At 41.0% G+C, this 72089-nt stretch overlaps 1 protein-coding gene and 2 long non-coding RNA genes across 3 annotated transcripts; 2 read left to right on the top strand and 1 right to left on the bottom strand.

Annotated features, from left to right (window-relative positions):
* Positions 1 to 21051: 21051 nt before the first annotated feature.
* RGS13 (regulator of G protein signaling 13) lies at positions 21052 to 43276 on the top strand. Its single transcript, XM_045028785.1, has 5 exons — positions 21052 to 21162; positions 23604 to 23672; positions 27168 to 27229; positions 39413 to 39579; positions 42297 to 43276. The coding sequence occupies exons 2-5, from the start codon at positions 23608 to 23610 to the stop codon at positions 42468 to 42470; spliced, it is 468 nt and encodes a 155-aa protein (XP_044884720.1). The 5' UTR covers positions 21052 to 21162; positions 23604 to 23607; the 3' UTR covers positions 42471 to 43276.
* A 10363-nt stretch (positions 43277 to 53639) lies between these two features.
* Positions 53640 to 60441, bottom strand: LOC123375946. Its single transcript, XR_006581636.1, has 3 exons — positions 60416 to 60441; positions 55826 to 55931; positions 53640 to 54646 (listed from the first exon to the last, which is right to left on the bottom strand). It is a non-coding gene; the product is annotated as an uncharacterized LOC123375946 (long non-coding RNA).
* Positions 60442 to 60466: 25 nt separating this feature from the next.
* LOC123375947 lies at positions 60467 to 70608 on the top strand. Its single transcript, XR_006581637.1, has 3 exons — positions 60467 to 60591; positions 62172 to 62286; positions 70357 to 70608. It is a non-coding gene; the product is annotated as an uncharacterized LOC123375947 (long non-coding RNA).
* Positions 70609 to 72089: the final 1481 nt, after the last annotated feature.

The raw sequence follows: 72089 nt of genomic DNA, 5'->3' as shown, positions 1-72089 counted from the left end.
TCAAAAGCTGACTATGGTTGAAAAAACTTTAAAGCCAGGATGGGCCCACTCAAAATTTTATATAAAACCATTCAAAATTGTTGATTTGGTCACAAAACCAAGGGAAATTCCATCTCTGGGGTTTGAGCAAAACCCAAATGTCCTTGCAAAATTCTTACACAAACTCACAGTGAAAAGAGAAATGCTCAAAATCAAAGTGAACATTCACATGCGCCCCTGCTGACCAAAACAGTGTTCCATACATTTCTAAATCCTTCACTTATTATCCTTCACTTCAATTATTCTTCCTTTTTTACTGCACATGGGAGATTCATCTCTAAAAGACTACTCATGCCAGAGATATTCCAGCCCACTCCAGTCTCCTTAGCAACATTGCCACGTTCTGGTAAGGAATAAACTCTGCAAAAACGCAGAGTACTCTCTGTCATACTGTTATAACCCTTGTACTGTATTTCCGTTGCTATAGCAAAGCTATACAAAGTTGGTTGTTTAAACAAAGTCCAAGAGGCCTGAAATATTTTAATGTGATTTAGTGTTGCATCTATACTAATCTGTTTAATAAAAATCAAACGGCTGTAAGCAATAGTTAAATGGCACAATCTCAACAATTTATTAACAGTATGTTGAATTCTTCCCATACAAAGACCAATAGTTTACCAATATGCAGGGCATAATGTTTGCATTTTGCAATGAATTCTTTGTTTGGAATACTGCCTGGATGGAGATCTGATACTCTGAACTTACAAAAAGGGAAGCAAGTATAATGATTCAAAAGATTAAGGACTTGATTTGATTAAAAGAAATATCAGTATTTTTTGTAATCTCTGGGTTTGTTTATAACTGTACATGCATGGAGTCAAATCCATTCCATAATTTGATACTAACCTCCTTCTGCCCGCCCACCCATACCCCCAACACAAGCAGTATCAGCACAGCTAGTGGTTTCACAACTGTGGGATGTGTGACACCAAGATGTGGCAGAGGCTTCCAAAACAGTATGTTACAAACCAGAGTATGGAAACTGTGCCTATTCTGTACTATCCCACGCTTAATGGAGAAGTTATCTACAATTCTTAAAAAGTACTTTAGCTCTTCTGCCATAGCAACTGGAGGAAGGGTCAGATAAGTTAGGCTAAAATATACATCAATGCAAAAAAAAGGGCTCTGCGAGGTTCTCAGCATAAATTTTAGCCTCCCATAAGGGATTTAAGTGGGTTGGTCCTCTGGATTGGTGTGAATTGCACTCTTAGCATTTAAATTATAGCTAGCTGGATAGACAGACTTAGGCCAGAAATGACCACTATGATAATTTAGTCTGACTTCCCACATTACATTGACCAGAATTTCTCAACCGGTGTTGGGAATGGGGGAGTGACTCACACCTTTAGCCTTCAAGGTCCATATTCTCTGTCAACATCTTAGAACACAGTCAAGTAAATGATATAGACTTATCTTTGATACAATTTTTACATATGGTATAACAGTAAGAATATGTGGGATTTATTTATTTATTTTTACTTCAAATAAGGAGTCACTAACCAGGAAAAAGAACAGGAGTACTTGTGGCACCTTAAAGACTAATCTTTTTGCGGATACAGACTAATACGGCTGCTACTCTGTAACCAGGAAAAGTTATGAAACACTGACACAGACAATAGAATTGCACCCAGTGAGTCCTGTAGAGGAGGAAAATAATCCACCCTAGTACATAAGTGAATGGAAAAATCCACTATGAATGTAACATGAAGGAAACCTCTTGCCCTTAGAGCCAAGCTTTCGCAGGCCTGTGCAAGAGGTGAGCAAAGACAACACATGCGACCCTAGTGCCTGCAAACATCCACATTTGCACACAGAAATGCATGCACACACACACACACACACACACACATATATAATATATATATATTGGGTAACTGCATTCACAGCTACCCACCCTCATGGGGCATTTACCAACCTATGTATCAATACACCTCTTTGTGCGCACACACGGCGGGGTTTACAGGCATGGCAGCCTACTCATTGCACAGGACTTTCAAAGTTTGACTCTAAAATGATCAGAGTGGAATCAATTTTTAAAGAAGAGTATTTCAACATATGGCATATTCTGAGATGTCAGGTAGAGCTTATTTGTCACTCTGTAGAAAAACTGTTAAGGAAATTACACTAAATTGGTGGCTTCCATCACTGTAACTTTAAATTTACAAGAGGTATAGAGCAAGGTAAAGACTGTGATTCAATGGTTAGGGCAGGGCACTGGGTGTCAGGAAATAAAGGGTTCTGCATGACTTAGAGCAAAGCAACTTCTCTGTGCATAAGTTTAATCAATTGTAAACTCTGTAAAATAGGGTTAATAATATTTGCAGGCACCCACCGGGCAGGATTGTTATGAAGACCCTTTGTGTAGAAAAAACCCTCGTGGGGAAAAAACTAATAATCCAAAATACTCCCTGGAGGTAATGTGGGCAAGCTAAGGTTACTAAGGGAGTAGGGATCAACATTATTTTCTGAATAAGGAATGTTTACAATTTTAAGGTAGAAAAGTCTTACTCATGATGTTAATGTTACATAAAAGTTAATATTAATTTCAATTTTGAATTTAATTTCCATATTTTAAGGAAAAAAGACTAAACATTAATCCGTCCACAGATTTACTTATGACAAAAACGTAAGCAATTATAGAATCCACAGCAAAAGTATTGCAAAAAAAGGAAACCGTCAATAAAGGATTCTTATTTCTTTTATTACTAGTCCATTAAATGGTAACATCAATCTACAATTAGTGTAACTGTTTTACTGCACAGATTTTAATTTCATGTGCTAGTAACTATTTTTTGTTGGAGGTGTTTGAATGCATTTCCAATTTAGAGTGACAAGAAGTTTTTAATGATGGGGAAAAATTCTTAACATCTTTTTACAATAGAACCAAGAAATATTTTCCAGCATTGGACTGAATGGATTTTGTTCAAACTTTCCAAGACTTTGGGCTAAATTAAACAGAAGTTTTGTCTAAATAAAGGCTGCAGGATCAGGCCCTATATCTAACCTGTAATAAAGTATTGATTTTGTAGGTCAAAAATGCTGGTTTGATTTTTAGGATCAGATTTAGTCTTCCAAGTTCAGAACATAAATATATCAGAAGAGAATGGAAACCTCCAGGTCTATTTGTGGAATCCAGTTATAGTCACTGAATCAGGTTAGTGGTCAGCCACATTTCCTATGAAGAAAGATGGTGCAGTGCAAGAAAAGATTCTGACTCAAACAATGATTATTCTTACGCTATCTTCCCAAAGTCTGCCCTACCACTAAAGGAAACATTTTCATTGTTTTCAGAGTTTCAGTAGAGAAACTAATTGAACTTTTGATGATGGGAGGAGCCATTCAAGTGAAAGAAGTGAGGTTACTTCAGTAGAAGCAGATTTTTACAATATGGGTGTGTCACCAGGGCAAAAAGGAAACACTCCCCAGCTTCAAAGCATGTGTTGCCACACCCAGACTTCTCATGGAGGGTTATTTCTTTAATTAGAGGTTTTCAAGCAAAACAGAAAATAGTCTTAAAACTCTATCCTTAGCCACAAGCTTCAGAACCGTCCTCGCAGGGGTCTCTGGCACTCCAGCTCCTGGACTCAGCCAGCTCTGCTCCCTTCCTGGAGCAACAGCCACAGGGCTGCTTCCCTGAGCCCCAAGCCCCTGGCCCTTGCTCCACAGATCCACCACAGGGGCTCCACTCCAGTGTGGCTTTCCCACCCCAGGGCTCAGCCTGTCTCAGTCCTTTGTATCCATCTGCTTACTAGCAGCCTTTTATAGGCCCAGGTGTAATCTAGCCCTCTTTAATTAGCCGGACTAGGCTCAACTGCTCTGGTCATGGGAAACTGGGCTTAGTTTAGTGACAGGGTGCTAAATATACCAGCTTTGCAGGATCAGGGCCCTAAATGTGGATTTTGGAGACTAACTTTAGGCCTCCAAATTTGAAAACTTCATCTGAAAGATTGTTCCCTACTAATTATCAATGGTAATTAGAACAATGTAGCACATTACAAGCATGTGCCAGTCGTATGTAATGAAAAGGCTGCCACCAGAAACATAATATTAGAGGCATCACAATGTTATGTACAAACAGGAAGGCAATTTAAAGGTCAGTGCACAACTGCAAGGTTAGAGCACAGTGTAATTTATCACCTTAGCACGCCAACAACACTTCCCTCATGCTTGACTGTGGAGCAACGGGCTTTGTGACTATCACCCTTCCTTTGTGGTTGCACAGTGGGTGTGAAAGACACCAAACAAAGAATATATGACAAATGGTGGAAAAATTAAACATTCTTTTCTAAAACTTCCCCTCATAAAATGGGGGTTTTAGTGTGGGGTGGTGTGATCCCTACAAACAAAACTTTTTAGAGAGGAAGTCTTTAGTCACTAAATGAGGAAAGATTGCAAAACAAGTTCCTGCTTAATATTCCATGCAATTAATTTGCTAAGGACTGCTGAAACACAGAGAGAAAAAGAGATTTGTGTTTTAGCCTTTTATTGCTTTATTTTTTAATTGCACAGGACTTCAAAGATTTCATTCACAAAATTGTTTCTACTGCTTTTATACACTGAAGTATCAAGTATTGCCTTCTCTCATTTTAGCAGGAGGCCTAAGAAGGATAATGACATCACAACAGACTGAACCCAAAGTGCACCTTTAAGAGTGGAGGGGACGTTTATAGGCCATTTAAAATATGTATGATTGTCTGTTTAGGTTAAAATCTTTTTAATTCAAATCCCAAACAGTTGGGAGAAAAGCGCTTTCTCTGAAAGATTCAGAATTCCTTCCCCTTCAACAGGGCTTCAGGAAGAGCATACCTCAATTTTCAGTGTATTTTCTGATCCCTCAAAAATACCAGGTAATCAAAAAATTATATTCCTTATATATATTTATTTATTTGAGGGGGGGGGAAGGTTATGAAACCACTTTTATCATAAAGGAGCAGTCTAAAGGCAGTGCCATAACAAGGGTGAGGCAAGGCATTTGGCTCGGGGAGGGATAGCTCAGTGGTTTGAGCATTAGCCTGTTAAACCCAGGGTTGTGAGTTCAATCGTTGAGGGGGCCAGTTAGGGATCAGGGGCAAAAATTGGTCCTGCTAGTGAAGGCAGGGGGCTGGACTCCATGACCTTTCAAAGTCCTTTCAGCTCTAGGAGATTGGTATATCTCCAATTGGTATACAAAGCCAGGGGGGAGGAGAAAAAAAAAAGCTTTTGGCATGGTGATATTTATAACCCAGGTGATCTCCCCCCCAGCTGCCGCCCCCCCCAAGTGTCTCCCGGCCCAACTTGCACCCCCCTTCCCTTCCCCGCCCCAGGAGAGAGTCCCTGTCTTTCCCCTGCAGCAACTACTGCCGTAGGGTCCTAGTGCCCCCCAACTCAACTGCCACGGCAGACTGACTCCGAGCCTTCCCTTCCCCTCAGACCCTTTCATTTTCCAATGGGACCCTCCAGCAGCACAGTGGGGGCCCCCACCTACAGTCACCACTCCTGCCCCATTCTGGGCAAGGAGGCAGCCCCATCCCTCACCCCCAGTGAAGCTACAGTCAGAGGCAACAGCAGGGGAGGAGGCGCACGCAGCACCCCCTGGCATCCACAACGGAGAAGGTGAGGTGAGGTGATTCCTGGACCTGAGAGGGGCCCTAGGAGCACATTAAGTGACAGTGGTGGGGGTGAGTGTGCTGCTGGGGGGGCAGGAAAGGGGGGCTCCTCCCCCAGAGCTTGCTGCTGCCAGCAGGGAAAGGGCTGGGGGGAGTCCTCCTCTCTGTCCCCTGTCCCAGAGCAGCCTGCCTACACCCCAAACTCATCCCCAGCCCTGCCCCACTCCAGAGCCCACACCCCCAGTCAGAGATTTCACCCCCCACCGCACCCTCAACCCTCTGCCCCAGCCCTGAGCCCGTCCCACACCCCAAACCTCCCATTCCCAGCCCCAGACAGAGCCCTCACCCCTACTCTCACCCTGAGCCCCTCTCACACTCAAAACCCCTCATCTGCAGCCACAATCCACAGCCCTTACTCCTGAACCCCATCCCTCTGCACCCCTCCCATCCCCAAACTCCCTCCCAGAGTCTGCACCCCAATTCCCTGCCCCAGACTAGGGCCTGCACCCCAGACCTCCTCCCTCAAACTCCCAGAGCCTTGGGCAGGTGGGGGGCAGAGTTTGGACGGGAGCGGGTTCTGGGCACCACCAAAATTTCTACAAACCTGCCACCCCTGATCCTGCCCTGCAAACCTGAATTCCCAGCATTCTCAGGACACATGCTGATATCCAGCACCTCCCTCCTCTCTTAACCTGTGAGTTTCTCTCTGGATTGGAACTGGACTGGAACCAAGGCCATCTTGGAAACAACATTACCAGCCCAAGCAGTCAAAAATCATGAGTTAGACCTCACAAAATCACAGGCTCTACCACTGTCGCTTCATTCATTCTTCGGCGGTAATTCGGCAGCAGGCCCTTCCCTCCGAGAGGGACTGAGGGACCCGCCGCCGAAGAGCCGGCCCTGGGGGAGGGCACAATTTTATATCCTTACCTCAGGTGCAAAAATACCTAGTTATGGCTCTGTCTAAGGACACTAGTAAAGACAGACCTTCTTTGATGTTCATTTTTAACACGTTAAAGAATTCTTGGGTCTCTCTCTTTTCCTTAGGGAATATCTTCTTGATAAAGTCAAGGAAGGAAGTGACTCCACCAACAACCATCACATGTAAAAGTATAACTATTCATTATAATGGCAAAGTGTCAAAGGAAAAAAAAACAGTTTATTTCTAAACTACTGTGAGAAATTTTATTGTTCAAAGGATTCTAAAGGAGCTCGGTATTCAATTCCTTAAGTTTGAAAAAAGAATGAGAAGTCCTTGTGGCACCTTAGAGACTAACAAATTTATTTGGGCAAAGCATAAGCTTTCATGGGCTAAAACCCACTTCATCAGATGCATGCAGTGGAAAATACAGTAGGAAGATATATATATATATATATATATATATATACACACACACACACACACACAGAACATGAAAAGATGGGGGTTGCCATACCAACTCTACCAAGACTAATCAATTAAGGTGGGCTATTATAAGCAGGAGAAAAAAACTTTTTTAGTGATAATCAGGATGGCCCATTTCAACAGTTGACAAGAAGGTGTGAGTAACTGTAGGGGAAAAATTAGCATGGGGCAATAGTTTAGTTCGTGTAATGACCCATCCACTCCCAGACTTTATTCAAGCCTAATTTAATGGTGTCCAGTTTGCAAATTGATTCCAGTTCTGCAGTTTCTCATTGGAGTCTGTTTTTGAAGTTTTTTTTAAAATTTTTTTTTGAAGAACTGCAACTTTTAGGTCTGTAATTGAGTGTCCCAGGAGGTTGAAGTGTTCTCCGTCTGTTTTTTTATTGTTGTAATTCTTGACGTCTGATTTGTGTCCATTTATTCTGTTGGGTAGAGATTGTCCAGTTTGCCCAATATAAAGTTTAAGTTTTTGAGTTTTTCCCCTTAAGCTCCTTTGAAAATTCCACCCGATATGTCTAGTTAAGAAATCCAGCTGAACTGCTATTGTGTCATAACGAACAGTCCCAGATTACTGATAAAATTGAGCACCATTTCTTGAAAAAAATACTAAAAACACTGAAACATAAAACCTTTCAGTGCCCCTGTGTGTGAACAAGATAGAAATGCAGTAGTTTCGCAAAGCTTGTATTTAAACTTTAGTTCACATTCAATGCACTAAGGTCACTTGTAAATCAAGCTCCTCTGAAAATGTCAAACAGCCACAAGGATTGTTCTTAAATTGCAGTGGTCGAAGCATTTTTGCAGAATGTGAGGACTGTATCTGCAAAACATGCCCTGTACCTAACAATAGTAAGTTAGAGCCCCACACAGTCGCACTCTAGTGGAAAAAGGCTGTACTATATTTAGTGCAACAAACTTCTCAACAGAAAAGGTCAAGACACTATCCTTAAAGATGCACAGAAGTGATCAACAAGAGGGGCTGTTTTTTAACTCAAGTTAATTGCCAGCTAACATGTTAGTACACGTAGTCTGGACACTCCACGTAAGTGTGTGGTTTACTCAAACTGAGCCCTAGGGTAAACCAAATGTGTTTGTATCCTGGAGCAAATGTTTGTGGAGCATCCCATTTAGCATGTAAACTCAGGTGAGCTAATACAATTGAACTGGCAGCTAAGTAAAAAAAAATAGCTAGTTGAGATATACCCTACTCGTGTTCGTAGTATATTTAATCGCAAATACGTTGCATTGACAGTAAATGTTCTAAAAATCCAATCAGTTGACACATTTAGTGTCCAAATCTTCCAAACAAGTAAAAGTTTTGTGGTGGGAAAAGTGGTTGGTGTGTCTCTGTCATCCCTGCTTCACAACTCTTCTACAGAGAGTGAAGTAATGGCAGAATCACTAAATTAATTTAAGGGTATGTATAATTTCCAGCTGATGTAGGCATACCCACGCTACTTTGGTTGAGCTAGTACACTAAATATAGCAGTGTAATTGTGGCTGTGTGGGCACCAGGATGGTCTAGCTCCCCAGAGTACAATCCTGTCTGAAACCATAGGAACTTAGTCATACAGAGCTGGTTGAGAAGGAACTGCATCAGCAATTGGTCTGGAACTGCCCTGTATACTCTCAGTACATGGCAAGAGGATAGCTGGAGCACACGCGTGGACCATGTGGGCACTGCTAGCAAGAAGTGTGTGTGGGGGGGAATGGCAGGATAGCTCAGTGGTTTGAGCATTGGCCTAATAGACCCAGGATTGTAAGTTCACTACTTAAGGGGGCCACTTAGGGATCTGGGGCAAAATCAGTACTTGGTCCTGCTAGTGAAGGCAGGGGACTGGACTCAATGACCTTTCAGGGTCCCTTCCAGTTCTATGAGATAGGTGTATCTCCATATATTTTTAAAGGCACCTGTGCAAGGGACTTACGCACATTTGAAATGGAGTGCCCATAAAGACTGTCACTTGAACTGACAATGGGTGCCCCAGCGGTTATAGTCTCCCCTCAGCCTCAGGTAGACTTTCCAGGCACCCTTTCCATGTCCTGGTTGCGTGTACACTCACACACACACACCCCCCAACAGGCTTTGCATCAGGTATGTAGGCATGAAGGAGGCAGGCACCAGTGGAATAATAGAGATCATAATGTCTCACAGGTGAGGGATGGGAGATTAGTATGAGTGTGAGATAGTAGGCTGGGCATCAGTGAACACATTTATCCATGTGGGTGGGTGTGAACAGAGTGGGCAGAAACATGAGTGAGAATCTGAGAGGAAGATAGGGGACAAATGTGGGTGTGCACTAGAATGTGAGTGGGGGAAAATGAGAGGGGTGTACATTGGGCAGCAAGGGGATAGAGATTTTAAAAAGAAGAGGGGGGAAATATTGAGGCAAGCACATGAGAAAAAAACAAAGGGAAGGAAGGAAGAAGGAAACTGAAAAGAAAGTGGAAGGAGGGAGAGAAAGAAAAGTTATATTAGGGAACAAAATGAGATGCTATATACAACAGAGGAGAGAAAAAATTGGAATGAAGGAACAGAAAAGAAAGAGGAGGAGGAGGAGAAGCAAGAGAGACAGAACAACTTAATTTTATTAAATACTTTTCACTGCCAAAATGTTACAATAACAAAAAGACAAATGTTTGATTTACACATAAACAGTATTTTGAGTGGCCCATAAAATTTTGGCTGACACCTCTTTCAGATTCTCAGATCCTGTGTAGGATCACTCTCTGAATAGCATACACAAAGGGTTCTGAGACCCTAAGGGAGTCATAGCAAGCCATACAGAAGATACTGCCTGGACTACATCTGCATCTCCATTAAGCCTGGAGAGAAAGGGACGAGAGGAGGATAGTTGGGGCTTATGAAGAGGAGCGAGAGCAATCTTAGAGGGGAGGCAAAGTCACTATGTCCTGATCTGGTAAAAATAAATTTCATAGGCTACTTTGTATCTGCCAGTCCAGCTCTGGAGGAGGCAAAGTCAATTGATGTATCAGCTCTGACATAACTGTATTTTATCCAAAGGTGTTCTGTTGTGGTTCCTCTACTGTTTGTTTTCTTTGAAAATTTTTGCAGCACCCCCCAAATTTTTTGACGTTTTCTCCTACTGAATACTTAAAGCCACATTGATTCCTTCATGGGACTTGACTTCATGCCATTCCTGTTCCCTTATACCTACTAGTAGAAAACATGGAAGAAAGGACTCCAGTGAACAAGACTATATTAAAAGTTATGGGGACAACAATGTCCTACACATGCTTCAGCTATAAAAAGCTCTAGGTAATATACAAGAATGTCTCTTTCAGGACTGAATTAACCAGCTTGTTCATTATAATCAAGTGAAAGAACTTCTCTAAGAAACTTGGAGCACCGATTCTAACCCCATCACTGACCTCAGTTTAAACTAATAACTGATTGACAATTTGTCTGTTATTATTTAAGATGATTCATGATGACATCTAGTGGTGCATTTGTGTAACAAAAGTGAAAGCTACAGTGTAAGTTTACTTGATCACATTACCTGTCCACTAAGGAAGATTTAGTTCACTTATCACTCCTGGTAAAGGATCAGAACTCAAACTGAGTCCTGTGAAAGGACATGGAAAGGCTACATCATGGGTATCAGACAGTCTAGAAAGAAGGGACGAGGGTTAAGGTGAGGACTCTGCATGAAACAATTTTAAAATATTATGTAATAAACTTTAGTGAAATAGCACTACATGCAATCTGTCAGCAATGATGTTTCTCTCAGACAAATGGAAATGAGCACGGGCAGTGACGAGATGAAGTTTATAAGATAATCAGTGGTTGGGATGGGTAGCTGGAAGAGTTGTGCAACACATAAGTCTACACAAACTGGGAATTTCCCCGTTTTGGAGAATCCTCGGCTGAGCAGACAATGGCCTCTGTACTTATCTGAGGTCAGGATCTGGCTGGGATCAAGTGTCCAAAGAACCTGTAGTAAAGCTAAGCTGCACAATGTACTGCACAGTATAACAATTCTGGCTGCACAATATTCTATGCTATGGCATCTGCCTGGGGCTGATGTACGGCACCTACATCCCCAAGAGACCACAAGACATCACTGTACAGAAGAGTTAGTGACCACCACCTGTAACAGTGCGAACAGCTGAGGATTCTTCAGATCCTCCAGAGGAAACTTGCTTCTGCCTGATGGGATTCATTATGTTCAGCCAGAACTCTGTTTGAGGTCTGCCCATCTGTAGCTTTACAAACAGCTAGCTTGCTTCCAGGTACACAGTTGTTGATTGTCTCCAAGCTAAATCTGTTTTCAGTCTACAGACATGATTATTCAAATTTACAGAGTGCCCACAAAAACTTGTTTAGGGACAAATTTTACTCTGATCCTCTCCCACGGACTTCAACAGGAGACATGTTTTATCTTAATATAAAATGGGGGAAGAAAGATTTTAGTGAACTATTCCCTGGGAAAAGAGTGGGGAGATGGTTTTTGTCTTCTGTGCATAAAAGTGACAGATAATGACAACAAAAGAACAGACAAAATGATGTAATTTATCTAAATAAAAACTAGCAAAGATTAATTTGAGAAAGTATCCAGAAGTCTGGGTGGTTATCCAAACTCTGTTTATCTACATGCTTTGTTCTGGAAGTCTCATGAGATCAGGTTGTGGTTTTTAATACCCAGAATTTCCAGTTTTAGGTTAGGTTGGACATAAATATTTTTTTCTGCAGTGTTTCAGCAGATATGAATGAATCAATAGTTTACATTTGTAAGCAGGGTCTGAATGAATGCTTCCCTGGCAGCTAGCTGGGAGGGGGAGAGACTTGGGTGTGTTTATGTAAATACAGTTTGCTCTTGCTCTGCTTACATATTCAGCAAAAAGTGATCAACTTTGACTGTTGTTGGGTAAAAATCACCTTAGTACTGAATGCAGGGGTAGTGAAATATGGTTACCAATGTTGTAATTATTGTAGGAAAGCAGGACTCTGCTTAACCTTTCCCAAATGACTGTGCTTAACTGGTCACCCTCACTTGAAAGAACCTCATTAAGGGCACATCTACACTGGCAACATTACAGCACTACTCAAAGAGTGCCAAATGAAAACTGCTGTTGTGTGTTCACACTGACAGCTGCCTGTGCAATAGCATGTTTGCACTTGCAGCGCTATTTGGAGCAGTGCACTCTTGGTAGCTATCCCACAGAGCACCTTTTTGCTTTTCCTGCTAAGACTTGTGGGAAGGCAGAAGGTGTCGTGGGGCATCCTGGGTCCTGTGCCAATGCCCCGTGATGCATTGCTTCGCATCCCAGCAATCCCTGTGCTTCTGTCCACATTTGGTGCCATCTTTCAACAGTTTGTGTACTTTGCGCCCTGCCTCTTTCTGGCTGCAGGAATTGATCCCAAGCTGTTGACCAGAATGCTGCTCACACTGACCAACATGTCATGAATGGCAGTGGAGTTATTCCTAAACTACAAAGGCAAGAGGAGTGCTACATTGATCTCAACACATGTAGTAACTATGACACGAGAATGCTTGTGGCATTCACAGACGTGCTGACAACCATGGAACAAGCACTGAGTGGTGGGCGCACATCGTGATGCACATCTGGGATGATGAGCAGTGGCTGCAGAACTTTCGCATGAGGAAAGCCACATTCATGGGACTGTGTGATGAGCTCACCCCAGCCCTGAGGCGCAAGGACACGAGAATGAAAGCTGCCCATCACTGGAGAAGTACGTGGCAATTGCACTGTGGAAGTTCACTACTCCAGACTGCTACCAATCGGTTGCTACCCAGTTCGGAGTGGGACTTGTGTTGATGGAAGTGTGCAGGGCCATTAATCACATCTTGCTCCAAAAGACCATGACTCTGGGCAACGTGTGTGAGATTGTGGATGGCTTTGCACAAATGGGCTTCCCTAACTGTGGCGGGGCAATAGATGGCAAGCACATTCCAATTCTGGCACCAGGCCACCTAATCACAAGGGGTACATTGAGTACATTAATCACAAGGGGTATTTCTCAATGGTTCTCCAGGCGCTTGTGGATCACTGTGGGCGTTTCACAGACATTAACGCAGGCTGGTCCGGAAAGGTGTATGATGCATGCATCTTTCGGAACACTGGCCTGTTCAAGAAGCTGCAAGCAGGGACTTTCTTCCCAGACCAGAAGATCACCATTGGGGAAGTCAAAATGCCCATTGTGATCCTGGGAGACCCCGCCTACTCCTTAATGCCATGACTTATGAAGCCATACATGGGGCAACTTGACAGCAGCAAGGAGTGGTTCAACAACAGGCTGAGCAAATACAGAATGACTGTGGAGTGTGCATTTGGCTGTTTAAAAGCCCTCTGGTGATGGCGGTATGGGAAGCTGGATATGGCCTATGACAATATCCCTATGCTTATAGCTGTGTGCTGTACACTCCATAATATTTGTGAAGGGAAGGGTGAAAGCTTCACTAAGGGCTGGACTGCAGAGGGTCAGCACCTGAAGGCTGAGTTTGAACAGCTAGAGACCAAGGCTATTAGAGGGGCACAGTGCGGGGACATAAGGCTTTGAGGGCTTTGAGACAGCAATTTCAATCTGAAAGCCACCAATATTTGTTGCTATGCTCGGGATTGCAGTGCTTGTAGTGCTAGGAAGTGACTGATGCACACGATGCAAGAAGGGGCCTTAACATATTTGTATGTTGCTTTGCAGGGCTCTTTTTGCTTTCACTTAATAGAATAAAGATATCTTTCAATAAAATAATTGTTTCAAAGCAAACCACCAGAGGAGAGAGTCAAATGAAAAAAATCATCAGCATGGAGGGGGTGGGGGAATGGAAGTTCTCAAGAGGAGGAAGGGTCCCAGGATGGCTACAGAGTTGTGTATGTCCAGGGATCATACCCAACCTTCTCCTTTGGAGTACAATGCAGCGGGTGCTGTACTTCAGCAGAGCCAAAATGCAGATGGATGGGTGTTGAGTGCAGTGGGTATTGGGAGTCCACACTGCTGGACTGTGAGGAGGGAAGAGTGTGTTGGGGGTTGGGGGGGCGCATGGGAAAGTTTTGCGACAGCGGCTGCAGGGGAGGGCGGGGGCAGAGTTGCTTGGTTTGAAGAGTTAGTATCGCCTGGGGCGTGTCCACTTGGTGCTCCATAACTGTTAAGAGCCGTTCTGTGGCTTCTTTCTGGTGTGCTGTGTTCTCCTTTCATTCCCTCTTCTCACTGTCCTGCCACTCCTTCAATTCCTTTTTCTCGGCAGCAGAGTGCATCATAACCTCATGCATAAAGTCCTCCTTAGTTTTTCTTGGATGCTTCCTAATTCTTCGCAATCATTCTGCCACCGATAACAAAGGGGGAGACGGTGCTCCCAAGGTCATCTCTGTGAAGTTTAAATGCAACATTTTACCGAAGCAGTATTATTTGCAACACAGACAACACTGTTCCAGTGCTTTAAAACACAGCCAGTACTCACACACCTGTCACTAACTGGCTGACCCCAGGCAAGCACACATAAGCCACAAGACCCCCAAAATGGTGAGTAGCCACAGGGCAGGGTAAATAACTCTTCCCGGACCATGCTGTACACTGGGCACATGACTCTTGGGTACAGCCAGCACTGTAGGGTGGGCCTGATGATCATTCCTGTCCCCACACTTTCCACAGGATGTGATCATTATGGAAGATCTCACTGCTGAGGATGAGCAGGGAATCAAGGGAGGGTCTTCTCCAAGCTTTCGGCTTCTACCCTGGTCCCTCTGCAGCAATGATTCTCCCCCACCCCACCCCCCTGTGGCGGCACAGTGGCATGGGAAAGTTACCATTAATGGGGCAAGAAACAAAGCACCTCTGCTGAGGAACTTGTGGGAGCAGATTACCAAGTATCTCCACAAGAGTTTCCTGAAGATCTCTGAGGGAGATTCCCGTGAAGTGAGGGAGTGTATCAACAGCCTGTTCCGCCACTCAAACTAGGCATGAGGTGGGTGTGATGGAGCCCCCCCATACGGCTTTATGGACTATGCTTATGATTGTATATGTGACATAACCAGCATATGTTTTAGGCTACATATGCCATGTAACATATCTATGTAAATGTTATGATCTACTGAATGTATTCATCCCATTTGTATGTGTGTATCATTTTTGTACTTGAAGTTATGAATATTGGCTGTATACTTGCTTGATTTCTAAGTAAGCTTGGTAAGGCATTTGGTCAGCTTCTTTACAAAGGAATTTGCAAAGTTAAGTGCATCTTGATTGGGCACTTAAGGAACAATGAATCTTGGAATGCTCCAATCCACATACGAAGTCTACCTGAGGACGTTCAAGGAAGCATGGCTGCTACCCTGTAAGTTCTGAGTCATGTATGGACATGTGACTTGCCCCTGTGACTCCAAAACTCCATCTTGAAGCTGGACTTTGCATGGGGGGGAGGGCCTCCACCCACAAGAGATAGTCTATTTAAACCCCTTTCTAAGAGAAATGGAGGAACTGAGTCTCTGTTTAGATTGCAAGCTCCTTAGGGCAGGGATTTCCTTTTTGCTCTGTGGGTTTGTACATCATCTAGCACAATGGAGGAGTTCTGGTCAATGATTGGATTTCCCAGGCCCTACCACAAATACAAATAAATAACAATATTCCCATTCCTACCATGGGCCTCCACTGAGACTGCCAACAGGACTGTCAATGCATGCCAATGTAAGGGTGTAATTTTTAAAAGGACAACTGTCCACTAGAAACTGGACTGAGACCAGCACATTCGTTTCATATAAGCCAACAAGGAACCATTAAGTGGTAATAACATTCAGTCATTAGCTGATTAGAAAGAGTTACACATTTTTTCTAATAAAGTCAATTAGGGTTCCAGTTTAGGCATTAATGTATTCAAGACATTGCAATCTTTTGATGAATATATTTAACCTCTTCTTATCTGTAACATTTTTCTATTTAGAAAATATCAGTTATACACAAATGTGTGAGTGACACTGGCTAAACTCACTGGTGAAGGTTAAACAGCCTAACTGTGCTTTCTATTGAGCAAGTTTGGTCAGATTGTTCCACTGCCTCAACATTATTTAAATAAAGGTTTCTGAATATAATTGTAAAGTTGAGGTGCTTTGCCTCCTGTCACATTTTGCCTACTTCTTCATGTTACTCTAGTTATGAATTCATGAGCCTCTGTAACCTGCAGCTTGTGCAAATACATGTTATTTTTGGTAAGGCATGCAAATAAAATTGGGCAATGCATCATTATCATTTATTCTGGCAAATAAGGAGCTCGAGTTACACTGTACAAATATTTGTCCAGGGATCTGTGTGAGAAATAATTAACTGATACTGTACTCATAAAGCTTATGGAAAGGTTTGAAGAGTAAATAAAAGCAGAATGAAAATACTGTTTTATAATGAATGCATCAGAAAAGGGTTGCATTAGAAGAGTGAATCTTGAAAAGTTCAGAATGTCTAATTAGATAAGCTCACTGGCAGGTTCAGACCCCTCTATGAAGCTTATTTGAACTTGAATCTTTGAAATCTCCTTCCTTTTTCTCCCCACAAAACTCCCTTCTCCAACACAGTTGAGCTAATCATGAAATACTTACACTCAGAACATTTTTAATCTCTTCGCAAAAAGAGGTCCCAGTCGTGCAATGAGTTCCATACAGGTAGACCTTTATGTCCATGTAGAATCCCACCGAAGTTTGGAAATCTGCCAAGGGTTCTCTGCCAATTTACACATTGCAGGATTGGGATCATTTTTTTCCCCCTTAAACAATCACTGTTGGAATAGACCAGGTGGATGTACACGTTTATACATATCAAAGGGCCATACATTGGCAGAGTCATCTGCAATAAAATAGGCCTGGCACACAAAATTATTATGGTTTGAAAACTTGACTTTAACTTAAATGAACTGGGTTTATGTTTTGCTTACAAGAGACTAAGTAAAACAAAAAAGAGTAGGGAGATCAGAGAAGAAAAGATCCAATGAAAAATTAAACGTGGGGGGGGTCAGTCCCCTCAAAACTCTTTTGCAAATCAGTCTGATTCACTAAACTGTTCATGTCAAAACCCTGAGAGTGTACTCAAGATAATCTGCCACTCTGTCCCTCTCAGACCTCCTAGAATAGAGCTTTGAAACCAGTGGGGAGGGCACATCTGAATTTCTTGGGGGACAGAATAAGCCTTCCAATGGTTCAGTGGTTATGGTAGAAGTGGCGGAGCCAAGGGCAGGTCACAGAGCCACTTATTCAGGTTTGTCCCAGCTGCCCCAATGTCATGACAGCTCTAGAGCACAGAGTCATAATGCCACTCAGGGCAGCAGGGGCGGCTAAGCCAAACCCAGGGAGAATCTGCCACCCCAGGCAGTTAATTCTTGAAAACTGTGGGACTACTTCATTCATTCCTATATGGTACTAACTCAGGCTAAAACTCAAGAAACACAACTCATCATCTGCTAACACAACCACTCTGTAGTGTGGACACAAGCTGGTACTACTCAAGTACCATTAATCCTCCAATGACTTCCCACAATTCCCCACATGTGCAGGAACAAGAGGCAAGTCCTCCCACAATTCACTGGGAAAGAATTCATAGAATGGCTCAGCTTACTACGAACTATGGGGTGTGCCCCAGAAGTTTTAGCACCACACACTAGGGGAGTGTAGCCCCAATGTGGACACAGCAACTCAAGTGTTATTTTGTAGTTTGGCCATTCTCATTTGACTTAGGCTAACTCGAGATGTAGTATAGAGAACTTGAGTTAACACCGCAATGATGACATACCCTTCTTGCCAACTATGATAACGATGATAAAGGACCTCACACAATGTAAAAACATGTCCTACTTTCAGTGCTTCATAGTCAACCATCGTGCGACGTATTAAAGTTGATTGGAAATGCACATGTAAAACACATATCATACTAAGGAACTCAGAGAGAACTTATTTTTAGAGCAGAAAAGTAAGACTAACAAAACAACTGGAGATAATCACTTCTTGATCGCAACTATAACATGAATGCGCCATTTTTCAGTGGTGGGATGCTTATCTCTTTTCAACAGTATGTTTCTAACTTTTTCTGTACAGTGTCATTTGATCAAGAGATGGAAAATATTAGTCACAAAACTGACCCCATCAGAGAATACATAAGGATTTCAATACAGTAAAATACTTCTTTTCACTTCATCATTACAGAGGTCACAATAGTGTCAGAATACACAGCCTGTTTTTATCAGTGGTGCATCAGGAGCCCAATGGAACTTTTTTTTTTTCATATTAACCACACACACAGTTTGCATATATATTTGCACGAAAGGAGTCAGACAACAGCACACACAGTGTGGATACAACCAGAGTGACACAAGACTTTTTACTTTAAAAGAAAATAAAGAAAAACACTCAGGATGGAATTTGGAAACTTGACCCCCTGGCCAAGTGCTACTACTAAATGAAACATTAAAAATGGGGGGACAATCCAAGAAAAAAAATTGTAAGTATAAGATTATGCTTGACTCATTTCAGAATTTAAATTGAATTAGAGTATTTCCTTCAGCATAAACAGGGAATGTAGAGATAAGGGCATAGCCTTTCTGTCCAGGATATACTTCCCACACACACTTGTAAGGTCAGCCTTAGAATGGCAACTGCACCTGTTTTCTAAATATGTACAATGTGTAGATAAATGTATGCCTATGTGAATCTTCTGTATTAAATTCTCAGTATATTAAGATCAATAAAACTCTATGCAATAAACTGAAAAGAGAGGTTAGAGTGCAATCAACTAAAACTTTTATCATAAACGTTTCTTTATGGAGACTTCACTGTACAGTCAAAATAGCTGCATATTAAAAAAAAAAGTAAATAGCTTCTTTACAACCTAACATGGCATAATCTTCTCATGCTGAAATAAAAATAATGTATATTACAGTTTCATTCAAAATAAAGGCTTTGCTCTTTGATCTATCAAAACATTTTTCTGTTTCACAGGATATTCTCTCATTATAGATAATTGTAATTACAGTCATCCCAGACTTGTATTGTTTAACAAATTACTCATATCCTTTCCATCTGTGAATAATTTTAGATCTTAGATTCATTTACTATCAGAAGTGTGATTAATTCTCAGAATGTGTGTGACTACTTCATTCATTCACATATTGTACTAACTCAGCTAGGGTCCTGTGATTTGTCTTTTGGGTGATGAAATCTGCTGGAAATGCACAATCCTACATGCTAAGATACTTTTCATGAGCTTACGTGGAAAAGCTTCATAATAAACCAAGGAACAGATTTGGGTAATTTGCACACAACTCCTCTGAACTAAATCCACAAGTGGTGTAAGTGAGTATAGCTCCATTGTCTTCAATAGAACTATGCTGATTTATACCAGCTGAAGACAATACCTTTGATAAGTTACATTCATGTGAATTTCAGCAGTATACAATACCCTTGGGCTAGGACAGAACAAAGCAAAAAGGTATCCCAGCATGTATGTCTCTCTCTGCAGGTCCATACGTGGGGCAGGGCTATGAAGGAAAAGGGAAAGCTGATGAAGAAGAACTGTGTAAATACTCAAGACTCTTGTGATTTAGCACATTTCTGTCCTCACATTAATCCAAGATAGCGTATTTCATCAATCCTATCCTTAGCTTTAGAAGTGGATTATATGCATTCCAGCCTTTCAAAAGCATTATCAAAGAAATGTTCATATTGTTTCTGAATGCAATTCTATAAACTGACTTGTGTGTTGATACAGTAGCTGAAAACCTACAAGTGAAATTTATTATGAACAGTAATAGTGTTGAGCTCAGATGAGAATGAAAGTATTAGGATCAAATTTGATCACGTACTCTTTTTAATTATTGGGGATAAGCAGTGCAGGTGGGCTAAGGAGCAGAATGTCAGGGTGAGCAATCTAGGGACTCTATTTGTAAAAACCTTTCTGAATGAGAAGCAAGATCTCCAAATGCTGATTCATAAAAACCCAGAGCCACCTCCTGAATGGTGCTAAGCCCAGCTGCTAATTTTGGGGACCCAATGTTTCACAGGATGGGGCCCACCACAGACTCTCATTGACATGACACCCAGACAGCCACACTTCTGCAGAACTAAGCACTTGGAACTGCATGAGAAATGCAAACACAGTACCAAGTGGGATAAACCATTCTTTACTATCAGAGGGGTAACCATGCTAGTCTGGATCTGTAAAAGCAGCAAAGAGTCCTGTGGCACCTTATAGACTAACAGATGTATTGGAGCATGAGCTTTCGTGGGTCAATACCCACTTCGTCAGATGCATGTATTCACCCACGAAAGCTCATGCTCCAATATGTCTGTTAGTCTATAAGGTGCCACAGGACTCTGCTGCTTTTACATTCTTTACTAAAAATACAAAATTCCAAACTGTGTAAAAAGCTTATTGAGAGAGAGCGTGAGAGCAAGAGATTTTTTTTTATTCAACACATAACATTAAAAATATTAAAGTTAAATCCAAAAACCAATCCAGGGCCGAGTGGAAACATGAAGTAGAAAGAAGTTTCAATAATTCAAAAAGAGCAAAATATTTAGGAAAAAAAGTGTTTTACAAACAGCCCCACAATTGACAACGTAGGGTAAAATTCTGTCCTCATGAACTCAAAGGAGTTTTGTTTTTAGTCTCAGAAAGGCCAACTGCTGAGCATGATAGAGACTGAATTACTTAGAAGTGACCTCTCCAGGACAGATCCGAGGCATATGGTAGGAGCGGTGTGGGAAACACTACATACAGATGCCCATGCTGTGCTCATTCTATGGACAGAGAACCTCAAGTGTGACACAATTACCATGAGTACTAAAATACAGTGATGTAAAAGAAAGCAATAAATCAATAAAATTGCAAAACTTTGCTGCCTTGCACTTGTTTAGCCATTTACACTTATGAACAGAGGGGGCACATGCTACCAAATCACAATGTGCACACAGGTGTATATGACTACATAACCTGCTAAATAGCAAATAACCAGACTACATAATGGAAGCTTTCAAGGAATGACTCAAGTCTTTCTTACCTTCTAGATTTGCTCTGATTACAGCCATGGGCAGCCTGCCCTCAGTGTAACTCCACTGGTCAACAGGCTAGCACCAGATTCTGGTATGGTATACATCGGTGTACTGTAATGCTCTGCTCAGGTAAATAAAGCCACACTGCAATTTAGGGCAGCAGCAGATGTGACCCCTAATGTAGACAGCTGAAGCCACTCTTTGCACCAGTGGTAGCCACTCTTTGCACTCTTTGCTAGTTCCTTGATTTAAACTAGCATAAAATGCACCGGAGTAAATCATAGTTTATTGCAGCATACCCTGTCTACATTATGAGTTGCACCAGTGCAGCTACCCAAATTGCTAGCACCAATGGCTGAAACTCACACAGATCCTCAGTGCAGACAAGGCTTCAGGGGGAAAAGATCAAATTCAGCTGAAACTATGGAATTCATATCATAGTACTACAAAAAGTACATTGTATTTTTTTGCCTGTTACCTAATGCATTATCAGATGATTCAAATACCTGTAAAGGAAGAACAGAGAACAACATAGTCCTGCTTTCATGAGCTACAAATGCGTAGTTAAGCTCTAGGCCACAGTATTTGTTGAAAGTATTTATCTTTGCTGATATATGTTCTCCAGTAAGAACAAAACAGTCTTCTTTTACAATGGAGCTTTCCATACAGCAACCAAAGAAAAAATAGTTGTTATTGACTCCTGCTTTAAAGAAGAATTCAGCAATGTAGACTACCTTATATTTTAAAATAAAGCCACCTAGGTTATGCACGAGTTCCACTCCAATGATCCAAAGTACAAATGTATCTCGATATGAACATTTTTATTACAGCACAGATAAAGGCTACAGATAAGTATTTCAAAAATGGAGGCCTGAAGGTTCTAAATCTTGGCTTCTTCTTTTTTAAAGTGTTAAGCACCCAGCAACTCCCCCTGAGGTCTGCTTTAAATTTCAGTGTGGGTTTCTGTTGAATCAATTATTTGGGTTTTGCTTGTGGGCAATGTTTGGAGCATATATTACACACAGGGAACTATGCAAAGCCATAGAGCTATGAGAATTTGAGCAGCCATCTCAAGGATACTGGCATGCATTCTCTTTGGGTTTGGGGGATAAGGCCTCATATAGTATTATCAGTCAGAGTTATCATGGTGCTTTGCAAGTAGGCATTTTAATATCCGGTAGAAAACCTAATGGGCTAGAGTGTCAGATGGTCTAAACTGATGTAGTTCCATTGATTTCAGACTCTAAAGATATGGCCCAATTATAAGAAAGGCGAGTTTAAGGATTCCACAGTTCGGAATGTCCCCTGGGGCAGTGAAACTCTGCACCATCCTTATTTTGTGTTCCAATATAAAAGCACAATCTAGCCCTAGGATAGGTGTAGGCCAATCAAGCCCTAATCTGAACCAAATTAGATTTAAATTACTAAACTGAAAAGAGATCCCTTTGATTATTGGCGGGGACTATGATGTAGTAATCTAATTCTAGACTGATATACACAGAAACTCATTTTAAAGAAAGACCCATTCCATAAAGAACATTATACATAAGCTTATTGAAGAATTTGGCCTTCATAACATATGGCATTGCTTAGGGGAGGAGGAGTTGGACAAATAAAAAAATAGAAATAAAAAAGAAGATGACTTTCTTCACTTCACAAATAATTTTCTAGGATAGATATTTCCTTAATTTCCTCATCACTACATAGTAGCCATAGTTTCTGACAGGATCCATATGTCAGAATAAGTTTACCAAGTCTGATCAATATTTTGGATTAATACTGACTTAGCATATCCCAGACATTTGTCTTGGAGATTCAGTAATTCACTCACAAACTCGAAGTTATTCAGTTTAAATCAAAATCTTGAGTTCTCACATACAAGATCCAAAAGCTACTGAAGCCAGTGGAGAGATTCCCACTGATTTCAATGTACTTTGAGTCAGGCCCAAAATCTCCAAAACCTCTCCAGGCATATTTATAGGGTGTCCCTCAAAACATTTTGAGAGAAGGAATAATTTACTGTTCAACAAAAGCAAATGAGAAACATAAAACCCTGAAAAACTATTAAAGGAAAAGCCAAATTTAGGGATAGCATTACAGTTGATTGTAATGAGACAGAAGCTTTTCTAAACTCACATATCTTTGACTGTGGAGTTATGGAGGTCTCATTTTATAAAAGAGAAATTGTTACGTTCATGTTTTTCTAAAAAAGCACCAAAGGAACAAGTCTTTTACAAATTCAATAATTTAATCTGTTTCAGTTAGGCCCTTGAAAGACTGTTTTGAATGCTTGTTAATTATTCTTTTCTTTAATGCTTAAGAGCCAGGGGCCAAATCTCCATTGAGATGAGTGAAGATGCCTCATTCCTGTCAAAGATTTTCATAAATACAGTGGGTGAATTTAAACAGTTCATCCCGGTTTTAGAGGTCTGACCAATTCCAGTTATATTCCCTATATGTAAAAAGAGGAACACCGTTGGAACTGGTCAGACCTCTAAAATCAGAGTGAACTTTAAGAGCACCTGCTGTACTATATCAGGTTCCAAAACTCACATGTTTTCTTTATTTAGGAGAATGAGCTCAAATATTTGTTGTCTTTGTAAGCTATTCAGAGAAGATGAAAATGGGATCACTTCTAAGTAAGTACTACTATAATTCTGCAGTCACATAATCCTACAAGAGATGAAGGGATTTAGCCTCCTGACTGAAAGAGTCAAGAGGGCTAACAATACAATTTAATGCTGAATATTTATCTATGCATGTTGTCCTCATGGATGCACATACATTGATCACCTGTTATTCATGCTGTTGCTTCACAGTAGAACAATTTCAATATATTTGCATTGTCTTACGCTATGAGTAACTGGATTGTTTTAATTTGAGCTGTTCAGGCATAGACATCCTGGTCCAAGTTCACCCCTGGTGTAACCACTGAAGTCAATGGAGCTATACCTGGGATGAATTTAAAACAGGGATGTTTTGGGTTTGTTTTTGTTTGTGGGTTGTTTTTTTTTTAGCTCAATCCCACTGCCAGATGTTGAAAATTTGTGCCTTATGCTACCATTTGTCTCAGCTGGACAGGTTCTCCAGCCAATTTATGTTTTCCATGATACCATAGATTCCTATGTACACTACAACTGCTCAACAAGAGAGGAGATTGTGGTGCTTCAGAACCAGGGAACCCAGCCCATAGAAGAGAATTGGGGCATGAGGCAACCGAACTACAGCTCACATCAAGTACCACAATGGCATTTCCAAATTGAAATCTTTCAGCCCAAAATTTCTAGTTTTTGATTTTTCAGTAAAGTCAAGTTTTTCTGTGTGGAAAAAACAAACACTAACCAGCTCTTCTTAGCACTTTGCAAGATGGTGGGAGACAAATGGATTTTAAAAGTGTACAAATAACATATGAGAATCCAAAACAACCTCACTAAGCCAGTAGTCTCACTTCTACTAATAGTATTTATTCTTTTTATTACAGTAGCACATAGAAGCAACAAGCAAGATTGGGACGCCATTGTGCAAGACACTGTACAAACACAGTGAGATTGTAGGCTCATTGGGGCAGGGACTATCTAAATACAAAAAAAACGAAAAAGGTTGGAAGGGAAAACAAATCAAGTGACTTGCCCGAATTCACACAGCTGGTCAGTGGCAGAGCAGGAAATAGAAGCCATGTCTCCTGACTCCCAGTCCCGGGCTTTCTGCAGTGGACCATGGTCCCTTAAGTACTTTGTCTTTTCTATTGTGCAGTACACATTGGATAGTGGAGACATAACCAGTTCTTCTCCCTCTCCATAAGGATTCTCACTGCAGCAGATCCAACTGATATAACTACTGTGACTAGGTGGGGTTATAGTCAGAAAAGTGGGGAACGAACATCTTAATAGTCCATACTCATTTTCCCCTCAGTGACTTCCATATATTTCCTCAGTTTACAGTAAAACACCATCTTCCCTAAGCGTAAACTCACCCATGGAGTGTAACTAAAAACAGGCTGTGTTTGTTCTGCTTTGCAGATTAACACTAGAGGCAAATATTCAGAAATGGAAATAAAATGGCAGTTTTGATGGCGCTCAGGGTGACAGACAAGAACGTCACTTATTCTGTATAAGAGTGATAATGCTGACAACAGTAAAAATGTGTCTGTGTCAGTAACAGCAGATATGACTCAGAAGCAGCTCTATCAACGAATAAGCATTCACAGGAACAAGATGCAACTTTTGCAGAGCCACCTCTCTTCTCGTAACCACACACTTCAAGTATTTATGTAAAGAGGAGGTCAGTTAGGCATGAGAAAAGCCCTACTTGAACAAGACCCAACTGTGTGACCAGAAATTACGAAAGAACTAAGACTACAGTTTGGTGGTTGCAAAATTTCTACCAAAGATAGGAGTTAAATCTATCTAAAAATGTGCTGAGTAACTGACATTCATTTTTCTTCCCAGAAAAGAAGATTTGCTTGTTATAACGAACAGTAAGACACAGCAGTGGTGTCCTTCCTAGAATTATATCAAAACAAACCTAAGAAATCACCACAAACTAGACTACAAAACCAGCAAACAGCTGCTGTGCAGAGCAGACTTACAAATCAATCCCACTAGTACCTACTATCCACAAACCAATACTGCTTTTAATCAAATATGGATTATTCTTGAACTTTATGGTAATTAAGTGGCTTTAGTTAGGATTCAGTAACTGATGCCAAAATGGAAGGATCAAGGGAGAATGAAAACTCTCTCTCTCCAGTTTGATTCGAGCCTAATGAACTACAATGCACTTTTTCTCCAATCTCTTACATGGACATGAACATTTAGCATAGGCATTTCTTTCAAGTTACCAGTGGTAGGATACTAAAAATTATAAGACCCCGAGACAAAGGTGGTATATATAAAGTTATGCTGATTTACACCAGTGCAGAATCTGGCCCTTAGAAGTTTATTTTTCTTCAAGATGTTTAGTTCTCTCTGATCCCTCAGTCTTCCACAGAACTGAGAGTTAAGAGAATAAATGGAAGATCCCTAAAACCCAGGAAATTGCCACGTAAGGACAACAAGCATAGAAGAAAAACAATCCATTGTTAGTCACCTCTAAGAATCCTCTTGATTAGTAATACCGTGATTAATTTTAAATTACAAACAAGTAGGGAATTAAATGGATTTACTGTCTTTTGCAGTCAAGATTCTATTTGTCTTTCCATCATTTATCAGCTACAGTAGAACCTCTGGGTTACGAGCACGAGAGTTATGAACTGACCATCAACCACGCACCTCATTTGAAACTGGAAGCATGCAATCAGGCAGCAGCAGAGACAAAAGCAATACAATACAGAACTGTGTTAAATGTAAATTACTAAAAAAATAAAGGGAAAGTTTTAAAAAAATTGACAAGGTAAGGAAACTGTTTCATTTAAATTAAGATGGTTAAAATCAGCATTGTTATTCTCCATAGTAAAGTTTCAAAGCTGTGTTAAGTCAATGTTCAGTTGTAAACTTTTGAAATAACCACCACAGCGTTTTGTTCAGAGTTACGAACAATCTCCACTCCCGAGGTGTTCATAATACTGAGGTTCTACTGTATCATGTTCAGAGCTCAACCTCTCAGCTGATGATAAGTGTAGAAGGTGTTAGTTGAGAAGAAAAAAGTTTTTACATTTTTTATCATACTCAGTCCCAAGGGACTTTAATAATCGTACCTAACATTGCAGTGGCACCTGAAGTCCTGAACCACAGCAGGGTCTCTAGACACAAAGATCACCCCTACATGATCACCCCTGCCTCAAAGAGCTGACAATCGGAACTGTTAATGCTTTCTTTATTCTTCTCCCATTCTGAAGTACTGTACTGCACTGCCTACACACACACAATTTCCATTGACTTTAAAGGGAGTTGTATGTGTTTAATTTAGTGCAGAACTGGGTCCACAGTTATTGAAAGTTATCTTTTCTTCAAAATTGTAAGCACGAGATCTGAGATATCCAAAAAATGAACTTGCAGAGAGCAAAATGCATATAGATTCATTGAAATCTGTGACTATTTTAGATAATGAAATTTAGCTTTATTTTTAAGCCTAGCATTAGCCACGCAGTTAACTACAACTCTAATCCCACAATAACCTTTCCTCCTTTTGCAAAGAGTGTCATTGGAGGAAGTGCTACAGTGGTCCCAATCTTTTGAAAAGTTGATGACTACTAAATGTAAGTAGTTGTATGTTATATGTTTGTACTCCAGCAGAGTTATTTACCAGCAGCTAGCTAACTTTTTTAGAAATGTGTGGATAGGGAAAACTTATGTGATACATTGGTATATCTCCATTTACTGTGTTTTATGGTTATTGACTTCCATTAAAGAGGAAAGCGAATGAAAAATTTTAATGCCAAATCAATCACCACAAATGCCCTTGATGCCCATTGCAATATAATTAATCACTATGAATCCTTCTGAGATATCTGAATATTCTGAGATTGGCCTAATAATATCTTTTATTAGGCCAATTTCTGTTGAGGAAGGGACACATTTTTGAGCTTCACCAAGCTCTTCCTTGTCTGGGGAATTAAATACAAACTGGGACAGACCATTAAGCATAAGGGATTCACACATGCTGTAGGAGACTACTTAAAATGAAGTGGGCCATTAAGGGTTTAGCAGGCAGTAGCGTGTATTACAAATTGTTGCAATAAGTCATAAATCCAGTATTTGTGTTAAGTCATTGGTTTTAAGTGTTCGGCAAAGTTATGAATTTAAGTTTCTAGGCTCATCTTTTAAAGGTGTTTCACAGGTTTCCTTTGACGATGAGGACTGAGAGGTCAGACATGAAGTGATCACTTTGTAAAAAGTGTTCACCCACAGGTTCATTTTTATCTTATTTTTTGTGACGGTTCATTCAAGAGCATAGTGATTGTCTGGTTTCACTCCCCTAGTTGTTTTGTAGCATCTGATGTGCTAGTTGAGGCATGGGTTGATAGAGGCATGTGATATAGAAGTCATGAATCTTGAAAGGTGTGTTCTGGGGAGTATTGATCATTGTAGAAGTGGAGATATGTCTGCAGGTTTGCACTTGTTATTATGGCAGGATCTGATGCCATTTTGAGTTGGTGTGTCCTAATCTGTGGGAAGCTAGGTGAGGTTGGGACGTTGTTTTAAGGCCAGAAGAGGGGGTTTGAGAAAGATTTCTTTCAAGATGTGGTCCCCTCAAGTCAGGGTTGTAGTTTGATGACACCCCATGTGGGTTCCAGTGTGGGGTGGTAGGTGAAAACTAGGGGTGTATGTTCAGTGGGGTTCCCCCCTCCCCACCCCCGCGTATTGAAGCAGGTTCTCCCAAGGTATTTGGGTGACCCGTTCCATGATGTGATCTATTTTTCTAGTGGCATGTCCTTGTTTGGTGAAGGCATTTGTGTGCATATCGCGGAGTTTCTCCTCAGAGAAAATTCTGTGGTACCAGTGCCTGGCTGTAGATCCCAGACTTCTTGCTGTGTTCAGGGTGGCTGCTGGATCCAGAAGTTTTTTGTATATAGTCATCTGTAGGGCTCATCATGGTGTCCAGGAAGTTGATGCTAGCATGGGAATGTTCAAGAGAGTTTGATGGTTGGGCAGTGGTGCTTGAAGTTCTGGAGGAAATCTATGAGTAATTTTAGGTCATCGGTCAAAAGGATGAAAATATTGTTGATGTCCTCATTCTCAAAGGAAACCTGCACAATGGACAAACTTGGGAACTTAAATTCATAACTCTACTGAACACTAAAAATCATGGACTTAAACAGAGACATTAAACAGAAGTTACTAGATCACAGGCCCTGGTTCTCATGGGAGACTTCAATCACCCTGATATCTGCTGGGAGAGCAATATAGCAGTACACAGACAATCCAGGAAGTTTTTGAAAAAGTGTAGGGGACAATTTCCTGGTGCAAGTGCTGGAGGAACCAACTAGGGGCAGAGCTCTTCTTGACCCAAACTGGGAAGAATTAGTAGGGGAAGCAAAAGTGGATGGGAACCTGGGAGGCAGTGACCATGAGAGGGTCAAGTTCGGGATCCTGACATAAGGAAGAAAGGAGAGCAGCAGAATACAGACCCTGGACTTCAGAAAAGCAGACTTTTGACTCTCTCGGGGAACTGATGGGCGGAATCCCCTGGAAGAATAACATGAGGGGGAAAGGAGTGCAGGAGAGCTGGCTGTATTTTAAAGAATCCTTATTGAGGTTGCAGGAACCAACCATCTCAATGTGTATAAAGAATAGTAAATATGGCAGGCAAACAGCTTGGCTTAACAGTGAAATCCTTGCTGATCTTAAACACAAAGAAGAAGCTTACAAAAAGTGGAAGATTGGACAAATGACCAGGGAGGAGTATAAAAATATTGCTCAGGCATGTAGGAGTGAAATCAGGAAGGCCAAATCACACTTCGAGTTGCAGCTAGCAAGAGATGTTAAAAGTAACAAGAAGGGTTTCTTCAGGTATGTTAGTAACAAGAAGAAAGTCAAGGAAAGTGTGGGCCCCTTACTGAATGAAGGAGGCAATCTAGTGAGAGAGGATGTGAAAAAAGCTAAATGTACTCGATGCTTTTTTTGCCTCTGTCTTCACAAACAAGGTCAGCTCCCAGACTGCTGCACTGGGCAGCACAGCATGGGAAGGAGGTGACCGGCTCTCTGTGGAGAAAGAAGTGGTTTGGGACTATTTGGAAAATCTGGACGAGCACAACTCCATGGGGCCGGATGAATTGCATCCAAGGATGCTAAAGGAGTTGGTGGATGTGATGCAGAGCCATTGGCCATTATCTTTGAAAACTCATGGCGATCGGGGGAGGTCCCGGATGACTGGAAAAAGGCTAATGTAGTGCCCATCTTTAAAAAAGGGAAGGAAGAGGATCCGGGGAACTACAGGCCAGTCAGCCTCACCTCAGTCCCTGGAAAAATCATGGAGCAGTTCCTCAATTAATCAATTTTGAAGCACTTAGAGGAGAGGAAAGTGATCAGGAACAGTCAGCATGGATTCACCAAGGGCAAGTCATGCCTGACTAACCTAATTGTCTTCTATGATGAGATAACTGGCTCTGTGAATGAGGGGAAAGCAGTGGACTTGTTATTCCTTGACTTTAGCAAAGCTTTTGATACAGTCTCCCACAGTATTCTTGCCGGCAAGTTAAAGAAGTATGGTGGATAGAAAGCTGGCTAGATCATTGGGCTCAGCGGATAGTGATCAATGGCTCCATGTCTAGTTGGCAGCCTGTATCAAGTGGAGTGCCCCAAGGGTCAGTCCTGGGGCCAGTTTTGTTCAATATCTTCATTAATGATCTGGAGGATGGTGTGAACTGCAGCCTCAGCAAGTTTGCAGATGACACTAAACTGGGAGGAGTGGTAGATACACTGGAGGGTAGGGATAGGATACTGAGGGACCTAGACAAATTAGAGGATTGGGCCAAAAGAAATCTGATGAAGTTCAACTAGGACAAGTGCAGAGTCCTTCACTTAGGACAGAAGAATCCCATGCACAGCTACAGACTAGAGACCGAATAGCTAGACAGCAGTTCTGCAGAAAAGGACCTAGGAGTCAACAGTGTGCCCTTGTTGCCAAAAAGGCTAATGGGCATTTTGGGCTGTATAAGTAGGGGCATTGCTAGCAGATCGAGGGACATGATCATTCCCCTCTATTCAACATTGGTGAGGCCTCATCTGGAGTACTGTGTCCAGTTTTGGGCCCCACACTACAAGAAGGATGTGGAAAAATTGGAAATAGTCCAGCGGAGGGCAACAAAAATGATTAGTGGGCTGGAGCACATGACTTATGAGGAGAGGCTGAGGGAACTGGGATTGTTTAGTCTGCAGAAGAGAAGAATGAGGGGATAGCTGCTTTCAACTACCTGAAAGGGGTTTCCAAAGAGGATGGATCTAGACTGTTCTCATTGGTACCAGATGATATAACAAGGAGTAAAGGTCTTAAGTTGCAGTGGAGGAGGTTTAGGTTGGATATTGGGGAAAAAAATTCACTAGGAGGGTGGTAAAGCATGGGTTACCTAGGGAGGTGGTGGAGTCTCCTTCCTTAGAGGTTTTTAAGGTTAGGCTTGATGAAGCTCTGGCTGGGATAATTTAGTTGGGGATTGGTCCTGCTTTGAGCTGGGAGTTGGACTAGATGACCTCTAGGTCCCTTCCAACCCTGATATTCTATGATTCTATGATTTATGGCTCATTACAACAATTTGTAACACATCCCACTGCCTGCTAACCCTTAATTGCCCACTTCATTTTAAATGGCCTCCAACATATGTTAACCCCTTATACTTAAGGAGCTGTCCCACCTTGTATTTAACCTGAATGCTTTGGTTACCTACTGCAGACCTGAGAAACAGTTCCAAAGCTTGTCCCTTTCACTAACATAAATTAATCCAGTAAAGATATTACCTCACCTACCTTGGGACCAACACAGTTGCAACACTGCAAACAATATGAATTCTTCTGGTATTCACAAAAATAAACTATGAATATTGTTTCATTGCAATATAAACCCTTAAATATTATCCACACATTTCTAAATGCTACCATTGTTTTCAATCACAAAACGTTAAAACAGCAGCAAACTGCAAGAAGATTTGTTCATGTGATTAACACAAAAATTAAACATAAGAACATAAGAATGGTCATATTGGGTCAGATCAACAGTCCATCTAGGCCAGTATCCTGTTTTCCAACAGTGGCCAAGGCCAGATACTTCAAAAAGAATAAACAGAACAGAGAAATTATCAAGTGATCCATCCCCTGTTGTCCAGTCTCAGAACATGGCAATCAGAGGCTAGGGACATCCAGAGCCTGGGGTTGCATCCATGGCCATCTTGACTAATAGCCTATCCTCCATGAATTTATCTAATTCTTTTTTTAACCCAGTTATAATTTTTGCCTTTACAACATCCCCTGGCAATGAGTTCCACAGGTTGACTGTGCATTGTGTAAAGTAGTACTTATTTTTGTTTGTTTTAAACCTGCTGCCTACTAATTTCATTGGGTGACCCTGGGTTCTTGTGTTACATGAAGGAGTAATAACACTTCCTTCATCACTTTCTCCACACTAGTCATAATTTTATAAACCTCTATTATATCCTCCCTTAGTCCTCTCTTTTTCAGGATGAACATTTCCAGTCTTTTCAATCTCTCCTCATATAGAAGCCGTTCCAAACCCTAAGTCATTTTTGTTGCCTTCTTCTGTACCTTTTCCATTTCAAATATATCTTCTTTGAGATGGGGAGACCAGAATTGTATGCAATATTCGATGTGTTGGAGTAGCATGGAAATATTTAGTGGCATTATGATATTTACTGACTTATTATCTATTCCTTTCCAATGGTTTCTAGCAGTCTGTTTTTGCTGCTGCACATTGAGCGGAAGTTTTTAGAGGACTATCCACAATGACTCCAAGATTTTTTTGGTGGGGGGAGTGGTAACACCTAATTTAGACCCAACCTATTTTATGTACAATTGGAATGATGTTTTCCAGCATGAATTAGTTTGTATTTATCAACACTGAATTTCATCTGCCATTTTGTTGCCCAGTCTTGAGAGAGCCCTTCGTAACTCTTTGAAGTCTGCTTTAGACTTAACTATCTTGAGTAATTTTGTATCATCTGCAAATTTTGCCACTTCGCTGTTCACCTCTTTTTCCAGATCATTTATTAATATACTGAAAAGCAAATCAGTCAAGGGCCAGATTGTGCTATAAAAGTGCAGCCTTTAGTGGGAGCAATATAGAGTATTACTGTGCAAGGGAAGCTCTGGAATGCACTGTGCTATAAAGAGGCAGTTTAAAATATCAGAAAACATATACAAGCAGCATGAGTGCTTGTAACCACCACCCTCAGCGTGTGGCATGCTGACATCTCTTGCAGAAACCAAAAAACCCTGTGATCTGCATCACTGGAGAAATTTGCTTTTAGAACTAGAGAGCTATGAATCACTCACAATAAATAGATTTTGCCATTGATTAAATGTCTCTGCATTGCTCTCAGGTTGCAAAGGGCCAAGTATATGAACCATGAGAAACTTCACTTGAAGTCAATGAAGCTGCAACTGCTTATCCCAGAGCTATGTTGGTCTTAAAGTATTTGCCTACACTAAGTTTTACTGGAAAATATTTCTCACCATTGCTAAAAAAGGTGCTACTCAGCAAGTAGTAACAATGGTTGAAACCTCAATGTTCTCATGACTGCAGGCATTTTAGCCACTGCATCATCAAGCACTGCTCAGAGCAGGTGTAAGTGACATAGTGTTAAATTCTTGAAGCTGTTAGTTCTTTAAAGGATAGTGTACGAAGGCTTCCAACAATTGCTACCACTGGTGAAGCCAAAAATCAGTGGAAGTTGGGATGTTTGGACAAAATACAGAAGGTCCTCATTATAATGCCTTTGCAATAGCAAACCTTGAGCTATAGTGAACATGGTCCCTGGATCCCACTCACCCTCTCTGCCATGGCCCTAGGAGCTCTGTCTTCCTCCACCCCTCTCTCTATAACAAACTGCTAGCTATGCTGAAGAAATGGCTTGGATCCCCAGGTTCATTATAGCAAAGGTGTACTGCACCCTTAATGAATACCAGAACACAATTTGTAAAACCTTTTATTTGCTGGAGAGAAAACTGACAGCTTTCTTAGTTACAATGAAGGCAGCAACAAAAGTCACCTTTCCTGTTGATGACAGAGGAAAAAAATGGAAGTAGCACAGGAGCCAGCAAACAGAGCTGTAAACAGGGGAGGTTGATTGGGAGTTTGCAAAGGGAGTTTGCAGGGAACACTAAAAGATGCAAGCAGAGGAACAGACAGTCTAGTGAAGGGAGTGTGTGGTGTTCTGGCAGTGTTTTGCTGCTTGTTGGGGGTTTGCTTTGCTATGGGTTGTGGTGTTTTGGTTTGGTTTGTGCTTCCCGAACTTAGATGGGAAGTCTATGACAGAAGCAGCAGTGGTAGTGACCGAAGCAGTGGAAGACACAATGAAGATGACTAGATGTTGAAGCTGCGGTATGTACATGATCCTGGAGGGGGTACCTGAAAAGAGTTTCATCTGCATGAAGTGCCACCTGATAGAGCTGATGGAAGAAAAGATCCGAGGATTGGAGATGCAGGTGGGAATTCTGGTTGAGTTTAGAAGGGAGTTTGAGCAGATGATGGAGCAAAGACATAAGGAGGCTGAAGGGAAAAGCTCAGACTTGCAGATGGAAGCAGGACTGAAGAACTCCGAGAGGAGACTGCCTGGTGAAGACAGTGGAAGCATATGACTAAGAACAGGCAGAGGAAAAGCGGGCTAGTGAAGAAGAAATAGAGCTCAGGAACAGGTTTGCGGAGCTGGAAAATGAAGAAGGGGCACAGCAGGTGGTCACTGAAGGTGAGAAGGCAAGGAAGAAGAGAAGAGCAGTGAATCCTATAGGAAGAAGAGAAGAGTCAATGGAGATGACACCAAATATGAGCCCCAGAAGGATACGGGAAAAGGCAGGTCTACACAATTGGGGACTTTTTACTGAGAAGAATAGATAGGCCTGTAACCAGAGCTGATCCAGAGAACAGAAGGGTGTGCTGTCTGCCGGGTGCAAAGATACGGGATGTGGAACTGATGCTGAAGAGGATCCTAACGGGAGCGGGAAAGAATGCACTGATTGTCCTTCATGTGGGAACAAATGACACGGCTAGATTCTCACTGGAATGAATCAAGGGAGTCTATCCAAGGCTGGGGAAGATGCTTAAGGAATTCAAGGCTCAGGTGATCTTCAGTGGGATTCTCTCTGTTCCTAGAGAAGGGTAACAAAGGTGTGACAAGATTATGATGCTCAACAGATGGCTCAGGCAGTGGTGCTATAAGGAGGGCTTTGGGATGTATGGCCACTGGGAGGCATTCATGGACAGAGAACTGTTCTCTCAGGATGGTCTTCACCTGAGTAGGGCAGGAAATAGACTTCTAGGATGGAGACTGACAACTGATTAAGAGAGCTTTAAACTAGGAATTTGGGGGAGATGGTTGGGAGATGTACAGGTAATCTCCATGCTAGATTTTAACACTGAGATGGAAGAAAATGAAGTAAGAAAGGATACAGCCGTGGGTAGGAGAACGGACATAAGGAGGAAGGGTAGTGTAGATACCAATCTAAAAGGTGATACTGGCAGTTGAATGTCTGGGCCTAATCGGGTAAAGAATGTGAGCAAAGCCAAACAACAAAAATTAAGATGTTTGTACACTAATGCGAGGAGCCTAGGTAACAAAATGGAGGAACTAGAGCTACTGGTGCAGGAAGTGAAACCAGATATTATAGGGATAACAGAAACATGGTGGAATAGTAGTCATGACTGGAGTACAGGTATTGAAGGGTATGTGCTGTTTAGGAAAGACAGAAATAAAGGCAAAAGTGGTGGAGTAGCATTGTATATCAATGATGAGGTAGACTGTAAAGAAATAAGTGATGGAATGGGTAAGAGTTTGTCTGGGCAAAATTCACATTGCGGAAGAAAGTTACTAGAGCCTCCCTTATGATAGTGCTTGGGGTGTGCTATAGACCACTGGGATCTGATTTGGATATGGACAGAGACTTCTTTAATGTTTTTAATGAAGTAAATACTAATGGGAATTGTGTGATCATGGGAGACTAACTTCCCAGATATAATCTGGAGGACAAGTGCTAGTAATAATAATAGGGCTCAGGTTTTCCTGGATGCGATAGCTGATGGATTCCTTCACCAAGTAGTTGCTGAACCAACAAGAGGGGATGCCATTTTAGATTTGGTTTTGGTGAGTAGTGAAGACATCATAGAAGAAATGATTGTAGGGGACAACCTTGGTTCGAGCGATCATGAGCTAATTCAGTTCAAACTAAATGGAAGGATAAACAAAAATAGATCTGTGACTAGGGTTTTTTATTTCAAAAGGGCTAACTTTAGAAAATTAAGGGAATTAGTTAGGGAAGTGGATTGGACTGAAGAACTTGTGGATCTAAAGGCAGAGGAGGCCTGGAATTACTTCAAGTCAAAGTTGCAGAAACTATCAGAAGTCTGCATCACAAGAAAGGGGAAAAAATTCATATGCAGGTGTTGTATACAAAGCTGGATGAGCAAACATCTCAGAGAGGTGATTAAGAAAAAGCAGAAAGCCTACAAGGAGTGGAAGATGGGAGGGATCAGCAAGGAAAGCTACTTTATTGAGGTCAGAACATGTAGAGATAAAGTGAGAAAGGCCAAAAGCCATGTAGAGTTGGACCTTGCAACGGGAATTAAAACCAATAGTAAAAGGTTCTATAGCCATATAACTAAGAAGAAAACAAAGAAGGAAGAAGTGGGACCACTAAACACTGAGGATGGAGTGGAGGTTAAGGATAATCTAGGCGTGGTCCAATATTTAAACAAATACTTTGCCTCAGTCTTTAATGAGGCTAATGAGGAGCTTAGGGATAATGGTAGGGTGACAAATGGAAATGAGGATATGGAGGTAGATATCACCACATCCGAGGTAGAAGCCAAACTCGAACAGCTTAATGGGACTAAATTGGGGAGCCCAGATAATCTTCATCCAAGAATATTAAAGGAACTGGCACATGAAATTGCAAGCCCATTAGCAAGAATTTTTAATGAATCCGTAAACTCAGGGGTTGTACTGTATGACTGACAATTGCTAACATAGTTCCTATTTTTAAGAAATGGGGGGAAAAGTGATCTGGGTAACTACAGGCCTGTTAGTTTGACATCTGTAGTATGCAAGGTCTTGGAAAAAATTTTGAAGGAGAAAGTAGTTAAGGACATTGAGGTCAATGGTAATTGAGACAAAATACAACATGATTTTACAAAAGGTAGATCGTGCCAAACCAACCTGATCTCCTTCTTTGAGAAGGTAACAGATTTTTTAGACAAAGGAAACACAGTGGATCTAATTTACCTCGATTTCAGTAAGGCATTTGATATGGTTCCACATGGGGAATTATTAACTAAATTGGAAAAGTTGGGGATCAATATGAAAATTGAAAGGTGGATAAGGAATTGGTTAAAGGGGAGACTACAACAGGTCATACTGAAAAGTGAACTGTCAGGCTGGAGGGAGGTTATTAGTGGAGTTCCTCAGGGATCAGTTTTGGGACCAATCTTATTTAATCTTTTTATTACTGACCTTGAGACAAAAAGTGGGAAATGTGCTAATAAAGCTTGCAGATGACACAAAGCTGGGAGGTATTGCCAATACAGAGAAGGGCCGGGATATCATTCAGGAAGATCTGGATGACCTTGTAAATTGGAGTAATAGTAATAGGATGAAATTTAATAGTGAAAAGTGCAAGGTCATGCATTTAGGGATTAACAACAAGAATTTTGGTTATAAGCTGGGGACGTATCAGTTGGAAGTAACAGAGGAGGAGGACTTTGGAGTATTGGTTGATCACAGGATGACTATGAGTCGCCAATGTGATATGGCCGTGAAAAAAGCTAATGTGGTCTTGGGATGCATCAGGCGAGGTATTTCCAGTAGAGATAAGGAGGTGTTAGTACCATTATACAAGGCACTGGTGAGACCTCATCTAGAATACTGTGTGCAGTTCTGGTCTCCTATGTTTAAGAAGGATGAATTCAAACTGGAACAGGTTCAGAGACGGGCTACTAGGATGATCCGAGGAATGGAAAACCAGGCTTATGAATGGAGACTCAAATTGCTTGGCTTGTTTAGCCTAACCAAAAGAAGGCTGAGGGGAGATATGATTGCTCTCTATAAATAGATCAGATGGATAAATACCAGGGAAGGAGAGGAATTATTTACATTCAGTACCAATGTGGACACAAGAACAAATGGATATAAACTGGCCATCAGGAAGTTTAGACTTGAAATTAGATGAAGGTTTCTAACCATCAGAGGAGAGAAGTTCTGGAACAGTTTGCCAAGGGGAGTAGTGGGGCAAAAGACATATCTGGCTTCAAGACTAAGCTTGATAAGTTTATGGAGGGAATGGTATAATGGGGTAGCCTAATTTTGGCAATTAATTGATCTTTGACTATTAGTGGTAAATATGCCCAATGGCTTGTGATGGGATGTTAGATGGGGTGAGATCTGAGTTACTACAGAGAATTCTTTCCTGGTGTCTGGCTGGTGAGTCTTGCCGACATGCTCAGGGTTTAGCTGATCGCCATATTAGGAGTCAGGAAGGAATTTTCCCCCAGGGCAGATTGGCAGAGGATCTGGGGGTTTTTTTGCCTTCCTCTGTAGCATGGGGCACGGGTCACCTGCTGGAGGATTCTCTGCACCTTGAAGTCTTTAAACCATGATTTGAAGACTTAAATGGCTCAGATATAGGTTAGAGGGTTGTTACAGGAGTGAATGGGTGACATTCTGTGGCCTGTGTTGTGCAGGAGGTTGGACTAGATGATCATAATGGTCCCTTCTGACCTTAAAGTCCATGAGTCTATTAAAGCCTTCCCTTCTTCCCCAGTTAGATCATGATTTTTTGATGTTTAGATGTTTTTCACTCTGATGTAGAGCTGAATTTTTAAGATAATTATCAGCCTCATAACAGATGAATATGTGTTGTGTGCATTTAAAAGAGAACTGGATAAATTCATGGTGGTTAAGTCCATAAATGGCTATTAGCCAGGATGGGTAAGGAATGGTGTCCCTAACCTCTGTTTGTCAGAGGATGGAGATGGATGGCAGAAGAGAGATCACTTGATCATTGCCTGTTCGGTTCACTCCCTCTGGGGCACCTGGCATTGGCCACTGTCGGTAGACAGGATGCTGGGCTAGATGGACCTTTGGTCTGAGCCAGTACGGCCGTTCTTCTGTTCTTATGTGTGATTTTAAACCACAGGAAGAGGAAAAATTTTCTTTGATATTCTGCTCATGTGCAGCTCTCACTGATGTTACGGGACTTCTGAGCATGTACAAAATGAATATCGAAGTCTGAAACTTTTATATGTCACATTGAGTGGCCAGTTATCCCCCAAATATTCTTTTAAAACCATTCTATTAACAGTCTCACATTTTATGTAAATATAAAACAAAAAGGGCCAGAAGATTTAAAAGTAGTCCATAGGTGCTGGAACTAAGAGTCCTGCAGCACCCCCTGCACTGAAATGGTTTCCATTATATACAGGGTTTACAGTTTGGTTCAATGGCTCTCAGCACTCCCACTATAAAAATTGTTCCAGCACTCCTGCAGTAATCTGTGATACACATACTGACCATGGGTAGTACCTTATCCCATGAGTAGCCCCATTGTCTTCTGTAAGATTTCTTGTGGAGTCAGGAACTATTCAACATGAGAAAAAGTACCAAAACTGGTCCATAATCCTTGTCTAGTCATTTTTCACTCAGAGCTAAGCAAAACCTGTTTGACAATTATCTTCCTAAATGCTATCATTTATAGTTTATAAAGTTTGACTTCTGAAATATTTTCAGATGGACCTGTAATCTACAAGACCTACCTGAAGACAGAATACAGTGATGAGAACATTGAATTCTGGCTTGCATGTGAAACTTACAAGAAGATTGAATCTCGAAGGAAAAGGATTTCTGTGGCCAAGAGAATTTTTAAAAATTACATTCAGCCCCAGGCGCCTAAAGAGGTGAATTAACATTGCAAGAACTGCTCCGTCCCTCCCTTCAGTGTGTGCGCACACACACACACACACACACACACGCACACCCCTACCTGTTTATATTTAAAACATGCATGTGATACCTGTTGAAACTGAAAGCAGCAGCTTGCAAAATGCAACAATAAATACTTGGCAATGGCACTCACTGAACAAAGCAGTGTAAAGATGTTTACTTGATTAATCATCTTCACAGCACCTTGTGTAATTAAGTATTTTTAACCTCATTTCAGATAAACTGAGGCAGGTAGGTAAAAGGGAGTCAGTGCCAGAAAGAGTCTAGAACTAAATTTCTGGGGAGTGGGGTTCCATACTTTTAGGGCATGTACAAAGCCTGTTGATGCCAATAGGAGTCTTTCCAAACACTTCAATAGACTTTGAATGTGACCCTTATTTAGTCCAGTACCTGGAAATTAAGTGAAATCTCTACCCAGTTCCATCCTTTTTGAGGGCTGGCAGAAGCATGCTGAAAGACCATCAAGTTCTCAAAAGCACTGGAGAAGTAAGAAACACACACACACACACACACACGCACACCCCTACCTGTTTATATTTAAAACATGCATGTGATACCTGTTGAAACTGAAAGCAGCAGCTTGCAAAATGCAACAATAAATACTTGGCAATGGCACTCACTGAACAAAGCAGTGTAAAGATGTTTACTTGATTAATCATCTTCACAGCACCTTGTGTAATTAAGTATTTTTAACCTCATTTCAGATAAACTGAGGCAGGTAGGTAAAAGGGAGTCAGTGCCAGAAAGAGTCTAGAACTAAATTTCTGGGGAGTGGGGTTCCATACTTTTAGGGCATGTACAAAGCCTGTTGATGCCAATAGGAGTCTTTCCAAACACTTCAATAGACTTTGAATGTGACCCTTATTTAGTCCAGTACCTGGAAATTAAGTGAAATCTCTACCCAGTTCCATCCTTTTTGAGGGCTGGCAGAAGCATGCTGAAAGACCATCAAGTTCTCAAAAGCACTGGAGAAGTAAGAAAAATGTAAGTAATTCATTCCAAATGGTTAAACTACTTCAATAAATCTATCCTTAATAATCTTCTAATAAAAACATGGACAAATTTTAGGAAAAACAGACCAGATTTGGCTGTATGAACAGGGATTAATATTAAAGGGTAGTTCTTTTCTGTTAAAACACTAAATAAACATGACACCTAGCAGATCATTTCTAGGTGTCTTCAGAATCATATCTTCGCACTTTACTGACAAAAATAAATTAATCTGCTTTTTACTCGTTACCACTGCAGGTCCAACACAACACTGGTAGAGTGAGGCTAGATTTTTTCTGGCTCATGCTTCACCAACAGAATTGTTAACTAAATTAAAAATGCACAATACAAATTACTGGAGATGTGAGGGCTAGAAAGAACCCAGTTTGATTGGTTGGAGTAGGGTGACAGTTTACTGCTTTGATTAAGAGACAACAATATTGTCAGCCCTGCAAGTTGAAAATTCACAAGACTGGCTCAAAAATTCATGTGATTATTTTAAACATTATGATGAGTTCGGAGGTTTTTTTGTTTTGAGGATTTTGTGGGGGGAAGAAGGGATTGGTTGGCCGGCCTGCTGTTTTTTTATTTGAGCTTTTCATGGACATTTATAGGAAATTCAATCACAAATGTACAAAAAAAAAAGTCACACATGCTTAAAGATGGATAACCTCCCTTTTGCTTATCAGCATTGACAGCCTCAAGCATTGAATAATCATGAGTCAGTTCTCAAAATCATGAGATCAGCATAACAAAATTTTTAAATAATAAATTGTGAATTCTTAGTTTGCCTTCTGGTTTTGAGTCTTTAGGAACACACTTGCTTCCTGTTTTCAAGTTTTTCTCTGCAAACATGAAGGCTTGAAACTTTCTTTTTTAAATGGAAGCTGATGGTAATCTCAACATAGTCTGTATTAAAAAAAATGCAATAGTATTAGGAAAGGAGTAGATTGCCCCTTAAAAAACACCCTTGGTACAGCAAGGTCTCCACACATCAACAGTTATACATTAATTCACGTGCCTCCAGCTCCTCTTTCAGCCTCCAATAAGTGCAATTTAGCAGAGCAAATCTAAGTACAAAATGTTTAGTTGAACTGCAATTGCCTTGGTCAGTCTCCTAGATTATGGTGAGGTTCAACTTTTATTTGCAGTACCTTTCTATCAGAAAGGTAAGCACCATGAGCACATTAAGTTCTTAGAGATCCACAAAGCTTCCACTCATCCACTGCAAATCCTCATCTGACTCCTGAGTCTCTTACACAATAACCCATTTCCTAATCAGGATTAATGTACAATCTCTGTTGTACAATATTCTGTGACTTCAGTGGCCTGATTTTCAAAAGTGATGTGATGAGCACCCAATGGCTCCCACTGATTTCAGTTGGTCAGAATGTCTGAAAAACAGGCCTTCAATTTAGATAAATAAATATAGATATAGGAACCTAACTTTAAGTGGGGGGAGGCGAACACTTTTATATCAAGATTTTTTAATACTAGATTTTTATTTTTCTTAATAATCTCTCTCCTGTAGCTCCTTTTCAACATAGGGAACATGGTGCCAAAGTAGATCATATGGATGTAAGGCATAGGCTGCAGCCTACCAAGCTTCATCTTTGAAGTACCCTATTTTTGTCCTCTGTATTTTTGTTGTAACTTTCTTTAATATTGTTTTATTTTTCAGATTAACATTGATAGTCCTGCAAGGGAAGCTATTATCAGGAATATTCAAGAACCAACTCAATCCTGTTTTGATGAAGCTCAGAGAATAGTTTACATGCACATGGAAAGGGATTCATATCCCAGGTTTCTTGGATCAGAAATCTATCAGAAACTCAAACACAGGCCTTCAGACTGACAGAAATGACTCAATACATTAAAGAGAAAGACTAAGGATTTAGCAGAAGAGACTTCCTTCTGGTTTATTAATGTTTTCAAATGGTAAAAGAAGAACAGAAGAAATCAGCCAATGGATGAATTTTCCTTACAAAGAATGGTAGTTTGTTCTTATGCAGATATTAGAGATGAACATAAAATACTTTCCACCCTCCACCCCCACCCGCCTGGTGGAATATTTCAGCTTTATGTCAAAAAATTGAAAGCCACTTTTAGTTCACCTCAGTGTGTCTGGAATTTTAAAAAGTCGTTACAGGGAAGAAACCTAGGACCCCACTCACTCACTACAATCCATGGGAAATTAGCTGACTCTTGTCCTTCTCCTACCAGCTAGGGAAGACTAGTTCCACCCCCTCATCAACATCCACCACTATCCAAGGGAAGCCACTTTATTTAAAAATAAAAGTGCTGACATTTAGAATGATAGTTACGGTACAGTATTCTAAACTCTATAATTCACAAGCTAAAATTCAGCACATTGCCCAGTTCATCAGCTAAACAGTCTCAACTGTAAAGGGAAACACATGCCCATTACATTTGATTACACAAAAAATACATTAGTTTTCAGAAGGCTCCAAGGATAGTTGTAATTGTATCCAGGCGTATTTAAGCTACTGTGCATGTTGTGCCCAAATGCTCTTGGATTAATAAAGTAAGATACAAAGCAGGTTGTTAAACCTTAGAGGAGAGATATGGAATGCTTTTGTTTAATAAGTCATGTTGGGAATGGCTTCATAAATCTGGCTAGCCAGGTGCAGATGGTAGAAAATAAACACCTAGATTAGTTCTGCATGACTTGTGTTTTCACAGCAGTATACGACATTTATTATGTCTAGCCCTATATTTCATGCCACTTACATTTTGGCAGATTCACCTGATCTGCCTGTTCACTGCACTATTCAAAGTGTAGCTTTTGCCCCTTTATAATTAGAATGTTTACATCACTATCAGGCCCTCACACAACAAATATATCCAAATGAAAATGTTTCTTGTAAATCTTTCATCTATAAAACCTAGAGGGGAAACAATGGACTACAGTGAGCTGTCCATTAAAGGAATAGGGCATGCTGCTAGTTTGGATAAACAGAATACAAATCCTTCTCTTGGGTAATGGATTGGATTAGTGAGAAGTGGTGCTATCCCCAATTATAAAATAAGATACTACTAGTTTTCACCTGAGCATAACATGTTCTAATGTCTAAACTAATTATAAGCTCTCTCACACACACTAAATTATAAGTGATTCTGTTGTATAACTAAAGCTTTTCAAGTGTCTTTTCAATCAATATTTTCCAATATAAAACATCAGGCTGTGATCACGTCCAATCTGACAAACTAAGCATTGGTGATCTGTATGCATTTGGGAGATCTCCAACAGAAATCTAGGTGCTACAGGGAGAGTTGCTGATGTTGTAGGTGGCCTTCTCCATCAGTACCGACCTAATGCCATTATCATAGGACTATCATTCTCTGGATACTCCTCCTAGTCCCCCAACTCCATATTTGATATCCATAAATCAGCAGCCCTCTTTCCTCCATGGTCAGCAACCAGCCTTGCTCAGCATATTATTTGAGAGAGCCTGTCTGCTTCCTTTTTGCTGTTAGAAATTACTCTGTATCTGCCATGTGTCCTCAGCTGCTGCTAGTCCAGCTTCTTTTGGCCTCTGCTCAGGCTGGTTTTTAGTGATTGTGAAAGTTTCCTCTACAGCGGATAGTTTCAAACTAGCCCACATGAATCCCAAATGAAGGAGAGGGCTGGGGAGCTACTGCTGAAAACTATCTTTTTGTTAATAAAGCTATGCTCCAAAAGGGAGGACTTGCTAATCTTACAAGTGTGTCACTTTTAGTTTGAGGTGGGTATGGACCAGTTTACATTTTAGAGAGATTCTCCTACAATGATTGCCTCCAAGTTCATGGTACAAGGAGCACACTTCCAAGTTTCTGAAAGGGCTTAATGTACCATAACTGATACCCATAGTGGGGTCGCTTACAGTAGTGCAGTGAGGCTGGGGCCATTCACAATACAACATCCCTCACACTTAGGAAAGAAAGTGGTGCATAGAGATGACTATGAAAAATTACAGTTAATAATCAGCATTATTTTTTGGCCTAAAACATGCTCATCTTATGGTTATTTTATTCAAGATACATTTAAAATTCCTCTTTCTAGAATGAAACTTTAGGGTCTGTTTAATATTCAAGTGCAGAGCCTCTTCTGTCAGGAAATGACTAAAAGTTTCAGAGTTTGTTTCTTTATTAAACAGCTTAGTCCTATGAACTGGAAACACGGCAATTTATTTCTCTCTGGATTCCCTTTCCTCATTAGTGGATGAACAATCACAATGCTTTTTATCAGGTCGTACGGTTCGTAATAACAGTAACTAATGGCAGCAAGAACAAACCACTGACCTCATGCATTTATCATTGTCAGTAGTAGCACTTGAACAGCTAGTTTAGATGTACTTTCCATTTGTGTACAGCATTCAGAAGTATATGTCAACATCAATCATTATCAGTTGAAGGACTACTGTTAAGAAAGAAAATGAAATCTAAAACCCTGTAACCTTAGTAGTCAATTCTCCCTCTTTATTCTTCAACTGTTTACTTAACAGATAAGAACAAAAGTAAAAGATTTGAAGTGATAAATATGGAAAATATTCAAACACAATTTAAGAGATTAATCAGTATGTCAAGTTAAATTCAGGTCACACAACCAGCTAAATGATGCTGTCAAGATTAAATATTTTAAAAATCCTTATCTCTGATACCAGTTAACAGCTTAAATTATTAAATGCTAAACTAAAAGCATTAACAATCAAGTTGACATTTATCCTCCTTATTTAGGTGGCACTTTCTGCCCGGGAACTGAAAAGAGCTGTCATCCTGTCTTCTGAGTATTCATCCTTAAATATAGAGCCGTCTCCTTGTCTGTTGCAAGGGCAACTGTGACACAGCCACCATTTTATGTTCCTCTCCAATGTAGAATGTTATCTAGCAAGTCACCATGAAGCCTACGCAGGCGCAAACACAGCGAGCTGATCATGCAGTTAAATTAGATGTTGATTGTTTCTCACTGACCTACCATACATTAAGTAGTACAGTTCATTAGTATAGTGCCACCATCACAGAGTAATGTTCAATATATGGTAGCTATTTTCTTTTTTAAATAATGAGAACATTTCCATGTGGGGAAATCTCATCATTAACCTAACTTTCAGGCCTAAATGAAAATTCTGTCACTTATTCCTCCTCTTTAAAAAGTGACATCTTTAGTTTAGTCCTCTTTCCTCCTCTTCAGAGAAACAATCACTTGACAAGAGCAAACAAACCCCAAATGAAATTAATATTTTAAACTGGAAAAGTACAGACACTGGGTAGAAAAGAAAGGAGCAGAGATAAAGTACTGATCATCCCTTTAATATTGCATGCAGTTTTCATCAGCTCTGCATTCACAGTAGGTGACTAGGTGCTGATAAATGGAGGGTAGCAAACAGATGGTAAAGCAAGTCAAAGAGATGCCAAATAAAGAATTGCTTAGAGCAGTAGCTGAAGTTGGCAAGAAAACACTTGCAAGGCTAGTACAGACAGATTTAAAAAAACAGTGCTAATGGATGATAAAGTAGATACCAGCAGTTCTTTATAATATACATCTGGAACACCAAAAGCCTTCACAGAATAAACAACCTTTTCTCTCATGTACTTCCAAATACATTTATATTTTCATATTAACTGTGAATATTTAGTTCTTCTTTTAAAGTCCAGGACACTGTGGCCAGTTTATTACTAGGGTCAGTAAGAAATGATTATGCTGCATTTAGTGCCCTAGACAGAGGCTTTACATAAATATTTTTTTAAAATGCCTAGCAAGCAATCCAACCCCAGAGAAAGGGAACTAAGGAATTAAACTAGAATTGCAGAACTACCCTCCCAAAGTGAGTATCAGATCTAGAGGCCAAGCAGAGAGAGTAGTATATCATTATCCTGTGATGCATGAGGTAGGGAGAAATCAGGAGCGGCTCTAGCCATTTCGCCACCCCAAGCACAGCGGCACGCCGCGGGGGGCGCTCTGCCGGTCGCCGGGAGGGCGGCAGGTGGCTCCGGTGGACCTCCCGCAGGCACGTCTGCGGGAGGTCTACCGGAGCCACCTGCCGCCCTCCCGGCGACCGGCAGAGCGCTCCCTGCGGCATGCCGTCCCAAGCACGCGCTTGGCGTGCTGGGGCCTGGAGCCGCCCCTGGGAGAAATTGTTCCAGACTGGGATGTAGACTCACACAGTCTTCCTGAGTTAGCAGAGCTGATGATGCCAGCAGTAGATAGATCCAAGAGATCTGTATACCAGCACTGCCCGGCCCATGTTGGAGCAAGCAGTATGATCCAGGCTCTGCCGTGTTGTGTCTCAGACACTATATCTAAAACCATCCATGGAATCAATGAAGAAACAAAAAAATCCCTTATGTCTATCCAAATTGAAAGTTTCTGTGGTCAAGTCTCAATCCATATTTGCTCTGGAGCAGAACTGGGGACAGTTTGCATTGCTGTTTGTCAAAATGTTTGCGAAAGGGCCCACTATTTGAACAGCAGATCAGTTATGATCTATTTCAAGAACTACTCATGTTTTCCTGTATACTGCAACTGAAGTCCTCCACTCACCTGGCAGATACAGAGTAATGGAATGCACTTTATGAGGTAGGCACCAGTCTCATTGAGCCATGAATCCCCACAGAGATTTTAGAAGCAAGCAACTTCTTTTAAAAAGTAATACATGGCTGTTCTGTTATCTATGAGCACTTGAACAACATGGCACAAGAAAGGTATTATGGCCCATCCACTTAATACTAAAGCTCTCAATTCCCGAACATTCCTCCCACATTCCACTGATTAAACTGTCAGCTCTTGGTGTATTCCTTAGCTCCAACCAGAAGCATCTGTTTTGATCACATTTGGGACTGAAATGAACTCCCTGCTTTCTGGACAGGATGAGAAATCCATCAATCAGAGAAGACTGGGATGGCTGTCACCAGTGTAAAGGGAAATGCATTGAGGGACCAGAGTAAAAAGTAACAGAACACTCTTGCTGGCTGCATATGTTTACAGAGACTCTACATTTGAGCCAAGCACAACAGAAGCTGCCTGGTGATCAATTGTCATCAGAATTATCCTATGTACTATCAACATTGCTGACAAGAATCTGAAACATGCACACACACCCCTTTAACCTGGCAAGAACCTAAGCAACCCATGGAATTAGATGTTTCTCAAATAGGGTTCTATTAGTAGATGTTTGAAACTACTACAAATCAGGAGGGGAGAGGAGAAAAACACTTGATTCAGAAAAAGCTGGCATTGCAATAAATCAGTATTTTTTCTTCTTAAAGCAGAGCTTATCAGTTTTAAGTCTTGGGCTTCAAGCTCCAAAGTAGTAAATTCATCATTCAAATATCAGAATAGCAAAAAGCTAAAACTGATGATCCCTTTAAAATACATAGGAAGTTTTTAAAGATTTTTTTAAATAGCACTAGAGACTAATTTTATGGCCTAGATGCCCAAGATTAAAAATCTAAAAACAACAATTCCTAGGAATGCAAGGCACAAAGCTATGGGGAAAAAAATCGCTCATGTCATCTGGGGGAAAAAAGAAAAAAAGTGATGTAGTTCATTCTATGAAAGTTCAGATTGCCAAACATAGCTTCAACCCATATTTGTGAGTATGTATGTAACCCTAAGATATTGGTTATTACGTCTATGTGGCTATTTCACCCGGCTAAGCAAAATAATCCCCCAAGTGCCATAACTAAATTCCAGAAACTCCTAATATCTCACCATGATAAGCAATGATTAACTACTGTCTCCCAGCATTCTTTACAATCAGAAACATAAAACTACTGATAGTGAAGTATTTTCTCATAGTTTCTTTGTTAAACCAGACACTGATAATTCTAATGGGGGAACTTCTGGCATATTGCCAAGAATGCAATATACAAGACATTTGTAACTTTTGGCTACCTCACTTAGAACATTTTGTAGTGTATACAGTAACGGTTTCTCTGTTTCCATTTTAAGGGAAATATTAAGTAAAATAGCTAAAAATCGTGGACCAATTTATGCATCCACAATGACACTACCAAATCATTCATGCATACTTAACTTGACTAGTTAAAGGCACTTTAAAATAGTAGTTGGCTATTCAGTACCAATACTCATGAGCCGACACAGAGAAGAAATGGAACAATTCAGATCAGGTTCTAAGATTATAAAGCAGGGTTGCCAAAACTACCATCTTAGCCATAGAAAGTGCATATGCAGCCAGGATTTTCAAGGCCCAGAGTGATGTGCAGACATGGCCCCATCCTAGGATTATTTGGGGGTATTTTTACACAAATGTGCTACCGCTATCTGTGGTGCTTTTACCTATTTTGCTTGGTTTGATTTTCCATCTTTACCACCCAAAAGCAATATCTCTTCTCTCTCCAGCAGAAAGAAAATTTGAACACCCAAAAATTAAAGCAGCATTGCCAGCCTCAATCATGCAAAAATCATATCACAGGTCAAAATAAAAGTCATAAGAAAACCCATAAAGTTGTGCATATAGATTTTTGGAGGGGTTCTCTTTACCTACTGATTATTCCTTTAAGGGGAAAGCCACTGTGATAAATGAAGGGGTGGGAGTAGCTCTCTTTTATGGACACCCAGCCAGCCAGTAGCTATAAAATCCCTCTTAGTAGCTGTTCTCTAATTGCTCTACCTGTAAAGGGTTACAAAGTCTCACTGCTATGCACAGGTAAAAGGAAGTGAGTGGGCACCTGGCCAAAAGAGCCAATGGGAAGGCTAGAACTTTTTAAAATTGAAACAAGACTCCCCTTTTATCTGTCTCTTGTTGTTCTCGGGGAGAGGCAGACAGGGAGCAGTTATGCTATGAGAAGCTTGGGCCAAGTATGAAAAATCATCAGTATCATACCTAGAAACTACTCATCTAAAACCCCAGATATGTAAATAGATCAGGAAATGTCCAGGAAGATGCAGTTAGGTTTATCCCTTTTATTTCTTTATGGCTTGTGGATTCCTCTGTGCTAACCCCAGGTGCTTTTGTTTTGCTTGTAACCTTTAAGCTGGACCTCAAGAGAGCTATTCTTGATGCTTAATCCTTGTAGTTCTTTTTTTAAATCTAGCAAAAGCCTAAGTCCCCAGATGTATTTTCTTCCTTTTTTTAGTAATAAAATTTACCTTTTTAAAGAACAGAATTGGATATTTGTGTCTTAGAAGGTTTGTGTGCAAGTTTAATTAGCTGGTGGCAACAGCTGATTTCCTTCTTTTTTCCTTCTTAGCTCTTCCCCGGGGGGGGGGGAGGTGAAAGGGTTTGAGGGTACCCCACAGAAGGAATTCCCAAGTGTGCCTTCCTGGGTTCTCAAAGAGGTTTTGCACTTGGATGGTGGCAGCATCTACCAATCCAAGGTCAGAGAAAAGCTGTAACCTTGAGAGTTTAATACAAGTCTGGAGTGGCAAGTATTAGAGTCCTTGTGGGCCCCCACCTTCTGCACTCCAAGTGCCAGAGTGGGGAAATCAGCATTGACAGCCACAGACCCCCCATATTTTGGGTTGGAGCATGTTGCAAGCTGAAAATTTAACCTGGAAAAAACCGCACATAAATAGGGGCAGCGGACAGCCCCTTCTTTAGCTGCCTGAAAGAGGACTCCACTTTTCATCTCCTCCCTGCCTCTCCTCCTCTGGCATTCTACTGGGCTAGCTGTAACTCCTCTCCTTTCCCTTTTTGGCATCCTCCCCACCCCCAGCATTCTTCAGACCAGCACCTGCATGGTTCTGCAGCCCTCTTATCATTCCTTCTGCCACAGCAATTCCATTCTGAAAGCTGAAGATGATGGGGGAAGAAAAAGTTCAGGGTTCCTTTTTGTGCCCACACGCGTTGCTGCTGGTTGTTTTAGAACCAGGACTGCCTTTTGTTCTCTTTCTGCCAGAGTTTGGCTGCTACCCAGTTTACAGACACACAAAACAAGGAGGGGGGAATATGAGGCCTATGTAGATAAGGACAGGAAGTGCAGTCAGAATGTTCCTCCTAGTTAGAGTGCCCAATATTTCAGCCTTGCTATTTGGGACAGGGTGAGATGTTATAGGTGCCTATATAAGAAAAAGCCCCACATACTGAGACTGTCCCTATAAAATCGGGATAGCTGCTCACCCTACTTCTGGTGGTCCCAGATGAAGCTGGCACATGGCAGCTAACCCTCCCTGATGATAACCCTGTGGCTGCCCACTGGAATTCTTGCTGTACACCTGCCAAGAAAAAGCTACTTGACTTTTTAAGAAAAGAAAATATTGTTCTCCATGCATGGTTTTAGTCAGGGCCAGAAAGGAAGATACAACCTACTGCAAGGAAGGCTCTTTTCATTCCAAGCTCTGGAATCCTTGTATATAGTTGGATTATCACCACCACTACAGCCTCATATTGAGAAGACTTCCTCTCCATGGAAATGGGGCTCACCCATCTGGTCCCCTTACAGAAAGGAATGTGGAGTAGACTGAGTGGGCTACTGTGGAACCAGGTCTAAACTGAATTTTTGAGTATCTGGTATGCTAAGGTATATGCAAGGCACAAGCACATGTAAATTAGTTTTCTGGAGATTAGACTACATCCAGTGACTGTCTACTTTACATAAATGTGTTGGTTCTCACATTTGGGATGGATGCATTAGAAATGCTTACATAAATACAAATACAAAACTCATGTTAACCTCAGGTTAATCAGCACCAACAAGAGACTGTGCCTCTTTAACCTTAAGTGATCCTCCTCCAGGTGCAGCCAGGAGAGTTAATTGGCCCAGCTAGGCACCTTAACCCTTTCAGGTCTGGTGTGGGTGGACTCCCCATCATTGTGTCCAATACATTTTCATATAAATTATTGCTCATGTTACTCCTGTGCAAGACACATCCTCAATTCTACCTTTTGCTAAAATCCTCATACAAGATCATCTCCCCTTGTTTATTGCAGATCTCTTCTTTAAAATTCCCCAAACCTTAGTTCTTCAGATTCCAGCACATGAAGAAGGTTTCTGCCCACTATCTCACATGAACAAAGGAAAATACATTGCCCCTTCAAACAAGACAATTATTTCCCAAGTCAGTTCAAAGCTACCTTTCTTTTTCAAATGCTCATTGACTTGCTCCAGGTTTTCTCCCTGACTTGCTTTCTTCACTGCTTCCCCCTCCTTTTCCTCTTTCTTTCTGATTTAGCATTGGCCGTTCTCTCCATTTTTGTTAGTGTGTGATCTGGCTACTATATCTAGAACACATCCCATCTCTCTTCCTTATGAGCTTGCCAATTTCTTCTCCCTTTTCCTCTTCTCCTCTGCCACTGAACTCTAAATGCTTATTTAAGTCTGTAAAGTGTTTAGTGTCCTTACAAATAAATCCCCATTCAAAGTAAAACCCCAATCCTGTAATCTGACCTGCTCAGGTGGACCCTTTGAACCTCTTTGGAGATCCAGTTTCTTCAGTGGGACTATGCATAGGCACCAGGGTACACTCATACAGATCCTATTGCAGGATTGAGGCCCAAAATACCATGCTGTCATGTAAACAAACATAAAACCCTGAATCTAGCAAACATTCCACAGAATATATTACAGTGGGTGCCATTCTAGCTAAATTTAGGCTATAGTTATCACAGATGCTGGGAAGTAATTGCTAGCAATATGAAGTCTGGTATCAAATTATAGTTTCACTCAATTAACACAAGGATGATAGACCACAGAAGACTATGTTATCAATATGTTTGTGTATGATGTTTACAAAACAGCTACTTTACATTGCTAAACATTGCAGACTATGCAATCTTCATCTCTAGACTCTAATAAATAAAGCTTAATTTGCCATAAAAATCGGAACAATTGGTGAAATAATTACATTCACTCTAGCGTTGCTTCACTGATAAGCTTGCCTAGGTATAATATTATAAAAGGTTTGAGGGTTTGTAGGGCCTGGTCTGATCAGAGGCCAGATCAAACGGTGAAGATGATCTATAACAATCAAATTATCTACCCTGGTAGCTGAAAGGACAAAACAGTTTAATAGAGCACACTAATTATTTGCACCCTAGCCGTTTAACCTGGTTTGACTGATTGTTATCCAGTAGTATATCAAGCTAATGTAACACAGTATCTTAAATACTGTAGTTATTTTTCCCAGAATAGTGTAATTATGTACTTTAATAATTCAGTTGATCTCTGATTCTTTCTGGTTTCTAGCAGCCCATTTGTCTGTTAATAACTTTTCCATCTAGCACGCAAAGGTTTACTGTCAGCTCACTGGGTTTCATAAGGGCAGATCTTCTGAGACTAAGGTGGAAGGCCTCACAATCCATGCATAGCTATGATTTAGAAAGAGTTCCTGGTTGTGGACATCATTGTAGCTAATCTCCACCATTATTATTAATTTGCATTGTAATAATGCTTAAAGTCCCCCATCGATGATCCGGGGCCCATTGTGTCCTGCACTAGAAAAACCTATAGAAGAGGAACAGAGGGGGCTGGAAAATCGGCTAGAGACTTACCTTGCAAAATTTCCAGAGAATCACATCCTCAAAAGGGAAGGGGTTGTGCAGTCTATGGAGGAGACTAGGACATCCTAGGATCCTTGGAGATAGATAGCCCTCAATATGTGGATGCAGACAAATGCCCCTTCACCTTCTGAAAGATCCTTGTGCCATTGGCCAATTTCAATACAGCAGTAGTGGGAACACTTGAGAGCTTGGACTTCTTCTGGGATTATTCATGGAGGAAGCCTGAGACAACAACAGGAAGAGTGGCTGGTCCTCTGCCCCATCTTCTTTGTGCCCCAGGCTTTACCCACAAAATCCAGCAGAGTATAAGTCCTCCAGAGAAGGTTCTACAGGCTTTGGGGAGGGAAAGAATGATTCAGGAGAACTGGGGCTCCTCCTCCTTTGCATACCATGTCCCCACTGGCTAACAGAAATTGAATGGTACAGTCTAACCCCAGAGATGGATGGGATATATTGCTAATTGAAATATATAGGCAAGTTGCCAGTGAGTTTTTTCTATTATTCTCAACTTCTTATGATGAATAATCAAAGAAAAACACTTACATACAGGATGAAACATTTATTTAAGTAAGTGAAGGAATTGGGAGAACCCCAACTTTCAAAATAAAAACATATCCAAAATAACCATATTACTCTGGCAAGCTATGTCATGCCATGCCTTTTTGCTATAGATGTTACAATCTGTATCTTCCTATATGATAACATAGTTTATGTACTTTTTAAATCTGTACAGTATGTTGTCTAAAATCATATCAAATGTAATCAGTTTATGCATACATATAAATAATTAGATAAGGCAACTGCAACACTAACTCCTCCAAATATATCAGAATTAAACTTCCAGTAGATCACTCATTCCAAAAGCTTGTTGTTTCAAACTTGCATAAGATGTTGTTCTTAGTGCCTTGTTTTATGCATTTAAAAAGAGTTCTTCCACACATTTTTACAGGTGGATAGTCCGGTGACTGACAAACTTTAGGAACCAGAGATACTAAGTATAACAAGTTTCCATTTTAAAGATCAAAAACAACAACAGCCAAATAAAAGAGCGAAGGGAATCCTCACTATTTTTTAAAAGTCCCCTTTTAGTCTAAAGAGAAAGCTTGCAAACATTTCACAAAAAATTTTAAACCCACTATAGTTTTGGGACAGGTGCGTCCCCATTTCTCCACCCACCCCAACTCATGCTGTCCAGTAATGCAAGTAGCAAAGACTACATGGCTACAACTGAGTCTAGGAACGAGTATACTTGGCCCAGATGTGTAATATTATTACAAAAGCAATAAAAAGAATACTTATGATCAGTACTGTAAAGGGACCGATTTTGATCCCATGGGAAGCATCAGTGTAGAAACTCCATATTCCTTTAGTGCTTGATGAAGAAGTGGAGAGGCTTGCACTGCAGTTATTTTTCCTTTGTTTGAAACTCCATCCTGCACCCTTCGGCCAAACAGCTTTACCAGAAGATGCACCGACAATGGCACCACTTGGAAGGACAGGCATGACAGAGTGTGTAGGAGCAGCCGTCAGCACAGAGATTCACTAACCAAGCAACCAGCTTCTTCAGTGCCTGTTATTGAAGGACACTATCAAGAAGCGGCAACACCAAGTCTGCTAGTCATTTATGTACAGCTAGTTAACAATGAAAGCTATTTCTGATATTGTGTGCATCAGAAAATGCCTTGTTTATAAGCTTTACAGTTGATTCCTTTACGCTAATGAGTGGAAAAATCTTAAGAATTGTCGCTGATACTTTAAAAAGCACATGGTGGTGAAAAACAATGGCACTCGGTTATACTTGCGTAGATCCTGTTTAAGGCAATAGGGGTTGCAACCATGTCATTCTGAGCAGAATTTACACCAAAATATATTAACATTATTAATGAAGAAGTGACAAAATACAGGGCCCTGCCTTGCACCATTTGCAGGCCCATTGACTTGGATGGAGTTATGTAGAGTGTCAATCAGGACAAAATTTGGTCCATATTAGAATCAGAGGTACACATGGCATTTTATATGCAGCGGGCCAAATTAGGAAGTGTGTGTCATTGATGTAAGTTAAACATTTATTGTAAATTGGCTAGAAAGTAGCCCCTAAGCATTCAGTAGATATGTCAAAAGAGACATTTCCTGAGGGAGTGGAAGGGAGATATAGAAGGTAGAATAGCTAACAAGAGGTATTAAGAGTATGTGAGAGAGCGGTGCGGAAGTTGGAGAGAGAGACAGAGCTCCTACGCTTTATCCCATATCATCATGTTAGATGCTTTTCATGTCACATCTCCCTTCTGGCCTCTCAGGGAAGTTGTACCAATGTGTGTGGCAGGGAGAACAAAAGTTACTCTATTTTAACAGTTACACTGATGTGTAACTTAAGCCACGGTTTACAGCAATGCTGTGCTTGGGAACTGACTTTCATGAGTTTTAACCCAAGGTGGGCACAAAATCTGATTAAGATCCGTTTAATGGGGTTGTGGGTAGGAATAGCTTTCTTTGGGGGAGGCACAATTCTCATGTACATCAATGGAAGTTACACAATCAGTGAGGGAACCATATTCCCCTATGCTTTTTGGTAATGTTTAGATGAAAGACATAAGGTATGCAGCTTTTGTAATACTTTCTTCCTGGAATAATAGACTTGTACACTACAGGCTATATTAAGAAATACTGAATAGCATTTCTTGTTCAGAATCATGGGTGAAATATAAGGGTTTGGGTCAAAAATTATCAGCAGTGACTGAGTATGACATACCAAAGTGTTAAGATAAACCGATCACAGCTGGGTAATAGAAGATATCAAAGCATTTTTAGCGCTGGAAGTTGCAGTATCCATAATATGGCCATATGATCACTACAGTCTGTGAAACAGAAAGACAAAAATTCTTTAGTTTAAACTGTTAACTTCACTGCCTTGTTTTTCTTTATTCTTTATTATCTCCTTAGCTTTCCATCACTTCCATTACAAGCATTTGGGTAGGCAACAAATCCAAAACAATCTAATGGATTTCAGATAATATTTTAATTAGTTTGGGTGAACTTCAACCTCCATGTACATAGCAAGAATCAAGTATGTTGTAGATTCCAATACTTGTGTGATTGGCAGTAGTGCAAAACCACAAGGCGGCGAGAAATCCATAGGAAACAGGGAATGAAAGTCCAGCCCTAGCTTACAGGCAGAATGCAGGGCAGGGCACGGCATAAAACACAATATATGGAGCTGAACACCCAACAGTGCACCTTCATTCTCCCTAAAGGCTTGTCTAAATTAAGATAAAAGGTATTCTTTAAAAACATCTTAGCTAACACCTTTCTCCTACTCCAGACATACACCAAATGGGGCTTTTGGACCACTGGATCCATGTAAGTGTAGATCCAGGATTTCCTCCCCTAGCTCACCCCCATTAACTCCTTCCATTCTGGCCTATTCAAAACCAATGCAGAGCTCTCCTTCCCAGCACAGCTTTGCGGAGACCCCCAGCAGCAGTTCCACAAACCTTGTGGGCAGAGAACCTATGGGGTTAGGGTTACCAATTTTGGTTGGCTGCATTCCTGGAGGTTTCATAACGACATAATCTTTAATTAAAGATTAATCTTTAATTCCTGGAGACTCCAGGACAACCCTTGAGGCTGGCAACCCTACTATGGGTACTAGAGAGAGCCCTGCATAGGTCCTCCTCACTTGGATGAATTCTCAAAGTTCACTATCAGACACTATTTCTGACAATTGTTTTTATGATTAACAACATCCTACTCCCCAGTCAGAGGGGCAATGGTGGCCATATTTTTCTCATCTCCTGTTGTTTTCTAAAGCCATATTATTTCCCTGTCTCAGACCCACCTTTGAAAACTTAAAACACAGCTCCTTGACATGCTCAAATTTCAGATGATTTACTGGGTTGTTGTAGCTCAGACTTATGTGGTTATTCTCTTTTAAACTTATTTAGTTTTCTTCATTTGTGTATTTGATTGGCAGAATACTGATCACCCAATCAGGTTACTCACAATCCTGTCTGCCTGATAAATATTCAGTGAGAATCACAGAGATGCGTCAGTGGTGTTTCTTAGTAAATCTTTAAAAAGCTGGGGCTGCCAGAGGTACAAATTATTTCTGCCTTCCAGCCATTATGAGCAATGCAGCTTTATTTAACATTTCTTAACAACGCCTCCAACATCCTGTAAACTGGATTACTCTTGAATGAATGTATAAATAATTGGATATTAATTGCATACCTAAAACCTGTTAATAAAGGCAGTTAGTCATAATTAGCTGGACTAGAGCACTCTATTTATATGTTTGCACCTGTTCTTTTCTACTACAGTTTGTATGTAAAAAAAAAAAAAAAGAAATGCAAGAAACAAACATTATTGGATTGATAAAATGCCCTGGAAGCATTATTAAATGGTATTCTGCTCCTGTATCTAACATTGGTAGATTTGAAGATTAATGGGGTGCATTGCATATCCAGTGGGTAGTACAGAGAATCAGTTTAGGATCCTGTACCAGAAGGGGATCCAATTTTAGGGATAATTCTACCCCTTTCTCACCTCACACATAAAGACAGAGCTATACACACACACAAATCCAAAATTTCAAAATTAGGGCCAAGCCTGAAAAGCTCAAATGTGAAATTCTGGCTCCACTGAAGTCAATGGCAAAATTGGATTTCACCTCAGGTTTTTTTTTTTGTTTAAAGTGTTCTTGTGCACTTTGCTGCCATTTTGTTCACAGTGTTTTTTAATGACAGTTCACCATGAGCCAGTTGGCAAGGGAATGGCTCACCTTTTCAATACTGGTTCCCATCTGAAACTATCTAGTTTCAAATAAAGTTCTTCAGTTACCACATAAGCATTCACTGCTGCCCACCTTTATTACAGTAAAGCCTCTTGTACACTTACCACTACCAACTTCCCCCTTCTCCACATGCATAAATATTGTTTCATTAAAAGATATGTAAACACAATGAAACTACATGATGTAATGTTGACAGGAAATAGAACAGATGGTCTAGGTTAGCTTGAGTATTTTTAATCAACTTTTCTAAAGAATTTCCAATTTTTAAATAAATCCTGGAAGTCTCCCCACCTCCAATTTTACTTTTTTTAAAGTTGATATTACATGACTGCAGCTGTTGTTAAATTTAGGTTTAAGAAAAATAAAACCCAGAATTCACATGGTTTCTCTTTCAGATGACAATATACCCTGCAGCTATAGGAGGATAAATTAATAGGTACATTTCTCACTTCTTTTATCCTATTTCCTTCCATTCCAAAACTTAGTTGGCAAAAGGTCTGATGGGCAGGGTGGCGAGTTGTATGGGCCCATGGTGGTCCGGGCTCCAGCAAATTCAGGCCCCTGGGGGCCTGGCTCCACCAATATTCGGGTCTGGATCTCTTCCCCGGCCCCACCTGCCACCCCTGAGCATCCCTGCCTGCCTCGACAACAGGCAGCTGCCTCGACAACAGGCAGCTGCCTCGACAACAGGCAGCTGCCTCCTGCAGCTCTGCACTGTGCTCCCTCACCATCCGCCCACTACCAGCTACAAGGGAGTGGTGCTGGAGGCAGGCTGAGGCAGCTTCTGCGCCTGCGGAGGGACGAGGCACATGCCAGCACTCTCCCCGGCAGGCAACTCCAAGGTGGGGGCTTCTCCTGGCTGGACCTCCTGAGCAGCAGCAGCAGCCTGCAGGATCTTGGGTGAGTTGTGCTGGAAGGGTCCCCTCCTCCCGCCCCCCCTCCCCTGGAGCTCACTGCTGCCAGCAGGGAGAGGGCTGTGGGGGAGGAGTCCTCTCTGGGCCCCTGCCCCAGCTCCAGGGTGGCCTGCCTGCTGCACTCCAAAATTCCTCATCCCTGTCCCAGCCCCATGCCCTGCACCCCAACCCCCTGTCCCAGCCCAGAGCCAGCACCCAAACTGCCTCCCACCATCAGCACCCCACACCCCCTCCTATATCCCCTCCTGCAGCCCAGAGCCTGCACCCAGCACCAAAACTTCCTCCCAGAGCCTGCACCCCAAACTCCCTCCCAGAGCCTTAGGTAGGTAGTGGGAGCAGACTTGGACCCATTCTGGGCACCACCAAAAATTATACAAACCTGCTGCCCCTGCTGATGGGATAATGGTGGTGTTGTAAACAAGCCTCCCAGACTCTGGTCACTGGTTAAAAAAAATCAGCATTTGACAACACTTACCACACACTGACTTCTGAAACACAACACTCCCTCCACTGCCAGCCAAATTAAAATTACGAAATACCTGTTGTAACCTTGGCCCCAATCCTGCCAAGGGAATTGCACAGGTGGACCCCTAAAGTCAATGAAGTTAGGAATCAGAGCTCATGGGATAGGTTTAGGCAAATATTGAATTTTTAATAAAGACCACTGAAAATACCACATGTAGGAAGCAGAGAAGTTAGGATAATAGCTCATGAAAATGAGACAAGCTTGTTAAACTTAGTGCTTAACAAGCCTGCAGCTCAGACTATAAATACTATAAAAATATTACCAACACTTATTTTATACCTTAATATCTTCCTAATAAAATAACCCCCTCTATAGTAAATATCAACAATCTGTTTTTGTTTGTAGGTTGTATGGAATTTTCTTTTTGTTTGGTTCTTAGGCCATTAGGTCCAATTTTATTTGAATTACTGCCTTAATTGTACAGCGTCTCAGATATCCAGTGAAGTTATTTTATAAACAAGTCAAATAAGGATCCAACCCTGGTAGCATTGATGGTCAATTTGTCATTCACCTTGGAGAGAGGAAAGATGGACTTATGATTAAGGTTGTGGACTGGGACTCTGGGAACCTGGTCTCGTGCTTTGCCATAAACATACTGCTTTGCCATAGACATTCTGTGTTACCTTGTGTAAGTCACTTAGTCTTAGTCTTTATACCTCATCCCAAAGGAGCTGTGAAGGTAGGCTAAGGTACTAATGCATCAGACCTTGAACACCAGACTCAGTCTGGGTGGGTTTGAAGTTCAATGGCCTATCCATTTTGAGGAGACACAAACAAAAGGAGGGCTGGGGTTTGGGCTTCCGTAGGGATGGACATCTGGAGGCTACATGTGCTCTGGGAACTTGTCCCTAGGGTCCTGTCACCAGCAGTTAATTCACACATTCACTACTCTCTTCTTGGAGATAATTAGCAGGTTAGCAATAATCCTAGCCTTCCCCCAGTCCACCTCCCTCACTGTTACCAAAACTATCCCAAAGAAAGGACAAGAAATAAACTAAACTTCCCACCGATTGGAAGACACTGAGGCACGCTATTTCTTACTGCTCGGTAAGCAAACAGCAACAGTTTTTCTGCTGCTCCCTGGCACCACAGGAGCCAGGAGGAACCTACCCAGAACTGCCATTTCCAACCACCCAGGAACCTTCTGATCCCAGAATTCCAGGCCTGCTTCTTTGAACCTAAATCATTCTGTCACTCAGCACTGTCTCCCAGTGGCCCCAGCAACAGTAACAGACCCGACTTTAGCTGGACATCTAGCTAAGGCCTGGTCTACACTAGAAAATCAGGTCAGTTTAACTACATTGGTCAGAGGTGTGAAAAATCCACTCCCCGAAATGGCATAGTTAAGCTGACCTATGTCCCCGTGTAAACAGCTGAAGAATTATTCCATTGGCCCAGCTACCACCTCTCAGAGAGGTGGATTACCTACACCAACAGAAGAACCCTTCCTGTAGGAACAGGTAGTATAGACAAGTTTTAAGAGAAGGTGGAGCAGTGTGCTGGTAAGAGCCATGCAGCAGCCTGGCAGAACAATACAGTGGAGCCTCCAATGAGACCTACCACAGAACTGAATCCTGGCAGGGCTCTGCAGGGACACCCAGTGACCTTTACTGGAGGAATGAACTAAAAAGGGGAACCCTGACCATCTATGGATACTCCCTGGTGCCCAAACTATTCTTTTTAAAAATTGAAACCATTTAAACTAGTAAGCCTATGGTACAATATTGCTACCCTTAGTTCTGTGCTGCCTTCAGAGCAGGGCACTGGGAGAACAGTGGCAGCTAGCCAGGTGCCCAGCTCTGAAGTAAGGGCCACATGGGATGGTATTGCCATCCTTACTTCTGTACTGCTGCTGGCAGTGGTTCTTTCTTCAGAGTTGGGTGCCCGGCCAGCAGCCGCCACTCTCCAACCACCTAGCTCTGAAGGCAGCACAGAAGTAAGGATGGCAATATCGCAACCCCCTACAATTGCCTTGTAGCACACACACCCTGCAGCCCCCTTTTGGGTCAGGACCCCCAGTTTGAGAAACACTAACTTACAGGTTTTACGTGTTTATGTTTTGCCATTTTAAAATACATATTCATGCTTTGTTCCACACCGAAATTTAAGATTTAAATATCTGAAACCATGAAATTCAAGGTTTTTAAAGTGCTATGACCATGAAATTTGCAAAAACGGACCAGGAATTTGGTACGGCCCTAAACAGCACTCCAATGTTCCTCTCAGTTGAGGACATCTCCCCAAAACCTAAAGCATGTGTCAGTAGATTTGACCAGGTCATGTTCTCCACTATCCACTAAGTGACCTCTAAAAAAACCATCAAAATAGACAAGTCTTAAAATCATTAACCTAAAACTGATAGGTATAACTACTACTAGGAGCCAGATTAACGATTCCCACTTCACCTCAATAGGCTCTATGTGATAGGAGAGGGACTACTTCAATATAGACCATGGTTGTAGAGGTGGGGAAATTGGTATATTTCCAGGATAACATTTATCTTGTTGGAATATAGTTCTTTATGAGACTGTGGGCTCTTGCACTCTAACTTGGAGGTCCTTATTCAGGCACACAACTGTAGGTGGCTGCAAAATTAACACTGCCAGATTTGGGGGGCTGAAGTGATACTGCTTCAGTGAGCTGGAGATAAGGAGAACCTTAGAAATATCACTCCTGAGAACAGGCAGGGTTCTTAGAGTCTCCAAATCTTCTCATTTAGAGCTGGCAAATACAATACAAGAGGAAGGACTCAGTGAGTTAGAGCACAGAACTAGTATGTGTTTGTGACAGAGTGCTGGGATCAAACAACTGAACTAGCACTCTGACTATGTCTGATTAACTAACAAGCTACTTATCCCATTAACAGAGGGTTGAGAAAGGCACAGGAAAGACATGCTGGAAGGGAGAGGCAGACAGGCTAGGAAAGCCAGAACCAAGAAGAATCTCTGGGTGGAAAGACCTCTTCCTGCTCCTTGCAGAGGGTGAGGAGAAACTAATGCTGTAAATGGTTTGGTGGATGGATCAGTGTGGTGGTAGGAACAGCAATGTAAATAAATTACACAGTGATGTTTAACAACTGAAAGTTTCCAAATAGTCTGTCTAGACAGAGCAAAAGACAGAGATGGGACCTTGCCCTGTCACAGGGTTGATTTAACAATATTTGGCCAGCTGATGAGCTCAACTGGGTCAGATCCTTATGGGTCCATTTGGTCTTAGGGCATGACACATTTCTCTTCCGCTGCAGTCTATGCAGTATTGTGAGATCTGGAGATATAATTCTGGCATTGGACCAGAGTCAACATATTTTCTTCCTCAAAATACTTATAATCTCCAGCCAGTGTTTCAAAGAGAGATTCTGGAAGCCTTGGGGGACGATAGCAGGACTCAGCCTTGCACTATTCCTACGGCTAAGACCATGGTGCTCACCTCAGAGACTCCTGTTAAAGGCTCAGACAATATGATCTCCACCAGAGTTTTGATGGCCATTGAGTGAGGGTTGGGGGACTTTTCTGCTTGCAATAGGACACTCATGAGAGGGGGTGGCCTGCTAAGTAGGTGACCTGAGTTTGGGACCGGACATGATTTCTTGCTACCCCAGACTAGGAGACTTGGAAAGAAGTGGAAGCATGTTCACATTCTGTAAGGTGGACACTCTTGAGTGACTTCTACTTTAGCTGATGGGGAGTCACTTTGACAGGCTTTCATGCATAGCCCAGCAGGTACACCAGACATTTAAACAAAAAACAAGGGACCCTGGAAGACCTCCTAAAAAATCATATGCATCACATTTTCTGCCACACATTTATACAGCTTGAAAGAGCTGCTGTGTTAAACCTAAATACTGATTTATATCCATATATAGTTCTAGGAGATAAAAGAAGGGGAATAAAGCTATTTTAAAGCTACTTTTCCCATGTCAGACCAAATTTGAAGTTTTAAACAATGGATTTCTCCTTGATCTTGTCACATTTCATATAATTTCTTAGTTGGGTGTAGCTCAGCCTGAACAGCTATATGCAGTAAAATTCACATTCAGTTTTCTCCATTAGTGTGGCTGTATTTGATATGAAGAAGCGTGATATGGAAAATAAATTACAACCTCTGCAGTTGCAATGGGTACGTGCAGCTGGCAGAACATGCAGTGCCAATCAAATTGCTCGTGATCTTCTAGCCATTTGATAAATATTCATGAGGAAGCATTGTGATGTGTCACTGGTGTTCCCTTTTAGTAAATCTTTAAAAAGCTGGTGCTGCCAGAGGTAGAACTTATTTTTGCCTTCCAGCTACTGTTAACAATGCAGCTTTATTTAGTATTCCTTTAGAGACTCAGAAATCCTGGAGATGTGACACGAATTACTTATATATAAGTGAATAGTTAGTTTTATACCTTTAAACAGACAAACATGGCCCTATTTAAACTCTTATTTTTCTTTCAACTGAGGCAGTTGCAAGCAAAATAATTTTAAAATAATCTTACTAGTATTCGTTATGCTTAGATATTGATTTGAGAGTACTCTATAAATATCTTTAATTACCAACGTGTTGTGGAGAGTCAGAATGGTAGATTTTAAAACAAGTGTGTTACAATGTACAAGCAGTGTGTAAGAATGAATTGAATTCCCAAGCAGGTTAATTGATGTCAGCCAATTTTGCCTCCCATATGTGAAGAAATTATGTGCTTTTAAAAAGCCATGATTTCAATACACACATCTTGAATCCAATTTTCAAAATTAGACAAACCCCGTGCATCCAGATTTTTAAAATTGCCCCCACATGGACACTGTCATTTTAGGTATGATATGATTTGGTTATGTTGCACCTGGTCCTACTGGCTGGTTTGAAAGCTAGTTGCTCTAGTTTTCACTGCAAAATTGGAAAATAAAAAAGTCCCCCAGCTGGCCATTCTATAGCGGCCACCTCCACCATAATGCTGGCCCTTGAGCCATTGATGCTGCCAGAGTCCTTCCCCACATTTGTAAATATCACTGCTAATGATGAGCACTTCAGTGGGCACTATGGGTGCTCAGCATGTCGGGGGGGATGGGGGGGAAGGGATTCATACCACTTATTTAGATACTGTCATGTGGATTTAGCTGCCTAATTTCAGACACACAGGCCTGAAGGACTTGCCCCCTGGTCACACAGTAAGCTACTATCCATGCAGTGGCTAGAAACCCCATATTCCTGAGTTTCTGACCTGTATTCTATCCTTGAAAAGGGGAACAGTCCTAATCTACTTTAGCTGCTGAGGGTGAGTAAACAATTCACTATGGATAATTTGTTTAGTGAATTTAGCTCTCACACACTTGTGCCCTGTCTAAGTTTTAAAATTTGTTCCTATTCAGACATTCAATATTATCAAATCACAAATCACCTATTCACTGTTTATGCTCTGATATCAGAGCTGTATGATTAGTTATCTAAGTCACAGGGTGGGGAGCTCCCACTCCACAGATCAACAACGTGAAAGAACCGTAGGTGGCGGGTAAACTGGCAAGAAATCCAACCCCTACTTCATGATGCAGCTATCCACCAATTGGAGGATGGACGTGCCATTCCAGAACGAGACTGTGCAGACTGTACGAGGGCACAAACTGCTGCTGCAGAGAGACAGACGCATGAGACGCAGAGCTCAGGACTGTGAGCACCACATCTGTGTGGCCCCTGGGAACCTACAAAGCACTGCATGTGAGAATCGTCCAGACCCCAAAGGGAAGGAGGCTATCCCGATCCATGACTAAGGAACTAATGGTGGCACACGTACTATTCATTTGCTAATAAAGATGTTGGAGTGAGGGTGGGGTGATTCCCTATTGCCCAAAGTCTGTAGCTTGTTTTTCCACCCAAAGGCAAGAGATGAGAGCTGTGAACTAACCGCTAGAAAAGGGAGCCTCTGCCACAAATGGCATATTTTCTGGTCCTGATTGTAGAGGTTAGATAAACTACTGCCAACCAAAGTCATGCTTAATTTTGTAATGAAACACTTTATAAAGTTTCCATTCTACAAACATTTACACCAACAAAATTTTGCTCTCATTCTGTTCACAGATAGTGGACAGACAGTTAGCTTGTGCGGCTCGAAAGCTTCTCTCTCTCACCAACAGAAGTTGGTCCAATAAAAAATATATATATTACCTCCCCCATCTTGTCTTTCTGACATGACACAGTAATACAGGGAGCAAATATCAAAGTAAAAGATACCAGTTTACACTAACTTTTCAGAGCAGAACTATATTTCATAGAATTCCACGAATATTACCAAGCAGACACACTATATCTTGTCCCTCAGATGGCATGGTGATGGGCCTGCAGTAACCTAAAAAGAACAGAACAAGGAAAACCAACAACTGTTCATCTGTGTTGGCATACACTAAAACTCAGCCTGTTCACATCTGGTGAATTAGTGAAGCACTAGATGCCAAGATAGTCTTGGAATAAGTTAAAATGTAAACATACTCTGTGTAATAAACTCAGGAGGAAAATCCCCTAGCTCAGAGGTGCTCAGCTGACTGCTACAAAAACAGGTATTCTGGTAAATCAACTGCTAGGCATATTTAATCATAGCTTGAACATTAGTATGTGAGCCCCATCACTGAGCGGAACAAGCAACAGGAATGCTCAAACTAGGAAAGAATCAAAGAGACCAAGAAAAGATTTGACAGAGATTCTACAATACTAGCAAAAGTATTAGCAGACAGTTAACAATTATTAGGCAGCATTTGTGTTCAGTCCAGGAGCCAGACAGCTACTAAACCTTAAATGTTATTCAGAATAATATAGGCCCTCATTCAACCAAGTATTTATGCACAGGACTAACCACACATGTGAGTGCTCTCACTAAGCTCAATGAGACTACACACATGCTTGAAGTTAGGCATGTGCTTAAGTTCTTGCTGAATCCGGACCTCTATGGTCAGTCTTTTGGATGGCAAGAAGCTACCCTATGTAGTCTTTATTCTACATATGGTGGACCTGGGCGGGGGGGGGGGGGGAATCATTTGCAGAATGGATAAAGCCACTCTAGTGGTCTCACAAGTCACCATAACCAAGAAAATCTCCATAAATGGGAAAACCTAGGAATGGCTTTTCATCAGACCATTTTCAATTATTTCTTTGTATTTTAAAAAGGCTTTTACTGGCAGGTGAACAGCAAACTTACTCATGAGTTACATGAGTGATCAAAACCAGGGACATGTAGTCGATGTACAGGTAACTCTTATAATCACTTAATAGTTTCTATTGGCACAGTATTTTATATGCAGTTTGGTGCATATGTGAGTGGTTCAAGACTTATAACTCAGAAGAAAGGTATGTTTTTGGTATAATACATGAATATATTAATGTGTATGTACTCATTCTGGCATTGCTATCTAAGGGTAGATACACTAGCAGCCATTTTAACAATTCAATATTTTACAGGAAGTGGCTGATGGGAATGAAAAAAGTTGAGACCCCCAAGATAAGTCATTCAATTGAGTGCAGCTCTTTGTGGCTTTAACTCTGGATCTATTGAGGAGGGGAAAAATAGCCTTAAATTTGGATCTCCTCTTCAGGCCACATCTGGACTTCAAAAAAGGGATTAGACAGTGAAGTGATACTAATGCATTGAGTGTTTATAGCTGGGAGATTTAAAAAGTTAAAATGTTTAACGAAACAAAGTTTCGCTAAAAAAGGAGTGAGAGCAGTTAGAAGTGACATATGTGGAGGTTTGCTTTCATTTTGAAAGTTTGTTTATGTGAGAAAACAGGAATGTGAAAGGAAGCCAAGCTTTCTTTGATGATTGGTTTCATAAATTTATTAGCTGAATCAGACATGAAGACAGGACTGAAAGTTCATCAGCTATTGGCACCAAGAGAGAAATCTGACAAATAAATGTTCTATTCCTTCTCTCTGTTTAAAGTCTGTGTGCTAAATCCTAACTCCATTTTCCTATTGCCAATGACTGCCTTTCTCCCAATGAGAAGAAAACAAATGGGAAATCAGTAATAAAAAAGGTAAAAGTCAGAGGGCATACAACATACTGAAATAATAAAGCAACCCTATGACAATTCATTTGGGAATCAGTTTAAAGATATTTTTCAGTTTCTCATAATCAGAACCCTAATTATTTCCTCAACCTCCTTTATGCAGTTCACCATCAAACACGACAGAAAAAATAGATTGTAGGCCAAAGCCATCCTGGTGCAACTTCAATGGAGTTACCGAAGGAATGAATTTAGCCCCTTGAGTTTACTGTGTATAAACAAACACCTGAAACTATTACCCACATGTCAAATGTGAAATAAAGGTAACTTTTGTTTGTCAATGCAGTTCTAATCAGGAGGATCATGCCATGCAAATAAAAAGGACAATGCAGAGGATCTAGGGTTTGGCACCAAGGGAGAACATACAGTGTTCTTTTGTAAAATTGCCCTGTGTTTATTCAATCACTCAGATATTTTAAAAAAAAAAAAAAAAAGGGTCCCCAGTCACTGAGCCATACTACTTCCTATTTTGGTTAGGAAGAACGCAACAAAAATCAGACAGACAATCTGCTTCTACCAGGAGCATTATCTTCACTTTCTCTTCAGAAAGCTGTTCACATGGAACTTTCTGTATCGTCTTCCTTTGTGCATTTCTGTTCCCTCTTGCTTCCCCCACCCCTCGAGGCCTACACTACACTGAAAAACATTTTCCACTTCAGGTATACCAGCAAACCCTCCTACTGTAGACACAGCTTAAAGGAGCAAGTGTGCGCTTGTTTCAGTGTTACATACACTATGTACACCCAGTGTTCCCAGAGTGAATTAAGCTATCCTGACAAAAGGTCTCTTTTGCCAGTATAACTGCATCTACACTACACTACTACACTTTGCTGGTATAGAAATATTGTAAAATGTCATACCCCTAACTGACAATACTATACCACCAAAAGTTTCCAATTTCTAGCCCCTGTCCAATATAACAAGGATCGCCTTGACATCTGACAGAATCCAAAATGCACCTGCCTTCATTCAACTCAAAACAAGCTAGGAAGGAAGTAAAGCCAACTGCACTTTCTCCACCATAGCCAGTTGATGGTACCTTCTCTAGCCACTTGGAAATTTCCTTAGTATGAAATAGATGTAGGGTGTCTCTGATCACACATGCTAGCCAGGAATGGCCTTCACAGTACACCCCATTATAGCCAAATAGGTAGTAAATAAGTGATGTGGAGGATTTCCATTTCCCTCCCCACCCCTTCTGTTTAATGTTATTTGCAGTTTTAAAACAGGTCTTTTCCTTCTCTAGTTTCTAGCGAAAAAAATAAAGACAAAATGTGTCTTCTGAGATGCATAGTGTGAGGTAAAATACTATAAAAGAGAGAAAGCTCTGTCTCTCTCTCAGAGGTAGGATCAGAAACAAACAAAACTTGAGTGCAAAGGTGGCTGGAAATGGCCTATCTCAACACAGAACCAGTGGTGATTGATGACTGACTGCATGCTGGACTCTTTGTGGATTAAGCATGTTGTTTATTCTCATTCTTTAAATGAGGAAATGTAAAAATATGATGTTTTATTCTGAAAAAATAACTTTACAAAGATCTGTAACTTGTCATAGATTCAAAGATTTAAGGGGAGAAGGGACCTGCTAGTCCAGGGATCGTCAACCTGTGGTATGCGGCTCACCAGGGTAAGCACCCTGGCGGGCCAGGCTGGTTTGTTTACCTGCCGCATCCGCAGGTTCAGCCGATCACGGCTCCCACTTGGTGCGGTTCGTCGCTCCAGGCCAATGGGGGCAGCGGGAAGCAGCGCAGGCTGAGGAATGTGCTGGCCGCCGCTTTCCACTGCCCCCATTGGCCTGGAGTGGTGAACCGTGGCTAGTGGGAGCTGCGATTGGCCGAACCTGCGGACGCAGCAGGAAAACAAACCATCCCAGCCCACCAGGGTGCTTACCCTGGTGAGCCGTGTGCCAAAAGTTGCTGACACCTGTTCTAGTCCAATGTCCTCCATACAGACCATACAACTTCATCGAGGGATTCCTGGACCTATTCCTATTTTAACTTGGTTTTAATCAAGAAAGTTTCATTGGCTTCACTCCAGCTGAGGATGTAGCCCATAATCTCGATAAAGATGTATTTTCTTTTGCCTTTAATTCACAAACAAATCTTGTCACAATTTTGCTACGGCTTTGACATCCAGAGACAGAAATGCTAGAGTGCAAGATGTTTTAGATCAGATTGTTCAAATTACTTTCCAGCTTTATAAGTGAACCATTACTTTCCTGCTTCACTGATTTTTGTTCTGTCTTTCCAGATACTATCTTCTGTGATCCAAGTCCAATGAATACAAAGTTTTAAATTATATATAAATATAGATGGTCAAATTTCATCAAATGAGATCAGAGGACAGATAATTCCCTGAGCCCTGTGTTTTGGGGTTTTATGTGATTAACATGCATTACTAGAGTGGTTATTGGATCTTGTAGTATGTGGTTCCTTTACACATTTTCCTAAACACATACAGTACACCGCACATATGGAGCAATAATGGCACATGCTTTAGATTGTAATATATTCTCTTCAGAATATTGGCAAGCAGGTAGTGGCAGATTGCACTTTGGTTTACTTAGAGATATGTTGTCAATCTGACTATCTTTAAAATGACTAACTTCAAAAAATATTCAAGGTTCTAATAAAACTCTTTAAATACTATGCCTTATTTTGTTAACCCTTTCATAAAAATACATATGGGCTGCTTCTCCTGTTGAAATTTATGAGCCTGAGCCAATATACATTTATAGTCAATAGGAGCCTTATTATTGACTTCATTGGGCAACCTATAAGAATTTCTTCCTTGCTGAAAAGGCTGATTGTCACCACTTTGTGTATGAAGGTTTCACCGTTTCTGCTTTGTATTTACTTCAATGCAAAAAGTAAACAAGCAAAAAACAAAAATGACAAAAAAACAACCCTAACTACTTTCTGTTCCAGTTATCTTAAGTGTTCTAAACTCAGTAAGTACAGCATTTTCAGAACGTGTGATTTTCAAATTGATGCTGGCATTTAAATAATTCTTTATTATTTATTTCAGATACAAATTATCTATACGAAGTATCACCCATATGCAGGAGATGGTGGAATCTGGAAAAGGGAGCTGCAAGTGCAAGCAACAGGTGGATGTTTATTACATTTCTCCTACTAGAAGAATGCCATGAACACTTAATGATACCTACCATATGCAAAGATGTTCCAGTTACAAGTCCATATGACAAAATGAAGGCCTCTCTGTTGCTCGTGCTATATTTAAAGCACACAGAAACGCAACTTTTTTTTTTTTATAGTCCCCACACATTCATTGATGTAATAATCAATAAAAAATTATTTCTGACTCATCTAAGCTTGGTACTTTCCTAATTTACATTCCAATCATCATTCGGGGACTTGCTCAACATGTTAGAGCTCTTAAATATGTAATCCTTTACAATCTTTCTACTTTGGAAGTTTTATTTTTTGTTGCTTTTAAAATACAAAATATATTAATCTAATATCTTTGTGCCAAATTTATACCATTTATGATGGCATCTGTGCCATGGTCTGCACTAAAGTCCACCAGGAGTCATATAAGGAATATGGCATAACCCCTACAGAGGGGGCCACGTCGCCAGCCAGTGCAACTCAAAATGTGCCAGCGGGAGAAAGGACATGTCTATGGCAGCTAGGAGCCAGCGAGGAAGATATCCTGGTTCAATGTATGCCTTGAACTGCCTTCTTTCAAATGAATACCTCCCACCCCAGCACAGTGAACAAGGCTAGCACAGGGAGGTGAATGTATCCCTCTTCCTAAAGTTACCATCCTTAAAAAAAAAAAAAGTTTCATGCTAAAGGTTTTCTTAGGTAAAGAGCAGTAACTGAATTTTGAAAGTACATGTAGGAAATCTCTTGTATGTACTGGGGAAACCTGCCAGTTACACTCTAGGGATCAGCTTCACAAGCCCTGCTGCGCTTTATTGCTTTAATAAATTACTGAGCAACCAGTACATTTTGTCCCTCTAGTAACGTGTCTCCCTACTCCCCTCGTTAATTTCTTGAGCAGTTATGGAAAAAGTTGCAATCAAGCCTCTGTCAAAGAATAATGTGAAACACAAATATGAGGAGGAAAAATAACCAGGATCAAAAATATTAAAAATAAACTTTTGGAGCAACCTGGTGTCTGGAAACCAATAGCTTTGCTTTCCATAGATCAGGTCCAGTTTTGGGAGGTCTGGCATACTGAACGTCACTCAAACTAGTGCCAGACAAATTCATTTTGCCTCATTTCAAACACTGCAAATTTCAAAGTTGGACTTTAACAATACTGGGTTTGCATTCCAATTAGAAGATACCATCTATACTGCTAACCTTGGAATCAAATGTGATGAAGTGTTCATCGGGGCAGGTGGAAAACAGCTCTAACTGAAACCTCCAAGGTTTGGCTTCACTGCATTAACTTTTCCTATGTGGAAAACTCTACACTCAAGCGCTTAAGCCTATAGCATTTCTAAATTCTGCCTGCTCTCAGTCCCAATGATTCTCCTAACCTGATTCCATGACTGTCTAAATGGATGTCCTGTTACATTTGGATAATCAAGGTTAGACTGTATATAGATGGCATGTGACAGAGTGCAAGGAGTGAGTAGGTGAGCCTGCACTCTGATCACTTGAGCTAATTAGTGCCCCAGGAGAAGCTGATTGAGGGTAATGGTCTAATCAGGCTAATGGCCTAAGAAATCAATTGGCCCCATCAGCCAAGAGGCAGGCAGGCAGTCAGTCAGTCACAATCACACA

Source organism: Mauremys mutica, chromosome 8 (genome assembly GCF_020497125.1).
Source record: "Mauremys mutica isolate MM-2020 ecotype Southern chromosome 8, ASM2049712v1, whole genome shotgun sequence".
Classification (NCBI taxonomy): Eukaryota; Metazoa; Chordata; order Testudines; family Geoemydidae; genus Mauremys; species Mauremys mutica.
This window is presented reverse-complemented; position numbering and strand designations above follow the sequence as displayed.

What these genes read in the sequence shown, in the direction of transcription:
- RGS13 (XM_045028785.1), top strand. Translation starts at nt 23,608, where the DNA reads ATGAGCTCAAATATTTGTTGTCTTTGTAAGCTATTCAGAGAAGATGAA. An exon ending in AAAGTTGATGACTACTAAAT is followed by an intron (nt 27,230 to 39,412) that starts GTAAGTAGTTGT and finishes AAATATTTTCAG; the next exon opens with ATGGACCTGTAATCTACAAG. An exon ending in AGCCCCAGGCGCCTAAAGAG is followed by an intron (nt 39,580 to 42,296) that starts GTGAATTAACAT and finishes TTTATTTTTCAG; the next exon opens with ATTAACATTGATAGTCCTGC.